Source organism: Protomyctophum parallelum, assembly GCF_964188405.1.
Source record: "Protomyctophum parallelum genome assembly, chromosome: 17".
Lineage (NCBI taxonomy): Eukaryota > Metazoa > Chordata > Actinopteri > Myctophiformes > Myctophidae > Protomyctophum > Protomyctophum parallelum.
The window spans coordinates 32346294-32397197 of NC_139719.1; the positions used below are offsets into that span (position 1 = coordinate 32346294).

The following is a 50904-nucleotide window of genomic DNA, read 5'->3' on the forward strand; positions in this document are numbered from 1 at the left end:
AGAGATGGCAGACTCACACTTTGGCTGATGCAGCAATGTGGTGATATGTGCCTCGCTGCCTGCCAACCACCTGGTCGGAAGAGGCATAATAAACCTCTCAGTCAAGCGCTCCTGCATAGCCAACGGTGGTGGAGGATGAGTGTCAACTGAACATGTGCTGGCGGTGTGTCCAACTTTGACACTTCACTCACTCGCTAGTGAGTTCTCTGTATAGACTAGACCATGGGATTTCAACAGCCTAGTACAGTGCATTATGTAGGTGAAACTATTTGTATTCTGTGGAGGGGAACATGACCACTGAGATAAGCTGTTAGGTCTAAAGTGAGTAGAATATAGGCTGCTGTTGCCTAGGCCTAGCCATGGTTCATGACTCAAGAAACTTCACCCTGTTTTTTGCGCTCGCTGCATTTACAAGATTTCCGTATATATAAACATTCAGATTTCAAATATAAAGTACTCACAATTTGTCCCACGGGTGTTAGTTAGTTGCAGCTCCAGCGATTAGAATTTCTGCATCCCGCGTTGTTTAATAAAAAGCATTTTTATCCGAGGTGTTATTTTGCCATTGGCTTTCAACTACGCACCCCTATCGGTCGGGAGGAGGGTGGCACTCGGTGTGTTCGATATAGGTACGCTGACCGCCCTGCCAATACAGACTAATAGGCGAGTGCGCTCCCGGTGTGCAACTGTGGATTTCCCAAACGAACCCCGTTTGAAAAAAGTAGCCGGGGCGCTCGGACAAAAATGCTTTTTATTAAACAACGCGGGACGCAGCAATTCAAATCGCTGGCGCTGCTACTAACTAACACCCGTGGGACACTTTGTGAGTACTTTATATTTTAAATCTGAATGTTTATATATACGGAAATCTTGTAAATGCAGCGAGCGCAAAAAACAGGGCAAAGTTTCTGCATGACTGTCATGATAATCATCATGGCAGTCATGTTCCAGGGCTAGCTGTTGCCCATCTCTCCCAGAGCAACTCCCAATCAAATGCCACAGTAAAACCCTCAGTGTTCATTTAACTCTGAGATTGTAATGGATAAACGAACACGGAGGATTTAACTGTGTACGACAATTATGCAACAATTAATAAAATTAGCACTGGTGTTCATAAAGAGATTATGTACAACACAAGACCTTCGACTAATGAAAACGAGCTGTATCCTTCTCAATAGGCAAGCACAGCTAATTATATAATAGCTAACATAATAGCATAATAGTTGAACACAGTGGAGGATCAGCCCACATCCGCCTCGGTGCCAGATTGTATTTGTGATAGCAATACTTGAAAGCGGTGTTCTGTGAGTAGTAAGCCTTGTAGTACAACAAATGGACCACCCAACATCAAAGCGAGCCCCATGAAAATAACAGCCCCGACCTATCTTAGGTGCTGAAGTTGTTTGCATTGCACCACTCACTTGCCGGGGGTTATGTAATTCAGCTGTGCCTCACGATGGCACCACATCATTTATACTGCATTACCTAAAAAGCCATTCTCACTGGCGACACTCAGGCCTGCTGGATTTTTCATCACCAATTAAAATGGAATTAAAGTAGTGCATCACTGGACTCAAGAGAAGTGGAATAATTGACATCCTCTCTTCACAGCCAAGTGAATTATTGAATCTGTTTTTCATTCAGCACAAAAAAAAGGAGAGTGAAAAAAAGAAAAAGAGTACAACATTAGGCATTCATCTTCCACCTCTTTCCCTCTCAGCTGAGTGAGTGCATTGGTAAAAATACTGGGTGCTAGCCATTAAGTGAATGAGGATGGTACTTGATGGGACGGGATGGGGGGAAAAAAGAGAACAGCGAAAACTTCTCAGTCATTAGTCATTTGGTAACCTGCATCCATCACAGCACTTTCCACAAGAACCCTGACAGAGACATAATGAGAATATGAACAGAAACAAGCGTAAACAAGACATGGGCTGCTGGGGACATTGGGTGTTTTACAGCTTGGTTCTGTAGAAGGTTTGCCATCTATAGGATTGTAAACCTTGCCCTCAGTGCCCGCATACCTGACTAACTACCTAAAAACAACAACACCCACAGCCACAATAAAGGGGCGAGAACAACAAATATGATACTACCCATTTTCAAAACAAATATGGGTAAATTAAATTCTCTTTCTACAGCACCGCCACCCAAGCGTGGAATGCCCTGACCCCCTCGCTCAAAAAATGCAAATCACTTGCATCTTTTAAAACAGGCCTGAAAATCCACCTTTCAGCAGGCCCAAGGGAGAGGAAATGTAGCCTGGTTAATAAACCAGACCGAATCAGCCGTTGGCAAAAAAAAATTGCCTGCCGGCGGATTACGGTCTGGAGAGGCTCAATTGTACTAGCCTGGTTAATAAACCAGACCGAATCAGCCGTTGGCAAAAAAAATTGCCTACCGGCGGATTTCGGTCTGAAGAGGCTCAATTGTACGCCCATTTTCTACACACGAAAACGTGTGCGCCCAATAGGGACACGGTATGCAATATGGGCGGGCTTTGGTACAGTGACGTTCAATGCTTGAGACCTTTGACTGACAGTAGCTCTGACCAATTGCGTCAAAGAGAAAATGTTTCCCTGGAAATGAAATCCAAGCTGAGCCTCCCCAGACTAATATCCCGCGGATCTGTGCGATATTAGTCTGGTTTATTAACCAGGCTACAATTGTACGCCCATTTCCTACACCAGAGAACTGGGGCGGCCAATCGGGACACGGTATGCAATATGGGCGGGCTTTGGTACAGTGACTTTCAATGCTTGAGACCTTTGACTGACAGTAGCTCTGACCAATTGCGTCAAAGAGAAAATGTTTCAACCCGCTCCCCTGGAAACAAGATCCATACACAGCCTCTCCAGACTCAAATACCACACGACTGTGTGATTTGAGTCTGGCTTATTAGCCAGGCTAGAGGAAATGACCCCCCTTTTCCTTTTTACCCTCATTATGTATACAGTGTTTTAAAATGTATGATTGCCCAAATTTGGAGTAATACATCATAGACAACAATCTGGTACTACCCAAACAAACATGGGAAACTTCTCATTCTACCACTTTGACACCAAAATGTGGAATTCCCTGACACGAACCATTCAAAAATGTGAATCACTGTTTTTAAAACTAGCCTGAAAAGCAATCCATCAGGAGGAGAACACAAGTGGAGGTAAATGCAATTTCCCATAGAAAGGATGCGTCATTCACTGCTGACATTTTCTCCTTTTACATAGTTTTCTATTTGTTGATAACATTTATTATTGTGATATTTTTTCATGCTATGCTGATGAATTGAATACACAGATATGCGGACCACAATGGAAACAGGACATTTTTGTGTTATCCCGTTAGTCTTAATGTCTGATTTTACCACATGCCGTTTACATTTCTAACTAATAAAGTATTCAATCGTTCAAACTTCAATCGACAACTGGCGTCACGGGCTATAGCCACATGAAGTCTGAGATCCACGTGAAGCCACGTCGTTCCCATGTGAATCTTGAGATCCACATGACCCGATCTTATATTGTTTATCAGATCCAATTCAGGCTCTTTGTAGCCGTTTAAGTGGGCAGGGACCCCCTCACAGTCTCAGTTAACTAGAAATAGTAGCCAATGTCCCTGTCCCCATCGGAGGGGAATCGATACTGAACCAGAACTGCTGAGAAAGAGAAACAAAATACTCTTGACTTAAGGACATTCAATTTCCCAATGCAGACAAGGTGCTGTAATATTGTGAAACATATCGCTAAAAAGAGACACAGATATCGGCTTTGTAGTCATTCTCCATCGTCAGAAGCCTACATACGGTCCTTTTGGTGTCACACCATTTTAATGGTAGGCTATATACTGTAGAGTGATGTCATAGTCTGTTTGAAAGCTAAGCAACTCCTTGATCTAAATATGGCATGGATGAGATATTTATATGCAATGGTGCACCGGGGCATTATGAAATCTAAATTACAGCATGAAAACATAAAACAACCCCACTCACAGTATGTATAGCCAGTATGTTTAGATTCTGCATTCTGCACTCTAAATTCAAGAGAAGAAAGTTGTGCATGCTGCAACCAAAGCCATATGTTATACGTAGGCCAGTCAATCTAAGATTTGTCAAGGCAAATTTGATAAGGCAAACATGTCTAATTTTAATTATGCTTTAAGTTGCATGTAATGTGTCAAACTAGGGGTTATGCATGATTCTGAATCCATTGCAATTATTAGTTTTGCACTCCATTGGGCTAAAAACGGCCATAGCCGTCATCACAAATGTGATGAGATCAGCACATTGGGCAAGTGGCTATGGCCGTTTTTAGCCCAATGAGTGTTTTTTTGTGCAAAACGAATGCCTGTAATGGATTCAGAATCATGAATAACCCCTAGTTTGAAACATTAAATGCTACTTAAAGCATAATTAAAATTAACTGCCTTAATAGGATCATGTTAATGGTACCCAATAATGGTAACCCCTGAATTTGCTCCAAAATGTATATAATTCACAATTTTTTTATGTTTTTTGGATGACCCTAAGGATCATAAAAAACCTTGAATGATTACTTTTGCAATTTCTTGCCCCTTTTTAGCTTAGATTAACTGGCCTATTATGATTTCATGTCGTTTTCCTACAAATATGTTCCAAGGACTTTACCTTTTAAATTACATGCCATTATCATCATGCAGGGATGCCGTTTTCGTGTGTGTGTGTGTGTGTGTGTGTGTGTGTGTGTGTGTGTGTGTGTGTGTGTGTGTACGTGCATGCACCTGCATGTGTGTGCATGCACATGAGACCTGAGCTGATCTAGCAACTATCCATACAAAACAGTAGACCAAGGTGCCAGTAGACAAAGGACAGAAATTACTAACTATGTTACTTAATATTATTTTCCTGAAGGACATGCAGATCTACAAGCTTTAGTGTCCTTTCCTCTAATGAATCTTGTGGTAACAGTTTTGGAAGTATACAGTACTGTATGAATCTGTCTGTCCGAGCACGGACAGCTGAAACACCTCGCAAATACCACTGGATGACACTGTTGAGCAGCGTCCCACTCACGCGCGTGCGCCAGGGAGGAGTACAGTACAGTACAATTAGTACAGTACAGAGTAGTACAGTACAGTATGGAGTAGTACTGTACAGTACGGAGTAGTACAGTACAGTACCAAGTAGTACAGTGCAGTACAGTAAAATACGGAGTAGTACAGTACAGTACAATACAGAGCAGTACGGTACAGTACAGTACAATACAGAGTAGTACAGTACAGTACAGTACCTGTGAAGTACAGTACGAGTACAGTATGAGCACAGTACAGTACAGTATTACACTACAGTATGAGTACAGTATAGCACAGTATGAGTAGTACAGTACGAGCACAGCAGAACAGCACAGAACTGTTCTGCAGTATGACTGCAGTACAGTACAGTACAGTACAGTACAGTACAGTACAGTACAGTACAGTACAGTACAGTACAGTACAGTACAGTACAGTACAGTACAGTACAGTACAGTACAGTACAGTACAGTACAGTACAGTATTTTTATTCTTATACTGAATACAGTTCCTGTTTTTGATCCAGCCTAGTAGGTCTGGCATGTGCTTTTCTCTCAAATGTTTGTGGAAGGCCATCTGCTGTTTCAGAATGACAATCACCCCCCCCCCCCCCCCCCCCACACACACACACACACACACACACTCTCCACCATACAGAAATAAAGTGTTGTTATTGAGATAAGTGGAGAAGCCTGGTCTGCACACAGCCCTGACCTTAACCCTAACCTTTGAAATGAAGTGGAACGCCAAATGTGAGCGAGGCTTAATCACCCCACATGAAAAAAAAAAAAAAAAGAGTTGGTCCCTCTTTCGTTACTATAACATTTACCACCATTTTCACTAATTGGAACATTACTGCTGCAATGCAATTTGCTTCCATTCAGCCACAAGAGCATTTGAGGTCGGACACTGGTAGGGTGATTAGGCCTGACTCACATTTAGTGTTCCAATTCATTCCCAAGACATTTGATAGGGATATGGCCAGGGGGCTCTGTGCACTGCCAGCCAATTAAGTTCTTCCTCACTAGCTTTCAGTTATTTAAATTCATATTAAACCTCTTAATATTTTGTGTAGATTAATCAGATTGTAGATAGACGCTTATAAACACTTATCTTTGGCATACAGGCCTAAGGTGGCAAGAAAATAGCAGATCTACAAGCTCACAATGCATCGCATCACAATGCTTTGTGAGCTTGTAGATCGGCTATTTGTTTGAGGGGAAAGGGCGTAAGTGGTCACTTTTTCATCACCGCCCAGTTTTTGAGGGGCACTAGCCCCTCCTATACACAGGTTTAATGTTTGTCTTTAGTTCAAAGTTTGTTTAGTAAACGCATTGACAATAAAAGGAAAATGTACGTCATAATGTGTCGTTTACATCATATTGTCTCTTTATTGTTAATGGCGTTGAATGTTTGTGTTGGCACCGTTTGTTTTATATCACCATTACATCACCTAATCAACATGAGTTAAACTTTAATATATTAGCGCCCCTCACTTCACACAGATTTTTTAAATATGAAATGGCTCCTTCTGCCATCAACAAATCTATGGTTCTACAGTATATGGGGGAGTGTGGAGGGCACAGGTGATTGTCATTCTGAAACAGGAAATGACCTTCTGCAAACTGTTGTCTTCATGAGAAAGGTCCTTTTGATCCAAACCTTTTTAATAAATCAATGCAGAGGAGAACAAGTGTGTGATTGCCTGCACTACAGGAGAAACAAGTTGTGTGTGTTGTCTTCTTACTTATGCCATCAGTTGCCTAGAATGTCACAGTAGTTGTATAGCATTGTAATATCTCCATGCACTGGAGAAATTAATTACAAAGATGAATTAGAAATGGTGTCCATGGGGCTCGGTAGCACAGGGGTCCAGGGTAAATTACCTGCCCAACGACCACGATAGGGATTTGAATCCACCGCGGTGCATCCGGCTTGGACAAGCTTCCATACAAACACAACAGGTGTTTGGGTTTCTGACAGTGGTTCATTTCTGCCCATAGGTTGCGCCACAAGTACGAATAGAATTGTACAGGATGTCATACAGTAGAAAGGCTATTTCACCTACTCAGGTTCCTCATGCAGGTTCCTGAAGGCTGCAACCACGACACAGCAGATTGGACTAAACTACTGACTTAATATGCCACTGATACAGTACGTTCAGTAGCAATGACATAACATGAAACAACAAAAGCAAAACTGAGCTGACATGCAGGCTACTTTAGAATCTACTAGGCCTACTACCAAATGATTTGTTTTAGTTCAAATCAGTGTTAAATAGCTCTACATTCTTCTGAGAGCAAACATTACAATAGAGTTTTTGTTTGTTAAAACAGGAAATAAATCTTCAGGTCGGAATATGAGTGTAATCCAAGGACAGAGAGGATCAGGATAAACAAGTTCTATTTGTAACGGATTAAATAAATAAATTTGCATTTCTATCTGAGTTCCCAGAATTGAGTGGCAATTATTGTTGATGATTGTATGACTTCAGTACTGTGACTTCAGGCATCTCTATATTTTGGCAAGAGTTCCAGCGCAAGCTGCCTCTCCATTGACTTTCAGAGTTCGAGACAGTATAAATTTGTAAAAGTTTAAAACATTTAAAGAAAATGTCCACGAATTTCTCTAGACATTGTGGAAAGTTTCAGCCCAATCGTGAGCACTTGCTTAAAAGATAAAATTTGTATCACGCAAGATTATACTTAATGTGCTGGCTAGCAAATAAGGTGACTACAGCAGCTGTCCATCCTGTCATGACTCAAACCCTTCAACAGTACCCAGTATCAGCCTTCAATTCAATAGACAAGAATGATTCATTGCCATCTCTCCTTTTGGGCCCCTATGCCTACAACAGCAAAAGAACAATAGCCCTAAGGCATCAGCACAGAAGGCTGTCCATCATTTTGTATTCTTCTTGACTTCTGCACCATCATTGGCCAGGTCACACGGTCTGTAAAATCCACTTTCTACCCTCCAAATAGCCGCAAGCAACTTAGATGCTATAATCTGGCATCTAGTGTTGCAATACTGACCCTTGTCGGTCCATTTCATTGAAAGGTCCTATCTGCTTGTATTAAACAATGTTAAACTCACAAATATTGCAGCAAAGTTTTTGTTTCATAGACATAGTTATATAAAGCTACTTTCTGTCAATAAATTCCGTGCAGGTGATTATTTGGAAGTGTTCGGTTTCTATTACGCAACGTCCTGCTGTCTCGTACATTATGACAATTTTGTGGATGGTTGAGTGATTTCCAACAAATGTTTCCAAACTCGAACAATTACAGTACAAAGACAGAAAGTAGTAATAAAATATCTAGTGGAGTTTTTGTGACCGTAGGTCGCAGTTTACGATGAAGTCAGTCACACTAAAATGTCAGTCTGTTAGTCACACCTCGTGACACGCTCCATATTTGGCCAATACAGAATTCATTCCATATGTTGATCTGACCTCATCAAACTTCTGTACACTCAAGACAATGACCCTGCTGCCACCCTTAGATTCTGCATAATATATGGAGCTGACCTATTCTGACCATTCCATATATTGATCTGACCTCATCAAACCCTGTACACTCAAGACATGCTCCATATATGGCCAGACCTCATCAAACCCTGTACACTCAAGTTCATGCTCCATATATGGCCAGACCCCATCAAACCCTGTACACTCAAGACACTGCCCCGTTGCCAGATAGTAGTATTTTTCATTCTGGAAGAATGAAAAATGCAGGTTCCCGAGGGCCTTGGGTGGCATGTGTGGCAGAGCGCTGGTCAGAGGCACATGCAGGGCCAACAGAGAGTGCAATGTGGTTCTAGCGATGTTGAAAGCAGCTGTGCCAGTGGGAGCCGCGAGTTGGATTGCTGCCACGGCATGTTCTGACTTGTGTTGTACCAACTTTGGCATGGATCTCCATATGTGGAGCTGACTATCATCACCTGGATATGAAGATCACGACACTGACCTCATCAAACCCTGGATATCCATACATGGAGAAGACTGGGTCATCACCTAGATCTGCATATATGGAGCCAGCCAGCAACTCTACCTATCTGACCTCACTGACACCAGATTAATAGTTTAACTCCTGCTTCTCAACTGTGCCGTATTAAGAAGCTTTGTTGTTTCAGCTCGCCCTCAGGCGTCTTACTGGTATAGCCTATAAAGTTGGTGAGTTAAATGCAATGGTGCAAATGCAAATGCAAATGCGAATGCAAATGCAAATGCAATCAGGTTTCAATGTGTATTGCAGATACCAAATTATTATTAAATTATCAGCATACATTTCTTTGGGCTACCCTCCAAACTCTCATTAGTAAGTTTCCAGTCTCTGAAATGAATCCAGTGTCTGATCTGCTTGCTACAGTACCTTGAGTGTGGTGAAGTTGGTAGAATCATGTTCTGTGGAGGGGTTCAGCTTCGGACGGTGGTGATGTGCACTGGAATAGCTATAGCTGCTGTTTCTCCTCCAAGGCCAAGTTTGCAACTGGATCATCGCAGTCTCATGGAAAAAGGAAACATATTCAAATTTTCCATTCCTGAGCTCTGCTTTAAATATGCCTCGTGATGCAACATGATGACAAGTGTAAAGTAACATCCAGTGACCACCCACCCAGAGTTGCATTCCATATACAGTAGGCCTAGACCCCACAGTAGAATTCAAGATTATTCAAACACTTTCAAGATTAAAAAGAAATAGCAGATGTAGAGTACAAGCTCGTAGCCCTCTGTGAGCTTGTATGTCTCACCAGCACTCTGACTCTTTTTGACCTGAATGGAACAGAGCAGGGCAAAATGTGGCACAAATTAAGGGACCTCTTGTCATGGACAATTTCTCCATTGATGATTTTCACTCTACTCTTCAGTCTCTAATATACTTTCTCCACAGAACCTGAGAAACTTCTAAATACTTCATCATTTTGCATAAGACACAGCTTAATACAATATCAAGTGTTCCATCATCTCCACTTTTTAAATGCCAGATCATTAGCCAAAATATAACAGCCAAAGGGAACGGGAATGGGGGAAAAAGAAAAGAAAAAAGGCACTAAACAAATTGCATAAAATAATATGACTAACGAGAGGGGAGAGTGGGAATGAAGAAAGACAAAAATAAAATAAAATGTTTTTCTAAATTCCACCTGCGATGTATTGGTATGATGGTCTTTTTTTCTGTTGTTTCTTACTCTTCTCCGGTTTATGCTGTACATCTATCTTTTTGCAATGCAAACATGGTGCTCAATAAATACAAGTTTGCTGACAATGCTCTGGGGAATTTACTAATCACATGCACAAGGCTACATGGTTTCAAAACTAGTGAGATTAAAACATATATTAAGTATGGCAAACAATATCTTTGGAAAACATTGGACATTTCTATGACATTTCCATTAACACATGTAAATGTGTTTTATTATATTCCTGAACAATTCCAGTAGGCCTATATCAATGCATTATTACTCACTGTTTTGATGTGAAATTATTTTATATTATATTATCATGATAGTCATGATTTTGTAAATTATGCTCCCGTTGGTTCTACTGAGTGAAGATCGACCCACCTTCGCTCCTCTTGAGATAGGCTGAGGTTGAGTCCTATTATATCCCTGAGCCTGGTCTGGACTCTGGAGGGATGTTGTTGACTGTTGAACTGTGTAGAGCATTCTCTTTTTTCCAGGTGGGTGGGGGTGATGTGAATCTGTTTTGCCAGTAGGCAAATTGGTCCAGGGTGTAGACATCACCCATTCTGTGTCATCACATTGATTTCAGGAGATATGATGCAAAATACAAAATGTAGTTAAGGTAAAAGAAAGTAAACTGGCCACATGAGGTATGTGTTTTTGTAATGGCTGCATTTCTATTACTGTTTACGGCTCCAAGAGTATGCTTTCATGAAAAAGTTATTGGAACAAATCGTGACATCATCGTAGGCCTACCTGGAAGTTATGCGGGAACGCCCACTGAGTGGCAAAAAACTACTTTCTGGCCTTGACAGCCCATTCATCCAAACAGAAAAGTCCTGTCTGTTTGCATTAAACAATGTTAAACTCACCAACATTGCAGCTGTACGAAAAGCTTTTTATTATTATCCTCTTTCTATCTGGAAAGTTTTTGTTTCATAAAAATCCACCATAGAAACGTTATGAGCTACTTTCTGTCAAGAAATGCCCTGCATTTGATTATTTTTCTAAATGTCAGTATGGAAGTGCTTGTTTTCAATAACACAACATTTTGCTGCCTCCTGCATTATGTGACATTTAGAAACAGGTGGTACGCAGGACAGTTGAGTGATTTCCAACGAGCGCTTCCAAACTCCAACACTCCATGCTGCTCAATGCTAGATGAGGGGGGCGTGTCCTGATGGGAAAATCATGCATGTGCATACTCTCTATTGTAATTTACACCAATGAGCCAGCTATGCTACTCTCTCACTGCTACTACTACTATGAAGAGGACTGGAGAGCACAATTAGACAGTGTGTTAACACCTGCCAATCTATTAACCCTGGCACTGGTCTAATGAGTCAGTGCCCTGTCTCCACCCACAGCTGTCTTAAGTAATTGTTCACAAACATGCTCATGAACAACTTGTGAAAAACACCTCATACAATAAAACATAGCACAATATTCAAAGAAAATACAATATCACATGACTGGAGCACCAGGTAATTATAAGTAGGTACTACTGTACTGTAGGTATGTATGTTTGAAGCCTTTTGTGTCGAAGAGATGACAATTCAAAGTTGTTATGGTAGCAATTCCGGGTGTGGATTTTTCTTTTCCTGTCCAGGATTTATCTTTTGGATGTGCGTGCTTTCACACTATCTTTGTAAGTGATACATTTTCTCTAGATATCTCCTAGGAGGCTACATCCCAGGAAGGTCTGTTAACAGCTGTGACAGCTTTGCAGTGGTTTCATAATCACAGAGCTCAGTCAAATCATTTCTGTTTAGATACTACTAAAGCTTATACGTGATGAGATTCCTGTACTTAAGAACTGAAAAAATACATATCATTGTCAGCGTTATCTGGCATTTTTTTAATATCATGCCAGTCGACCTGTTATTTCATGTTAAATATATAATAGACAATCATCTGACATCTGACAATCGTGTGTGTGTTCTGTACATGGGCAATGAATAGAGGAGATTGTTTGAGGATTGTCTCTGTTGCATACAGTACATCTGCTCTGTGGCATAACCAGCAGCCATTACCATACATCTGCTCTGTGGCATAACCAGCAGACATTACCATACATCTGATCTGTGGCATAACCAGCAGCCATTACCATACATCTGATCTGTGGCATAACCAGCATCCATTACCATACATCTGCTCTGTGGCATAACCACCACCATTACCATACATCTGATCTGTGGCATAAACAGCAGCCATTACCATACATCTGATCTGTGGCATAACCATCAGCCAGTACCATACATCTGATCTGTGGCATAACCAGCAGCCATTACCAGGAAATTAAGAGGCACCATTCCTCCAAACGTATCTTTCCACATCACCTTCAACTCTTCAAGTTGATCTCTCTATCTTCGGAATTATGCATGTGAATAGTCAAGAGGAGCTACAGTAGTCAACTGGAGGCTACCCTTCATATTTGTATTCCCTTACCCATTTCAGGAGATATATCCAGGGAGTTTCTTAAAATGGAGTCTTTCTGCAGCAGCATCAAGGATTAAAGTCAGCCCCTAGAGACACTAACAGAAGATTGATCAATAAAACGAGATTGCCTGTCTACAATGTGCGAAGCCCAATAACATGAGAATAGAAATGTGTTAATGTGTTACACTGAAAAGATAGGAAAGGGATTTGGCAAACACAAAACTCAGTTAAAAGTTTACAATTGCTCCACTTAGGAATTCAAATTGGGGTTCTCTTGGAACGGAATGATTATTGATTTCAGCATTAAAAAGCTTGGCTCCTGCATAACACATATCTCACACTAGGTTGCAGCATGTGAATGTTTAAATCATAGTACAGTATATGCATATTAATGGCACAAGCCGGTGGTGTTTCTTTACAAATTAATAAGGGCTGCTGGTTTACATATTTTTATGATGTAAGCTAGGCAATCATCCATCAAACAGACCATGTGAAGTCAAAGCAGGCTGCAGCCCCATCAAAAAGCATGTGCAATGTCATTATTTCTCCCCAGGATGCTCTAGAGATGCGGGGGTAAAAATGCAATTCCAAAAACAGATGACGGCGTTACACAAAATTACAGAACAAATAGATGAAGGTGGCATATTAACTCTTAATGTCCTCAGCCCAATTGATCCAAACTAATTCAACCACAATTGAATCAGCGATAAATAAATGATGGAGCTATAATTTAATACACCACCTGTGATCTACTCATTAGATTTGACGGTACGGTATGTCTTAATAAAGGCTAAGTTCAATTTGAAGGTCATGTTTTAAGGACAAATTCAAATTTAGTGATTAGCCTATTATTTTCCAAGCTGTATTTTTGAGTGGTGCAACCATAAGGTGCAGCACTCCTATTCCCAGCTTTGTCCCTCCCTCCCTCCCTATGTCTGTCTGTCTTGTACAGTATGTATGTTTATGGTACAAACAGGGGGCGCTGTTGTACCACTCACTTCAGACAGGTCTGATTTTTTTTTAACAAAATTGGGCTACACCAATTGGCACCTTAACATAAATTGGGCTCCACCAAGTGGCTAAGACTAGAATTGTAAAAACTGAACAGAAATAATTCAACCAAAGTTATAAAATCAACAAAACCTTTAGTTTATTTTAAGACATAATGTTCCCTTCTTTTGTTCTTGCATTGCTAAACCAATGTCAACAAAGATGTGCCTTTTCCCATTAAAAGTGAAGAATTCTGTAAAAGTTTAGGAGATAATCAATTAAAATGACATTAAATCACAGCATAGAATCAGAAACATATAAGGGAATAAACATTCTCATGCATTTGTGAAAAAATAGGTAACACATTTCCTTCTCAGTCTAGGAGATGTTTTGACATGATGGACACTGCGTATGATCTCAAGCTTCTCTAGTTGCTTCACATATTTCTGCATTGTGGACTGAGATTGCAGAGCAATGGGAACCCTTTGTCTGGTTTTCCACTTTGATGGAACATAAAAACTAAAAGTTAAATCTGTATAAATCTGTGTACAGTTATGACATATAGGTGCAGGCTACTGTACAGTGTGTGTATTCACAAGCCAAAACTGCATTGTCATCCACACTGGTAACCAGAGACCTCGTGTGTGTGTGTGCACAGGCGCGCCAGTAAACACTTGTATATTCACTAGTGTTACAGTATAATATATGGATCTGGATTACAGGTATGCCAATATGCTTGTATTGGATTTGCTAAAGTTAGGCATGTACTGAAACTAGATATATTTGCACTACCTTTGACCAATTTGATCAATATTAAGAGGTTCGTGAATAAAGTATCTTGTATTGAAAACAGTATAAATCCCGCTTAAAAAAATCAATTACTGTTACAAAATATGTATTTGGGTCTTCTTCACCCAATATGGTTGTCTCAATGTTGGTCATTCAGGAAGTAAAACCAACATATTAATTATTAGAGACTATAATGTCAATGAATACCACAGCAGTCTTTGAACCAATGTTACCAAAATCTTTCAGCTATTGGCATCAAAGACATTGATAACTCTTCTAATATAATATGGAGAGATTTGAGGCCATTCAAATTGTTACATCAATTTGTAAACTCTCCGATGGTTTCGCTTACTATTCATACTGTATAAAAACTTGCATTTTAGCCCTAGCATACCAATTTTGGGCATGTCATAGCCGATATATAGGCAAAAATAAAAAGGACTCGAAAAATATGATTTTTCGAAAATAGCAGATCTACAACCTCACAATGTGGCGTGGTGTGACATGTTGCGAGCTTGTAGATTGACTTTTTTGTGGTTGAGTGTTTAAAGAGATGTACTCATCTCTTTAAAAGTGGACTCGAATCAATCATGAGACAAATGAACACAGCTCGGAAAACAAGTTGCAAGTGAACTGGTTTACTTTGAGAGGGTGAATGAGCAATTCCTATCATTCATACAAAATGTATATTACTTTGAAGAAATGTGCAAACAAAGCATTTATAAAGGATGCCTAAACATGCTCTGTGATGCTGGCATCTGGAAAAATATACAGTTAGAAATATATACAAATCCAAAAGTAGCAAGTTTTACATACTGTGGGCATTAGCAAGAATTGCTTGCATAGTTAAGTGCATGCATAAGCAATTTATCATGCAAGAACAACTGCTGTGGTACATCTCATAAATGGCAATCTCTTTTCTCAGTCTAACGTCAGTGCATTCAACATGGATCTGCTCTGTAGCGTGGATAAGCTAAATATGTGCACAAGCCGTGATGTTACAGATATTATAAAGACGGAGAAGGATGGTTTTAGATTCAAACACACATACATAATGTGTATGTACATGTATGGTGTGTTCAATGAAGACATCCCAGGGAATTGTCTTTGAGTATCTTGGTTGTGTGTACAGTATGTGCAGTGGCTTCTGTTTTTTTTGTTTTGTTTGACATAAACCCTGTGTTCATCTGAGAGGAATGTTTTGAGATGTCTGGCAGTCTGAACAAGTGGTTCCCCGTAAGGCTGTGTGCACCCGCAGTACCTAGTATCAGCAGCTAGGGGGCAGCAAAGGGGTGGCATGGAGGTGGGTGGGGGAGTTTTGAGGGCAATCGACGGGCAATCGATAAACTGGAGAGTTCCATCCCACAGTGACACACATCCACCATTTGGAGAAAAGTGGGAACAACAAAAACAAAAAGGTTGATCGTACAAAGTGTATAAATTGTGACTGGATTGTACAAATTCTAAAAGTACAACAGGTAAAACAAAATAATAATTGTATAGATCAGAATAAGCTCTATTTAACAGATATGGAATGATTAACTTCTGGGAAAGCTTCTTTCTTTTTCTATAGGTGGATATATAATATGTTGGAGTGAAACTCTTCAATTATTACATTTAAAATACCATTACGAACCGTAGTCTTCAGACTTTTAACACCAGTGACGTGCTCCATTTTATACTTGGACTGGGCCTCACGACGACACGTCTCATCCCGGATGCACATAACAGTAAACGCTGCTTAAAGGTCATTGCACAAACACTACATCAAGGAGCATATTAAGATAGGATTTAACATGTCAACCAACATGTGCAGTTAAGCAGGGTTACTTGTGTATTACACAATACAGGTATGTTCAGTGCTCAATAAATATCAAAATTGCATTATAAATATAGCAACACCTGCCGTTATACAATTTAGAATAGACATAAATACATGACATAATGATTATCTGAGGCACTGATGTTTGCTTTTAATACAAGGCTCCTAATTCAATCTCCCTGGCTCAGGAGAACTGTACTGTACTGTATGTTGGGGACATTATTGGGAATCTTTTAAATGGCGTGCCGCCTCAGAACATCAGAAAACAACCAGCAAACCACCTTTTGGTCACTGAGCATTCGATGTTGACATAACTCCGCCGTCATACCACCTGTCAGTCTTGTGCATGGCCACAGTTCGATCTCTACTGCAGTGGTTCCCAAAGTGGGGGTCTGTGGAAACCCAGGGAGTCCCCCAGCTAAAATGATTGATAGTTAGGAACCAAAAAGAACCTTACAGGTGTGTAAGTCTGAGAGTGGACACTCTAGTTATGGGGTCTGTGGTCTAATGCATACCAAATTGTGGGACGGGGGCCGGGGGGGGGACGGGGTCCTTGAAATTGAAAAGGTTTGAGAACCACTGCTCTACTGCACCGCTTCCCGAGACGCACCTTGCCACAGTATGCTACAGACAGAACCAGGCAGAAATGCTTATACTCAATATACTGTACATGTGTGGTCCGTAGGTTTATACAATACTATATAATACTATATAATATACTTCAAATTCAATGCAAACCATACAAAGTGCTTTGTTTAAATCCATTCCTAAATAACTATTAAACAAATTGGACAGTAAACTGTCCAATATGGCAGCTGGTAATAATTAACCAATTGAAAGCTATAGGTGCTTTGAACATTTCCTCTGACAAGAAAACCACTTCAATGGTTTGGAAACATCTTGGAGCTGCACTATGGATAGAATAGTTATCAGCCCTTCCAAGTCACTTTACTTGGACTTCTGGGTGGTCCGTGTACTGTTAATAGGGATCTTTCTAGACGGCATTGTCTTTTTAGCAGGCTCTTTCTTTGATGGATCTTTCCCATTGGTAGAGGCCTGCGCGCTCTCTGTCTCTGCACAGGAAGACTTGGACTTGGCGGAGAGCAGCGACGAGCGCTTAGCTGAAGCAGAAGCCTTGGACAGTTCCTTGTCTTTGGCTGCGGACGGATTAGTCTGGGCATCTGAAGATGTGTTCTGGGCCTTCTTGAGCGCTCCCTCTGCGACCCTCTCTCCGGGTGCATCTCCAACGCCATCCTCTGGACCACCTTTAGTCTCCGCTGCCCCAGATTTCACCCCGTCAGTTGACTTGCGGGTCTCTTTCTGCCTCAGGGCAGTCTTGAAGAATGACAAGCCTTTGTCCTCTGTCTTACTATTTCTCCGAGGTCCTCTTGACGACGGGATCGCGTTCGCGGGCGAGACCCCGACACTCGAAGACCGAAGGCTGGTCAATGATGAGCTGCTACTGGAACTCCGGCCTCCCGCCCTGCTCTCTGCACCACGGGCCGGCTTGCCCTCCACCCGGCTACCTTCTCCACTCCGAGCTGAACTACCTCCAGTTGTTCGAGAGGAGGAGCCCCCGTGGTTGACCTTCTTTTCAGACGCTGCATTGGTCCGCGAGGACTCTCGGCTGGCACTCCTGTCTGCTGCTTTAGTCCTGCTGGAAGCTGAGCTCTTCTCTCCCCCTCTGGGCGACAATCTCCTTGGAGGGCGTGAGTTTTGTGATCCTGGAGAACCACTTTTCCTCTGCTGTGCAGAATCAGGATGTAACGTCTCCTGGGATGGGGATGGCCCTTTTTTCGAGGGAGTGGCCGTTTTCGAGGCCGCAGCCTTGCTAGTTTTAGGTGGTCCATCGCTTCTGTCTTTAGGGTTAGACGTTGTGGAAGCACTCCTAGCCTGTGCTCGGGACGGCGACTTGTCATTAGCAGGAGGCGCACGCGATGGGGAGCTGGACGAGGTTGATGAGGTGGCAGGGCGCTTCTTGGGGCTCCTTTCAGACTCCAAAGAGGCCTTGGCGGAAGTCCTCCTTGCACCGGTGCTCTCGCTACCACCCCCACTCCGTTGTTTAGACTCCTTGGATGTTGCCCCATGTCCAGGGCTGCCCTTATCAGCAGCAGTAGCTACGTTGTTGTTATCCCCAGACTGAACAGAGCTTCTCTGCTCTGCTTGAGACGCGGCCTTGGAACTACCCTGCTCCACCAGCCTCTTGCCACTTGGGTTACTCTCTATTGCTGCCTTGCCCCCAGACAGTTTATCACTGAAGTAAGAGGGTGAGGCCTTGTCGTCGGCCTCTCCGATCCTCTCCAGTGTGGGGGAGGACGAGTGGGAGTCCAGGGAAAAGCGAGATGGAGAATTGGAGCGGCGTTGGAGCTTGGCAGAGATGGGCCAGGGGGGCTTGGTGCCATTCTCACTGATTGCCAGGGGACTGGCCATGGAAGACCTGGATGAAAATGTCTGCCTCTGCATGCCCCGCACCGCTGGCCGGGTGGAAAGGCCTGCTCGATAGAATAGCACATGTAACAAAATATGTATTCAGTCAGAACAATGTCAATGTGTCTGTCACAGTAATGGGACAAAACTAAGTAAGATGTGTCTGTCACAGTGCAGAGAAAAAACCTATGTATTTGTTTTGTTAGAAAAAGAAACATGTATTATGTTATACGTATACATACACCATTGTTGTTTCCCTCTCCTGTAATGTCTGTGCTAACCCGGGGTTCTTTTAAAAAAACAAATAAAAAGTTGGTCACAAAAAAAAGAAAAAACTACAGTATGTAAGACGTGTCTGTCACAGTACTGGGGGGGGGGACTAAGAAAGGTGGACTGTCCAGTGTCCACTCTCCTGAATGTAACGTACCGTCATCTTCGCTCCGTTCTGCAGTGAACTCTGCAGACTCTGAGAGGGAGGCCAGCGAGGTGCGTCTGGAGGAGCCAGATGAGGCCTGGCTGGGCGGACGGCTGCCCATCAGCCTGCTGATCCAGTGCTCACAGAGCGAGGAGCTGGTGGATCCTGAGGGCCACAACACAAGGTTCAACATGCAGATACTTAAGTAAAAGTATTAATACTGCAATGTAGAAATACCGTACTCTGTTACAAGTACTTTACTTGAGTAGACGTACAAAAGTAATGCGTACAAAAGTAATGGTATCAAAGTGTACTTAAAGTACCAAAAGTAGAAAGTACTCATTATGCAGAATGTCCTGTTTCACAAGTTTGCAAATAAATATAAAATGTATACAAATCTTTAGAAAATAGCAGATCTGAGCTTGTAAAACAAACCAAAAACAAGTACACAATAGGTCACACTACCTCCCACAGAGCTGTTAGCAGACCACGATGGTATTGTGGCGCGTCTTTGATAAAACAAGATGTAGGCAGTCTGCTTGCAAACGTCATCATCAGATATGGATTGGACATCGCTGTCATCAAAACAGTACCACTGCCCATCGATGGAGTTCTTACAGTGGGCTACAAGACACAATGAAAATTACAATTAAACAAAACAATATTTTATTTGTAATTATCCTTTGTTACCAGGGTAAAAAAACCACATTGAGATTTTCATCTCTTTTTCAAGTGGGCCCTGGCAAAGAAGGCAGCATACATAGGTAATTTCACATATGAAAACAACATTAAAACAAAAACAAAAGATAGTAAAAACAACAGTTTAAAACCAAAATCTGTCCATTGCAAACATGTGTACAATTTATTCATGAAAATGATCAATTCCAATGAGAGTATATCTTTTTTTGTAATAGATTGAGAGAGAATGGTGCAGCACAGTGAATTTAGTTTTTCCAAATTCAGAAACAATAGTATGATGTCGCTGTCAGGCATATTCAAGCTTTCTTTTTGTGGCTTTCACCTTTTTAAGTTTTTATAAATACTGAAACGGGAATGGAATCAATTGGCTTAACTAATTGGCTTAAATTGGGGAGAGAATAAAATTATCATTATCAAAGTATCAACAGGAGTTTTTGACTAATATAATAACTTAGTTAGTTACTGCGAGGGTGCGGTGCGGCGCAGTGCGTCTACGTAGGTGGTGCGCTTCTTTCCCCTCCTGGCTTTGCCCTGGGTTGGCTCCCATAGAATTATTTTTAAGCAACAATTTTGGACATACAAGGTTTCCACCTGACAGTGACGACCAATGGATAGTGTCACCTGTATAATGGCCGCCCTGCATGGTCCCATGGTGGTTGCAGACAGCGTACAGGTCATACAGGTAGTCCTCTGGGTCACGGCCCATGCCGTAAGGTCGTCTCCACGGCGACCAGTGGGAGGGCAGACTCCAGCTGCTCTGGCTCCTCTTCACCATGTGGGGCGCCATGTCCATGCCGGTCAGCGGGAAGCGCACCATGTTCTGCATCTTCATCCGCCGGTCCCCATCCTGCATGAACGACCACATGGCATTATTATACAGCAGTGGTTCTCAAACCTTTTCATGTCAAGGACCACCAACTTGATAAGTGTTTTTAGTCATGGACCCCCGCTATCTGAAACGGTTTGGAGTGCTAGGGACTCCCAGAAGAGAAGATAACTGTGTTAAAAAAATAAAAGTGTGCAACATTTTCCAATACTTTCAAGGTCCCCCCCTAACTGTTGCAGCCCTAGTTACTGTACAATACATGCTATGCACAGTGTTAACTCTGTTTTTAACACTGAGGATTCATGTACTGTGTATTGTACTAGTATACTATCACGTTGTTTAGTCAGTATGTATAAGCTTAAAGATAAAAGGTAAAGATATACTATTAAACACAATCCCCCAATCCCCTTCTAGCCTCAGTCCCCTTCTTGCTTAATTGATTGATTGATGGATTGATTGCAGTTCTGCACGATATGTGCATTACTTGACTGGAATGACAAAGTACAGTTTATGTCCATTGTGCTTATTTATGCCTTAATCAGTACCTGTCGGAATCGCTTGAGGTGAAGTATGAGAATGTCCGGCAGGGTCCACAGGCTGAGCTTGATGCTGCCCTGTTGAAGCTGCTTACAATGCGGACAGCGCCATGCATCATCTGGAGCCAGCTGGAAGTATTGTGAACACAGCCGGGTTTAAACACATAGTAGTACAGCATGTGGAAGTGAACGTTACAACGCTGCAAAGAATACTACCCGGCATGCAATGGAAAACTGCAGTTAGTATTCATATCAACACAAATGACAACCGTTGCTGTACAACCATACGATACAGTCGTTCAATAATCCGCAAATATAATTTATATACTAGTCCATATCTGGAGACGTGTGCACCCAAACGACTTGACTAGACTGGTATGAATAGACTTAGGACAGCAACCGTGACTACATACAGATCCCATTTTGAAATTGAAGCTTAGGCATTATGGTAAGATACTGTCCCCTGTGGGATATATCCAATGTCGTGTCCTTAGTTACTCATGGTCCAACAGCCTGGGTGTGGTTCTGGACAGTCATAGTCAGCTGTCCTTCCAGGCACACATCGCAGCAATCACTTGGTCCTGTAGGTTTACCCTTTACAACATACAAAGGATCAGAACTTGCCTCACCAAGGAATCTGCCCTACTCCTTAGTCCAGACCATCTGCCCTACTCCTTAGTCCAGACTAAGGAATCTGCCCTACTCCTTAGTCCAGACTAAGGAATCTGCCCTACTCCTTAGTCCAGACTAAGGAATCTGCCCTACTCCTTAGTCCAGACCAAGGAATCTGCCCTACTCCTTAGTCCAGACCAAGGAATCTGCCCTACTCCTTAGTCCAGACTAAGGAATCTGCCCTACTCCTTAGTCCAGACCAAGGAATCTGCCCTACTCCTTAGTCCAGACCAAGGAATCTGCCCTACTCCTTAGTCCAGACCAAGGAATCTGCCCTACTCCTTAGTCCAGACCAAGGAATCTGCCCTACTCCTTAGTCCAGACCATCTGCCCTACTCCTTAGTCCAGACCATCTGCCCTACTCCTTAGTCCAGACCAAGGAATCTGCCCTACTCCTTAGTCCAGACCAAGGAATCTGCCCTACTCCTTAGTCCAGACTAAGGAATCTGCCCTACTCCTTAGTCCAGACTAAGGAATCTGCCCTACTCCTTAGTCCAGACTAAGGAATCTGCCCTACTCCTTAGTCCAGACTAAGGAATCTGCCCTACTCCTTAGTCCAGACTAAGGAATCTGCCCTACTCCTTAGTCCAGACTAAGGAATCTGCCCTACTCCTTAGTCCAGACCAAGGAATCTGCCCTACTCCTTAGTCCAGACTAAGGAATCTGCCCTACTCCTTAGTCCAGACTAAGGAATCTGCCCTACTCCTTAGTCCAGACCAAGGAATCTGCCCTAGTCCTTAGTCCAGACTCCACTATTCATGTCCCTCCTCACTGGCCTTCCAGCATGCTCAAGTCACAGGTAGTATCCCCCCCCTCTCTAACCCCCAGTATCAGGATGTATTAGGATGTTGATATTCATTCATCAGCCAACACTCCCCACTCATAGGTAGTAAACCCTAAAGCTCTCTGGCCAAAGCTCCATACACCCTAGACAATTTTCCCTTCTGGCTAACAGGCTACTGTATGCACTGTACTATGCACTGTCTCTCTGGCTCTCCTATGTTGTGTATACCGTATGTATAGCTCCCTGATCCCATGGAGCACAATTTAGACAACTTGAAACAATAAAGCCTGGTACTACTGTTAGCGCTACTGTTCAGTCACGCCCGCCATTTCACCGCAGAGCCACCCTGACAACCAACAACCAATAAAACCATGGCAGTCCTTCTGGTCTATGGGTTCAGCGACCACGCCAACAGATCCCATAGCCTGTCACAAAAATGCTAATAAATAGCTTAAATATGAGAAAGTTGGGGGGAAGAACAGCTTCCTCAATCCTTGCATAGTAGAATACTGTATGGCAATGGCTAAAATAATTCCCATGTGCGATGTCAGATCGACTGGTCCACCCACTGAGGAAAAAGATAAATGAGGACAGACACACACACACACACACACACACACACACACACACAGACACACACACACACAGACAGACACACAGAGTGAGTTTTCTTCATTTTGATATTGGATTGTAGGATATAATGAGCCAACCTGTTCCTCTTTGGTGTAGAGCTGAAAGCATTGGGCAACGGAGCAGGTCTGAGGCTGGAGGTGCAGGTCCTTCACCTGACGCACGCTCTCAGCATCTGGGATGTATTCATCCTCGGTCCGCTTGAAAAGACTGTTTATTTGTTTATTTAAACGGATGTCCATTTACTGATGCTTACTTATGTACAAATGTCAAATACTGCAATGTAGAAATACTAGTACAAGTACGGATGTCACCACTGCACATGACAAACAAAACATGGAACATCAATCAACCACTGAGACGGGTTACACTTAAAGAAGTCATGATGCTTACTAGTCTTTTGTCTCCTTGTCCCATTCCACCACTATTTTGACATGAGGTGGCCCTCCAGGACCACAAGACTTGTATGCCCTGTTAAAACACAGAATAGTTTTTTTTTTATTACTTACATTCTAGTCATAATATGCTCTCTCTCTCTAAGAGAATAAGAATGACTTACAATGATGGCAAAAGCGGCGTCATTAATAAATCCTAGATCTTAGACGATCCACAAGCAATAAGAACAAAAACAAATATTTAACCTAGCTAAAGAAATGTGATCACTGATGGAAAATGTACTTGCATGTTTCACTGAAGTAAAAGTATCAATAATACTGCAATATAGACTGGAATTCAAAATGTACTTGAGTAAAAGTACAAGTATTGCCATCAAAATGTACATAAAAGTACCAAAAGAAAAAGTACTCATTATGTATAAATGTCCCATTTCAAGTTTTCAAATGCATAAAAACAATGTCACAATGTGACGCATTGGTCCAATGTTTTGTAATAATCAAAATCTATAAAGTAAGTTTTCAAATAATTGTGGAAATACAAGTAATGTACAAATACTGTGCAGTACTTAAGTAAATGTATTTAGTTTCTTTCCACCACTGAGTATACCTCAGAGTTTGAGTCCATTGTTAGATGATTTAATTTGACTTCATAAACCACCACCACCACCGGTGAGACAATATCCCCCCCTGCTGGTGGACAGTGACATTACCTTTCCACAGAAGGGTGGCAGAGAGGCTGCTCCTCTTGAGGCAGTAGATATGTGATCCCGACCACGCCCACCACACGCAAACTCAAGGGCCCCGCCTACAGACAGCCACGGAGAATTACACTTCAATAAACACATCGATAATATATTAGTTATTAGCTAGCCTGTCACCTTCAAACATGAAGTACGTGGGTGCGTGAGTGCGTGCGTGCATTCGTGTGCACCTGCACAAAGACACCAGGGCGCAGGAGATGTTTCATCTTCTCCAGGATCTCTTTCTGAAGTATGTCCCAGGTCACCATACGCTCCAAATACAGTACAAACGGATTTCCAAACCTTCAACGATACATTTTAGATTGATAGATTAGATACATTATTTTCTTTCCTTTTTTCCTGTTTAACCCATTTAAATCTGTGTAATTTAATTGTAGCTATATAGGCTACATATAGCAACATACTTGGCACGACAAAGTTTGAGAACTACTGATTTAGAAGGCATTTTGTAGACCTCAGGCCTTGATGGGTTAAAGGTCCAATCCGGGATGTGTTGTGTGGTTGGGGTCTTACCTGCGTCCTTGCTGTCCAGCGCAGGCTCTGTTGCACACCAACAGGACCACCTTATCGGCCTGGACCTGGCCACTGTTCCTGTTAGGACTCGGAGGTGGAGTTCCAGGCTCTTGTATTTGTGTTGATAGCCTGTTATTATCTGTCCCATACTTCAGGTTGTTCTGGTTCAGGTTGGCATGCGGACTCCCTGTAGGTAGTGCATACGCTGTACATTTATCAACAAAAGAAAACCGCGAACAATGTTGAAAACCGTGTGTGCTTTTCTTCCTACCAGAAATTCACCATAGCAAGTTTGTGTAATGGCTTCCGGTTTAAAGCATTTCTCTCTTGTTGATTCCTGTGTAATCTAATCTGGAGTCTCAGTCTGGCCTGATGTAAGCTAAACTGATTTGAGAGGAATCAGAATGTCAGATATACCTCCTCCTCCTCCTCGTTGGGAGCGGATCTGCTCTGGTCTGAATAACTCAGGTGTTTCAAAGGCAAAGATGGAGTCGCTCTCCTGAATGATCTCAAGGTCATCCTCGTCGTCGCAGAAGGAACGGTGGAAGCCGTCATAGTACATCTCAGTCAGGACAATCTGAATAGAACCATGGAACAGAAGCATGGCAGAGAAATACATGTAATCAAAAAACGGATGTTATATAACAGCACAGAGAAGGTATGATTGGAAACTCTTGAAACATTTGAAATCCGTATGTAAATCCATAAAGTATGCGATTCGTTGAAAATAATTAACTGCTAAAAATGTAATAAAGGTCTTGTGTAGGCTTATGTATAAAAGTGTAGACAATATGAAACTGTATTAATTTTGAATCAAGCAAATACCACATACCCAATGGCTTTCACTGTGATTGAAAAGCCACGAAACACCAAAGAGGCAATATTTTATGGAGGGATAAAATATACCGCTTCACTGTATGTATGTAACAGAATTGTAAATTCTTACACAGTTCACTGACATCCTTTTTCCGCCATTTGTATTATTTCATGGCTTTGGAGGCATTCACTTTAAATGACACTGAAGTACAGGTTGGAGTACAGGTTTTACAACCTATTTGGGTTTGGAAACTTTAAATTCTCAAAAGGATGGTTGTCTAATTAAAATACATTTTAAATAAAACATTTAAGTACTGGTCATTTAGATAAAAACAAATCTATGTTAAATTTCAAAACCTTTTGTTGTTTTTTGTTTGGTATTTGTATTGTTGCTCCCTTTCTAAACCTAAACAACCTGAACACTGAAACCATTCCATGGTCTCTCGCAGTGTGGGGAAGAGGTGTGTTTTATGTCTCACAGGAAAATAGATGTCCTACTTAGTATGCCTGTCACAATTATGACATAATCACCTATCGCAATTATTTGAGAGAATCGCAATTATTTATTATAAACGTTATTGTCATAATCAAGTGTTCTTTCTCTTCCATGTTGAAAAATGTTCTTACCAGTATATTTTATTATGTGACACACGTTATGGGCTTGTAGATAGTCTATTTCCACCATAATTTATTTCCGGAAAGTACTGTATTAAATATGTATATTATTTGTATATTTAGGTTATTTGTCAAATCTGCACCTGTGCAACTTAGAGCCAAACCTAAATGTTTTATTCTTATGTTCCAGTGTTAAGCGACAAAAACGCAATTAAATCATTAACCGCAAATTATTTGTGTGACATAAATCGTCATAAAATGGCATAATCTTGACAGCCCTACTACTTGGGGACAACAACAGTGTGTTGAACTTGGACATTCGTGCTGCTAGAGACGTTTAGCACCAAAATAAATGGTTGTCACCGATCGCACCTGTTGATTGGGGATTTTGGTCTCCTGTGCTACAGCCTGTCTCAGCCTGGACACGGTGCTGGACAGAGGCACTGCCACGCCCACTCTCATGCAGTGAGAGCACTTTCCTTGGTACACCACCGTCACGTACAAAGGCCTGTAGAGAGAAATATGAAATAAAACAGCTGTTTTAATGTGACAACATTTTGAACAGCACTTCAAAGGTTTACAGACCTTCTTCCAATTTTAGCCTCTCCTTGACGGATCTAAGTGGAGCTCTTTTTTCTTGGTTTGACAACACTCTTTTGCAATCCATTTTCAACACACTCACTCTCACAATGAATTAATGAGTTTTATTTTGAACATTATTTGAAAACAAATACATAAAAAAAACACTGAAACAAAAAACAACAACAAAATAAACAACAATGTCCGAAAAGGAGTAAGATGACGTATAAAACATATTAAACTCCTATACCAATGCAACATTCACTGGTAATTATTACTTTTCAACAGAATGTATTTACAGCGCGCACGCACGCACGCACGCACGCACGCACGCACGCACGCACGCACGCACGCACACACACACACACACACACACACACACACACACACACACACACACACACACACACACTCCTCACCGTGTGTGAGGTACTGGAATGGGCAGTGAAATGCAGAGGAAAGGATCAAACGTGTTGCTCTGTTTCTGGCAGTGAGGACAAGTCAAAGAGGACCTACATTGGAACAGAAATAAAACATCAAGTGAAAACATATCGAGAGAATCTCTGGAAATCTGGCTGTATAGCTATTTGGCGGTCCAGACCTTGGCCTAAGGTTTGGAGCCCCTAGTCTAGTTCGCTGTTCAAGAGGAATTGGCATAATGACTAAATTGGGGGAGAAGAAGTGAATTACAGACACTGACCCCTCACAAAATACACACCACTGAAGTCTCTAACCTGTACTGTAGGTACATGAAGGTACAGTATGTGTATGGGAAATCTAGCTTGGAAATCTAGCTTGCAGTCGAATGAGGCACAGTGACCATTAAGCTATTTAATAACGGTCAGCACCTTTTCCAACCACACCAGAAATAAAAACCCTGTCAGGGCTGAGATAAAATTATGATAGCTACAAGATGGGGTATACTATACACAGAGACAGGTGCTTTGAAAAACCTTTGTAATATGATTCGCAGTGGTGGAAAGTACTGTACGTTTATTCGAAGTACACTTTTTAGGTAGTTTTACTTCACTGGAGTATTTCAAATTTTATAGTGTTACTAGTTACTTTGTAGATCTTTATTATTATTAGTCTACAAAAGCACTCCAGACATATATAATATTCTTTGGCAATTTGAAAATAGCCAATCTACAAGCTCACAATGCGTCGCAAAAGCGATACGTTGTGTTGTGAGCTTTCAAAGGATTTAAAAATAAATTACATTTGAAAACGTGTGAAATGGGACCTTCTGCATAATGAGTACTTTTACTTTTGGTAGGCTATAAGCCTATTTAGATGCCAATATAAATAGTACAAGGAGCTTGTACTTTTAACATACTATATCTACAATAGGCTATTGACACTTTTACTTAAGTAAAACATTTGAGTACTTCTAAGTTCTACTTCTTACCATCACTGCTGATTCAATATTCTTCAGGGGATCATGAAGGTTAAAACAATTACATGACAACCTTAGGAAACAGGAGTGCAGGAAGAGAGCTTCTCAAATTAGACCGGTAACATAATGATGAGGTTTCTGACCTGTGTTGAGCCTGAAACAGCTCCTGTACAAAGGAGCCAGGCGCTGGGATAGATCCCTCAGGGACACTTTCTTCTTCTAGTGGAGGCTGGAGATATTCACACACATTTAAAACGTCCATTAGAAGGCATGTAACATTGTTGTGTTTAAAAAACGATGAAAAATCGTAGAGGTGCTCCGATCGATCGGCCACAGATCGTGATCTGCCGATATTCACTCCAAATGACTCGATCGGTGATCGGCAATTTACCTGATCTGGATAAACTAATCTTTTATACCATTTAAGTATATAAAAGTCAATCAGATATATAGTATAATATAGTTTTTCATCTTTCTGAGTGTGACAGGCCTAAACATTCTCCCCTTCTTCCCCACAGGAACAGTTTTGACGTAATAATTTTGGAAATATTAAAGTTTTGTGAGAAAGACAATCAGTGATCGGTCCCAAAAAACCTGACCGGAGAACCTTAAAAAAAGCGTATAGTGAACCTATTGTAGTATCGTGATTCGAATCGTATCGAGAGTTGAAAAAATACACAGAATCATAATGTATAAGTATATACTGCACATATTGCAATTATATTATGAATATCAAATTATTCATACAATAATATCAGCACTGTATATACTGTACTTATTCAATGTTAAAACATAGTCTTAAAAGATGCAAGGACATGGTTTACTTGCGTATATTGCTGACTATAGACTTGTCCAGTATGATGTACATAATTTTTACCTTCCTGGGGGGTCTGCTGTCGGGGTGGACGATGTTATTGAGATCTTCGTGAACTCTGTCCAGCAACCACAGGAGGAACTCCTGGGCGTCGTGTTGGGCATTGCCACGAAACTGGAGGGCACTCTTGGACACCACATTCTGGAGCACATAAGAGAACACAGCGGTACAGATCCATCAGATTCTAGTGAGCGGCTTCTGGAAACAGAAAGCATTTTCAAACTGGCATCATTTCTCTTCCTATCACAGTGAGCCTCGTCATGAAATATTCAGCAGGCTCTTTTTTTCCCCCAGGATGCCACGGTCAGCGTTATTCCTGAAGGTTGGTGGTGGAGGTGATGGAGACGTGGGGTGGTGGTTGCGATGAAGAGCAGGCCTGGAGAGGCCTCGTCGACACACGCCGACAGCGGCTGGAAATCGACGGCTTTACCATTAGCCACTGGCGGTTCAGCCTTGCAGGTCCATGCGCGCGGTGGGGCGGCAGTGAAGTCACCTCTACTCAGAGCAGGCCTATCAAATGTCACGGAAGGTCAGAGACGCGAGGAGACTGAGCATTATGCGCCTCTGAGCTTTCCTCATGGGACACTGCTACTCTTCTTCAACCCATTACCGAGGCAAGACACACTTTGCGCAAAGTGTGGCGTACTTAAAGTGCAAGCATTCATTCCCAAGGCTTGAACACAGAGAATACCTCTTTACCCACTTTAGACCTTTTATACTAAATACGAAAAAGAATTACAAGCTCACAACGAATTGCAATGCAACGTGGTGTTGTGAGATTGTAGTCGAATTCAGCTTTTTTTTCCCTTAAAGAAAACTTGATTGATTTTCTTTTTGCCTATAATAATGCCCCAAGTGACGCCAGGTTGAAAATGGTTGAAAATGGTTAAGTGTTAAGTCAAGGTGGTGTTGTTTTTTATTAGTGTAAACTGTAAAGTGTGAGGCAAATGAGGGGAAAACTAAAGGGAAGCAGTTCTAGCACTATGTTCTGTGTGTCTATTTACAGTAGTTTACAGTCCAACCAAAAATAGTGTGACCTGCACATACAGTAGCTGCACGTGCATATGTATCCTCCACAGTGATGTCCAGTTGGGGAAATGTCCAGGTCAAATGAGTTTATCCAAAAAATAAAAAACAATTGTCTGTTAATTATGATTGACCCAATCAATCCATTACAAATGGATTAATTTCATTGACACAGTTTTCTGTTAAATAACATACAATACGTGCACTGCAGATGCAAAAGATTTGCAAGCAACCTAGGAAAACAACAACCTTAAGTTCAGCCTTGCTAATTGCTTATTGTGACAATGATTATATCGATAGCATCCATCATTCAATAAGTCAATATAGGCTAATGTTGAATATACCAGTAGGTAAATGTTACATTATTGTTTCAGACAGGCACTAAAGTATTCTACTATTATTAAAAAAAATGATAACTGTACGTTTTCATTTTATGTTAACACAGTAGTTGCCTTTTTCAAATTGGAAATGTATTTTGGGATAAAACTCATCTTGCCAAATTTGCATACGTAGATTATAAATGTAGTCAGTTTGGGTGGTACTTGAAAACTATGTTTCTCAAACCAAATGCTTCTGAGACCAAATGGATGTCTCATTCCCTTGTGCAATCACCACTGATGTATTCCTAATGAGCAGTGCTAAGTGCTTTCAATAAAGCCTGATATTGTGGACCTCGACAATAAGCTATGGAGCTGCAAAGCAACCTCACATGCGGTCACTGGGCCTCCTGTAATCTACACGAGCATCGGAAATGGCATGCTTCAGTGAACTTCAATTAACTGCATTTAAGTTTCTGATACATGGTTTGGGTAATGCAGCAAAGAAACATCTATTGAATGAAGCACAAGCATTTTGTTTTTCTCCAAATACCTTAAAGGGAGAGTTCACATTTTAACAAGTGCATCTGGGGGTCAGCGTGAATGGAACACATGTTCAGTCAGTCCAAAAACTTGCCTCAGTCCTATGGAGATTATTTAGGAAGACATTTTGCACACCTGAAATGCTTTTAACAAGTGCATACGAGGGAAAAGACACGAGTAAAGATGTCAATGCAAAGAAGGAAAAAAAGGAACAGAATTCTGTACACTGTCTTCACTTAAGTTTAAGCTTCAGTGTTGTGACTGAAAAGTTGTGCCTGCTAAGGCAATCACAGATAAACTGTTTACAATACCATTGACATACAACAGCAATCAAAATGATCAAATCCTAGCTGCCTCCATTGTCTTAAAATTCAAACCCTGAAATTAATACATTTCACGACCAGTATATTAATCGCAGATAAAAAATATGAAATGTCCCTTTAGCACTGTACTTCATATTCAGAGGGTGCATGTGCTTCATGTCTGATGCCAGCTCACACCCTGGAATTGAGGCCTCGCACTCTGAAGTGAATAATCTATATCAAATCGACAGATTGTACTCTGGCTGACAACCAAGGGGGGAAGAAAGGGACAGAAATAGTAGCAGTGTCAGGAATAAGCATTGTTCAGTTCCTCTCTCCAATGTTTATTTTGAACCCATAAAATGGGACAAGAATCTGTCTTAAAGAAACAGGGAAACTACAGAGCCTAATCCCTGATGAAAAGTAACATTTGTGAATGTGACAGACACTATTTGCAGTGCTGGAGGCTATATACAGTAGAGTAGCTGAAGTGGATTATTTCCCCCAGCTGAATTTAATACTTCTGAGTTCTGTATATTACCAGTATTACCCCCCACTGTTAACACACCTGTTATACATACAAATACACCTGTATGTAAATTAACCCGTTATGGGCCTGTACTCAGTCAGAGTTACAAAGGTACAGTAACAGTACATGTGTACTGTATGCACAGTAACAGTATTAGCGGATAGGTCACCAGTGCAACTAGCTATGGTAATTGCATGCATTGATTGCAACCATTATTGGTTATGGTTAGCTGGTTAAGTCTGGTGTGGGACAATGCATGGCCTAAATAATAATAATACAATATATATAATGATTGAAACAATTAATATTCAATTTATTTTCACAGAAAAATAAAATAAGCTAATGTTTTTGCATGAGATGAATAGGCCTAATTGATATGAAAATGTAATTAGAAAACTTACAGAAATAATAATTAACCAAAGTAGCCTACTTTCATTAGGTAGCACAGTTTTAGTGAAATCGCTTACAAAACCAGACCAGGCATTTATCTATAGGCCACCAATATCCCTGTGATGTGTGATCAACTGCTAACATTAGCCTAGAGGCGTAGCCTATGTTCTGAATCTACACTGTAGAAATGTAATTATACCTGTAGAATCTACAGGTATAATTATTCCCAATCCTGCATGCAGGCTAGGCCTAGGCTACTGCTGGCTACTTGGAGGAATGTGTGTTTTATTGCAGTAAACTACTGTACAGCTGAGCTGGGTGCTGGGAGCAACATAGTGGCATCCTCTTCAGAATTGCGAATACAAATAAAATACAAAAGTCCGAATAAAATCAAGATAAAAATGCAATTGCAATAGGCCTATAAATAGACATAGGACATAGCAATAAAAAAGGAAATGAATATATGAATACCCATGTCATGGGGAAACATATTGGGAGTTTTAATGTAATCCTATAATTCAAAGCAGGGGTGACACAGGACCCAGACCCAGTCCAATTAAATTACAGCTGAAAACTGTGCGCACTCATAAACTTACCTTGAATTCTCGACTGTGTTGAGGGGTGTACTCGAAGGTCCACAGCGCTCGAACCAGACCCGACAGCTGTTCGGTGACTTCACCCGAGTCCTGCTGGCTGATGGAGCCTTTCTTCTGCACCAGAACCCCGTTGGTCTTGGACTTGTCGGAGCCGTTGGACTTGTCGCTGTTGGTGGTCGCACCACCACCACCCTCTCCCCCGCGGAACTGCTCCAGGGCCAGGTATTCGGCGAAAAGCTCCGTGTTGCTCAGGCACTGCAGGATGGCGTTCATGAAGCAGGTGTTGCCGTGGTTCTTCAGCCCGGCGACACCCGGCACCTTGTCCCCAAAGAGGAACCCCCCGCAGTCGCTGTCGTCGGAGGGGACGGACCCCCCGGTCGTCGTCGGGATGAAAGTTGCGTCGTCCTTCTTGTCGGCGGCGGCGTGCTCCTCCGTGCCGAAATGAGACAGAGTGGACAGAGTCCTCAGAACTCTGTTCATGAAGCTCCCCACGGAGCGGACGGAGCTCCTGCGGAACAGCTTCTTGCTGAAGGATTTCTTCTCCTTGTTGCTGGCAGCTTTCGACATGATGGTGGCTGATCCGACGGGTCTCCCCCAATTAGGCCTAATATTCCTGGACGGGTCCTCCTTTTTCAGAGCATCGCTCCTGCCATTCCCACTGGCGAGTCAAGTCAACCACGACACAGGGTTAACCGATGTTCAAACGTAGACCTAATAGAAGCATTGTTTAGCTGAAAAAAGCACCACCACCACCAACAACAACAGCCCTATGGCTCCAACAGCTCCGGAAGGAGGGGGGACCATAATATTATCATGACAGCACCACACGGGAACATAAAAGAGACGGAAATCAGCCCACTTGCAACACTGCGTCGGATTGCATAAACACGCTCCATGGAGAAAGCGTCCGGGGTAGTCCCGCTCTCACTCCCGCTCCAAGTGAATCATGTGGAATCATCTGGACCCGTCGGTCCAGCGAGAACATCAGGTGTCACATTAGGGTTACGCGAAAAATAATTAGCTCCCCTAGTTGACCATGAAAATAACGATTGTCGCATATCAACAGCAAATCACCATTTCAATCGAGATCCCAATGTGTCTCATGTTTTATTTATTAAACAAACCGCAGCTCCACCCTTTAGGATTTCGACGCTTTCAAAGTGCGTTTAACCGCGGTGGGAGCATTGCCGTTGCAAAAACACCATATTCTGATTGATCCATAAATCGCGTTTCCAGTGAACGGAGGAGCCCGCAGATTAGTAGATGCAGCCGAGCACGCCCGCTCCTCGGATCCGGGTTAAAAGTAACTCATCGTTCGGAAAACATGTACGTTTCGGTATCCCCATAAAGCAAGTTGTGGCAGCTGTCCCGTCCCGTCACGGTTGATTTCTCCCTCCAGCCTCCAGCGTTGATTCATCATCGCAAGGCCGCTTCTCCTCCGCTCCGGTCTCCATCATCTGTAGTCACACAGATACTGCAGGCAGCAGGCAGGGCAGGCAGGGCGGTGACGGCTGACGTCACAGCCAAACACTGGCCCCATAGACTGGCCCATGTTTTGAGCAGAGCAGGTAGCAGCATGTGATGCTGTACCATTCTCCCTCCCAGGCAGGTTCTCTCTTCACAATAGGATGTGGATCTTGGATCTCCTTGTGCTACACATTTCCAAGTGCTTGATATAGCTTAAAAATAATGCATTTTCCAAACGTCCGCCAAATTATTATTATTATTCATTAAGCATATCACTTTCATTCATTCGGAGTGGAAATCTAGAAATCCAAGTCATGAAAAACATCACCCAGGTGTTTTGGAGACAAACAGATTTATTAAGTTAGAATGATTATAGCAAATTAATGCAAACATTGATTTATTCTAGTAAATAAACAGAATAGAAAATAAGACAATGGCACAGAATTATGTATAGTATCTTTCAGTTACACGTTTTATAGGTTAACACATGGAACCTTAAACAACAACACAGAGAAAGACATCTGACAATTTATTATCAACTTTGTCTAATTTTTGAATATATAACACAACAACCCAAACACCATTTGGAAATCATATGCAGTGTTAATTTAAGCCTTTGTCCATTGTTATACTCTTGAGTTAAATGAAACGGCGAGGATTTTACTGTGCATTTGAAGATAACGGTATGCCATCCAAAGAAAATGACAGACAAACCCAACTCATGGTGCCTGAATGACTTGAAATGGAGAAGTGGAATGAAATCCAACTACATTCCCAGACATTTTCTTAAATTGCCTTAAGCACGGGCGACTTCTAAGGTTTTAAATGACTCAAAAACAAGATTCGATCAAGACACACTCTCCTTTGTGAATGGACATCCAGGCGTTGTCAACAGTGGAGGTCTAGCCTTCATTCGTTCTATTATTACCACAAGGCTTCATCAGACCTCATCCCAGAAACATTAACCCGAACTAACTGGAAAGGCTCTCCCAGTAAAATCGGGGACCGTCAAACCGCTGCACCTGACCTAATGACCCTGTTGTCCCCAGCGCCTCCCTAGTCTCCGTCAGTGGTCGAGGCCGCGGAGGGCGGCGATGCTGGAGGCCAGCCGGCGGGGCAGCAGTTTGGCGGTCTGCCTGTAGTCCTCCGGCTTGGCTCTCAGCAAGGCGAGGATGTGCTGCAGGGAGCGGGACGGCTGCAGGCCCAGCGCGTCCATCACGTTGCTCAGGTAGTCTGTGGAGCAGTGAGAGCGGTTATTACGCTACGTACAGATCGGAGACCGTTCAGAGGGTCGGGATGCTGCTGGAGCAACATTGGTCCCCCATTAGTCACATGGAATGGAATCTCTCCTCCCAGGTCTTCTCTGTTCTGTATCCCTCTCTACTCTCACCTTCGTGTCCATATTCAGGCAACAGCAACATACAGTACATCACAATTTAGGCATTTAGCAGACACTCTTAATCCAGAGCGATTTACAGCAAGAAAGAACAACACATGGTAATACATCAAATACATAAAAATAGTCATGAAGAATCATAAGGCCCGGACAGTTAGCTCAACTGTCTGGGCACCTAGGCTGCCAAGCCAGCCGGACGGCGTGCCGCGGGTTCGACTCCCGAGCCCGACAGCCTTTGCCGTGTGTCACTCCCCATCTCTCTCCCCCTTTCCTGTCTGTCTACTGTTCCCTATCAATAAAAAGGCATAAAAAGCTATGAGTAAACAAACTATGCGTAAACACTATAGAGTGCTACATGTTGCGTGCTAAAATTCTATCTAAATTCTATGTTGAGCCTTTGCATACGCCTGTATCGAGGCAAGTGCTACGGGCTAAGATGGCGTCTGAAGAGATGGGTTTTCAGACTACGGTCCACTCCACTTAAGTGGAGTGGACAACTCTGCGTCCATAACCACTTAAATCCTATATAATGTGTTGACCAGGGTCCCTCAGGGGACCGTACTACTGAAAATAGCTGATCTACAAGCTCACAACACGTTGCAACATGATGCATTAAGCTTGTTGCTATTTTCTCTGAATATTTCCCCCAGAACAGGGACATTAGGTTAAATTATGACTCATATATGACTTCCCATGTATCTACATTAGGAACTGTCATTACTAAACATTGTTTCCTAGGATTGTTAATATCAACACTACAACTGACAAACACCTCCAAATACAACTCGGAACCACACTATATTTTAGATGGAACACTCGGCAGTGTCCTGTTTAGGTGTATTTTTCCACATGTATTACTTTGGTTCATCATTAATCTGTAAATGGTCATCCAGTCATTCAGCAGTGTCACTCACAACAGAAGCAAAGCCTTATATTATGTCCAACTACACAACACCCGTTGTTCAGAACCTGTCTTTTTCAAGGGTGTGCATGCTTCCCTTTTGGATTCTATCTCAACTACACAACTTAACAAGGGAAATTCTTCAAAGATGAAGACACGTCATTACCTCGCAACTACTCATAGATGCCTCAATGTTGATCTGTAAGTACAGGTGCTGCTGTTCTGCATGGCAGTGAAATGTGTCAATAAATGTCATGTCTGCAGTGAGAGGAGGCTTCTAGTTACCTATATCGGTGGCCAGCTGTTTGGTGGAGTGTGAACCGAGCTGGGGGATGAGCAAGATGGCATCGCAGTACGTCTGCATGGTTGCCCGCGCGATGGAGCCCAGCCAATAATCAGCTGTGTTGTCCAGCTCCGGAAGGTCGTCACCTGAGAGCGAAGGAGGAGAGCGGTGATGTCAAACTGTGGCGTCAAAGCGTGACACAGGTCGGGAGGATGTACTGTCCCAGGCACCAAGTGTCAACAACGTGAGGACGTAAACAAGGACTGATTGATGTTGCGGAAGGCAAAACAAGAGGGAGGGAGAGAGGGAGAAATGTGGATGACGAAGCAATGGTAGAGTAAATAAAATAATCACTGGGGGGAAAAAAGAAAGCACGCAGACAAAAAAAGAAGAAAAAAAAAAGACTGTAATTAACACTAGGAATCCATCTGTCTGGAAGCCCCAGATGGCAGCATGTGGGGAGACAGACTGAGAGAAGAGTCAGGGCTGACAGCTCGTCACCTTGTTCGGGAGGGAAGGGCAGCTTCCCAGCATGCAGGGCCAACTCCAGTGCTGGGTCCTCTTGAGTAACAAAGGGCTCCAAGTGGAGCGGCAGAGACATTATGTACTGTCCTATCTGAGGAGGAGAAGACAGAGAAGATATTATGTACCGTCCTATCTGAGGATGAGAAGACAGACACATGCTGGAGGTAGCTCGATACATCCGCTGTCTGGGAGGGAGCTGTTACAGTATCACGTTCATTCGACTCATATGACAGAAATCAACAAACCTTTTGACTTCGTTAATTGTTTTTTGCTCGCAATCCCCTCTGGTAGGTTATAAATTAGGGTTTAAATTAGTTATCTTGTGTGAGTACTCACATCCATACATTATACGTAAACAAATCAGTTTAGTTGTTTATCAGGAAAATACTTCTTGTATACATGTGAATGTATGGAATGATCCATCTTATATTGAGTGTGATTGTGTCTTTCTCCTTTGCAAAACATCTTCAACTTGGCGTGTGTATTGCTGATGCCCTAAGGAAGTTCAATGTCATGTTTCAAGTTCAGGGGTTCCCCTGAACCAAAGACCACCACAATTAAATGCAACATCAAGTTGAAAATCCATGCAAATTTGTCACCTGAGAATGGCGGATGTTGCCAGGTGTCGCCCATAAATGATGTGAAATGGCGGAAACACAGATGATGCAATGCAATTACTGCACAATCATGATGTAAAAAGTGTGCTGCTCCAAAACCAGCACACGGGTATGGGCCTGCACTAGTCTATACATTCACAGAATCTGTGACTGTGTGTGTGTGTGACTGTCCTTCACATATCTCGAAAGGCGTTCAACCGACCGACTTCATCCTTGACGGATGTATGGCTGTGGACCCAAGTGTTCTTGAGAACATGGCAAGGAGCCAGGGCACGGTACTCGACAACACTGCAAGCAGCTCTTATGGGGGCCAAGCAAACAGATGACTCCGAATGCACAAAATGAAAACTTACAAAATGAATGCACAAAATGAAAACGTATGTTTGTGACTGCTGGGTAAACATATTAGATAATCTTATTTATTCTTTGGGTTCAGATCATTTTTGATGAGCATCATTAGTCATTGTATGGCCTAATTTAAAATGCATGAAGTACTTACATTTGTGATGTACTCCTGTGGTGACAGGCTGAAGGTAGGCAGGTCTTCTGTGTAGCCCTCTCCAAAACCACCTGCCTCTTGACTCTGGCACATGGTCAAGCCAACAGAAGATAAAATTAGACACCACACTCAAATAAACACCCGCAGACAAACAAACACAGACACACACACATCAAATGCTGTTGTCTATGTACTCAGATCACAGTTTGATAACTTGATACAAGCTGCCTCTCACCTCCATCTTGGAAACAAGGCAGAGCTGGTGCTTGATCTGCAGGAAGACGGAGTCAAAGGCCAGCTGGTTGGCCTGTTGGTTGAGTCTCGTCAGGGCTGCCCTGGGCTCAGCCAGCAGGCTGGAGTTACCTGTACCCTTCTCCTAAGGAAACAAAATAAGTCATCAGTTCATATGGATCTTCTCGAGAGATGAAATGAGATTTGATATACTTTATTAATCCCTGAGGGGAAATTGAAGCGTTACAACAGCATAAAGTGCATAAAAGCTAGTGTATACTGTTACATACTAACATTTGTCGATGCATAGGTCCTCCCTCCAGTGGTGGAAGAAGTACTGCACGTTTTTACATACCGGTAAATAAAAGTAGCGATACCACATAGAAATCCAGTTAAGTAAAAGGCCTTCCAATGTTAACTTGATTAAAAGTACAAAGGTATTGGCACCAAAATACAATAATCCGCCCTATGCATCGACAAATGTTAGTATGCTAACAGTATACACTTCCATACACTAGCCTGCACTATACAGAAACAAAATACAGTGTCATTACAGTATCATGCCATGTGTTTGAGAAGGTATGTACACTACAGTATGCAAATACACGCAATCACCATGTCGTTATGACATCCCAGAATACACTGATAACAAAAGTGTCAGTAGCTATGTTGTTACTGAACCCCTATAATGATATTTCTTTCAAATTGGACCCAAATTATGATGGCAGAGAGGTGACAATGAACTGCTAATCGGCAGATGGATGAAGGGCATACATAATACAACCTGTCCTTGATGGGTGTACAACAGGTGGATCCATCCCGTCTTTCTAAAAATGTCTTCTACATCCTGACAGTTTTCTGAAAAAGCTATGTTTCTGACAGTTGTTCTTCGATTTTTTTTAAATAGCAGACCTACAAGCTCGTAGTGCGCCACTCGGTGGCGCGCTATGAGCTTGTAGATCTGCTATTTTTCAATAGCTAAAGCATAACATAATGCCAACACCAAAAGGGGTTCCCGCCCAAAATGGGTTAAACATTTTGCAAGCAAAGTCACTCAGATGACTCACTACTGTAACCATTAACGTCTAAAGTGCTTAAGTATGATGCAAGGCAGCAATCATCTCCTGTGTATCTGTCAAGTTTTGGATGAATACTTATAACATATGGTGGGTGGCTCCATTAATTACCTTATGTTGTTTTGGATAAACGCTTAACATATTGTGACTCCATACCTTTAAGGAGTAGAGCACCTCCATCAAGCTGTTGTATTCGGCCATGTTTCCTCTCTGAAGGTAGTTGTACTCCTGCCAAGGGTTCTTAATGGCATTCTTCCGCTCTGTGGAGCTGGCTTCCTGGATGCCAGCCAGGCTCCGAGGGCTGTATGAATCCGATAGGTATTTGCCTGCTGTTCCCAGTATCCTATGGGAAGGTTGAATTATATTTGGAGGGTAAATATAGTAACTTAAATCTGAGAATGTACTTTGGTGTCATTAGTTAGGTTTTATCACTTTGAGAGATGTCAATGGGTTTGTAAAGGGCAAATGATATTCCATCTGACGGCGGACATAGACAATAAGGGCGGAATCATTTCTCGTACTTGTTTGACAGCTGCTGCTCAAAGGCTCCACACTGTCTCAGTAACTCTCCACAAGTGGCGATGATCCTGTCAAGGACAATGTGAAAAATGTTACTTAGACATTTTCATGTTGTAATCAATTACTGCATCATACTAAACATTCTAAAGGCTGATTTATACAGAGTTGTGCACACAAAATAGTAGATCTACAAGATTGCAAGGCCAACCCCTTGCAATGCGACAGAAAATAGCTGATCTAGGCTCACAAGTTGCGTGCAACTAAGTATAAGTCATGAATGACCTTTGTGAACTTACTGTTCATAACCGATACCCAGAAATACTATCAGAGAAACAGCCGTTAGTAATCTAATGCTTGAAACTCACAGGGCGTGGACACCATTTATTTTGGTTGCTCACATGTTAATGAATAACCGGCCACGCACGGATGCGGACGCAGATCTTTTTTCCCCCACCCCGCGTGCATTCCCATTGAAGTACATTGACGATACGTCCCGCTGTGGCCTGATTTGGCGAGGAACACTCGCACAAGGTTTTTCTTTTGGTGGGTTTCAATTGTAAGTTGATAAGTCTACAAAAATATCCACAAGCTGTTTTATTCATTATTATTAGCGGACAAAATGGTGACATGGATTTTCTACAACAGAATCCTGGAACCATCTCGGAACCACCTCTTATGCCCACCTGACAGAGTTCTGGAAAGCCGTCCAGTCCTCCTGGAAAACAGAGGAATTTGGGGTTTCTTCCAGTTTACACTTCTTCCTGATAGACTGCAGCGTTGTAGAGAAGTCTGACACATACCTGAAAACACAGCAAACACTCAGACTGGATGCAACTCATGCAAGTCAACCAAAGCTGTGACATGATGCAGTACATACTGTGCAATTGCTCATGCAAACTGAAAATGAGGAGTTTTGCTCAAAACATTTAATTAAAACATCATTGGCACCTGTACTGAAAAAATCTGGCGAGCCGGACCGCGTCCGAAACAGTCAAGAAATGACAACGTTACCGTGTAGGGGTCCCCGTGGGATGTACTGTCCCTGTACTATCACACCCGAAATCATCGCATATACAGTTAATATGTGTGTGTGTGTGCCTTAGGCTGCACAACTTAGTGGTGAAAACCAACCGCTATTTTCGTGCTCGGACACAGCTAGCCAGCCAGCCAGGGACCCAGAGACACACAAAGCTGCGTATAGGAGTAGGTCTCAAAAATGACTGCTGGCATGAAATTATAATTCACTATAAAATATTAATATAAAAAGAATCACTGACTTAATTGCAACCTTCTTAAAAAGAAAAGTGAAGTAATTATCTTAATACAGCCTTTATTCTGATTTAATTCCATTGTAAAATACTCAATAAACACACAACTTGACCGCATGTATCAGTATAACTGCGCCACTATCACAATGTCTTGTTCACAATCTTCACTGTAACGTTCCATGGATGCATTAGCGGTCGCAATTTCGTCTTTCCTATGGCAAGGTAAGAGGAGAGCTCCTTTTTGTCCAGAGTATGTGTATTGTGTAAGGTTTTATAACAATTGCATGACTTTGTTATATCACTTTAAAACAATTCAGATACTGTGACGTGAACCGTTCGATACCTTCCATGTATCTGCACAGTAACTTCCTTGGCTTCCTTCAAGGCTGTCTATTTATTTGTTATAACTATGTCTATGATTTTAATGTTGCCATATTTGGTAACCATTTTAGAAAAGATGGTGTGATTTCAGAAATGTTAAGACTGTCAGAACCACTCCTCTCCATGTTGTGCTTCACTATGACTCTTTGTTCTAAAGTCTACAGTGAACTCCTCTTGTGGCTTATTGCTTTAGAATATAATAATAACTCCAGTCAGTAATATAATATTTGGAATGAAACCCCTCATTCTGATATCCTTCCTCTGTGCTGATCATGAATAATGTTCCCCAACAGCTTGTCAGGACATTATTATCCAACTACACTTGACCATGACCAATGACTGTGAATGAAGCGTTTTGTTTACTTTGTGAAGAGGGCTTTGAGAGCCTTAAGGAGGCCACACACAGCCAGTCCATCAGTCAGCTTGACACAGCGTTCCACAGCAGCGCTCGCCAGGCCAAACAACTTGCCTACAGAGTGGCTCAACTCCTCTACGCAATCTATCACCTCTCCATGCTCCTGGATGAGACGAGAGAGAGAGAGAAGGTTTTAACAAGACCCATTAGATTTGTGTAAACATGCACATTTGTTCTTGTGTGGGTGTGTGTATACACTATGCAAACATGTAACACGTGTGTGACTGAGTGTACACACACACAGCACGTGTGTGTCAATGTAATGAATAATTTGTAGGACATAAAAATGCACATGCATACTGTATGTGCATTTTTGTTATTGTACAGTGTGTGTGTGTGTGTGTGTGTGGTGTCTAACCAGAGGTACAGCACTGATCTGAATGAGGAGGTGTGTTTCCTCCAGGTCTCCATACTGAAGCTGATAGGGTTTGTAGGGGTCGTACAGAGCATTGACAAGCTCGTTCACCTTCAGCAAGTTGTTTTCACCTGGACAGTGCAGAAGGATGAGGAATAATTATCATTTGCAAAAATAGGCATTTAGCAGATGCTCATTTGAAGAGTTAAGTGGCATGAAGATGATGGTCAAGTAGAGTTGAGATGATGACACAACATAAACATTCCTATTCTGGGGCGAACATTTGTCAGAAATTGATCTTCAAGCCCACAAAATGAGTTCTGGGGGAACCCAGTCAACAAATACTGTAGTGGTGGGCACTTGAGGTTGGGCACATGGTTAAGTACGTGCTACAAAGTAACTAGGATACCAGGTAAACATAAAAAAATAGAAAGACAAGGATTTAGTGGACATCATCAAATAGAGGGGTGATCCAAAAGGGGTGTAGACATAATTCCAAAAATCAGACAGTCTGACTACACCATCGCTCCTGACATGCGTTGCCGGTTACAAATCACCTGTGGCATCTGTGTGAGGTTAGGTTAGTCTTTGGTTAGGGTGTCGGACTATCGACTGTCGGACTCTTGGTATGTCGGAACATATGACTGCACCCATCCAAAATGACCCGTTTCATTTAAAATAAATCTCTGCAATGGATCTATGCCCTGAAATAACTGACAGCTAAATCTATCGGTCATTCTTCGGCCTTCAGTAACTAGCGTTCTATTCTTCTATTTTACATAAAAAAATCACACCTGTGTGAACCGAGTGGTGCACCCCCCCCCCCCTCATAGGTGAACGTATAGGTGAACACTGACAAAGCTGTTCCTTGGAGTGTGGAGTGTTTGCTTATGCAAAGCCCCAACAAAGACAATACTTTAGTTAATATTATCCCTGCACCCTTTCATCTGTAATCCACATGACACTTATGTCCTGCATATGTCATGTATGTTAGGTTTGTATTGAATTGTGCTTATTATATGTAGGTCTTTCTACAGTATATGGGCATACACAGGCTTAGCTGCTTATCTCCATTTGGCTATTATCACACAAGTGCTTGTGCGTATGACAGTGGACAGACCCAGGTGTGGCAGCATGGCAGCCTCCAGGCCGTGTCCGAAGGTAGCAGTAGTGTGGTAGAGCTCCAGCAGCGTGTCGAGGCGCTCTTCCTGGGCAGCGTGCTCCATGGCCGTACCCAGACACACAGGGATGGAGGGCACTGTGGCGCCCAAAGTCTGGATCAACAGAACTGTCACCACCTCATACGGATTCTTGAACACCTGACGAGGGTTATCGGAGAGCAAGAGCATGTAGGCATGATAAATACTTTTGGTGTGCAGAGAAATAAGCATGCAATAGAGAAGATGAACAGAGCACGGTATGACATGGTTTGTCTTGTTCTTTTAAATTAAATCCAGTATGAAAATTGCAGTATTGCAGTACATGACATGATGTATGAGTGAGTGACAAAACACTCCTCTTGATTCTTAATTAACTAACCATAGATTTGCCATTTTCTGCATTGGCACTTGAATAATAGTAGGCATAATTGGCTACAAAACACCACATCACTAACATATTCTGATCTTGCTCATCATGGAAGTATTGGTCATATTGTTGTATTTGTAATTGATTCATGTCACCATCACAAGACACACAGGCCCAGTACCTGACTGCTCCACTGCAGCTGAGAGTGCCAAGTGGAGAGCAGGGTGTCGTAGAACTCAGAGAGCTGCTGGTTCACACTCAGCTCACTCTGGGTGAGGTCCTGCCACAAACTCACCAACTGACCCTGGACACGGACACGGACACGGACACGGACACACACACACACACACACACACACACACACACACACACACACACACACACACACACACACACACACACACACACACACACACACACACACACACACACACACACACACACACACACACACACACACACACACACACACACACACACACACACACACACACACACACACACACACACACACACACACACAAAAGATAAATAGAAGGCACACATTATAATGCTCCAAACATTTAACTACACGCACGTTCCAAACCTACTAGGCTCTTCCTCAGACCTTCACACAATGAAAGACATTTTTATATGCAATGTGGCTGATTGGTCACAGGTGTGGTGATCAGGATGTCACAGTGCTGCATGATTCTTGCTCAAATGTGAATATCGATTTTCCTCCACAAGAATTGAGTTCACGATCCTCACATGATTCTACATTTTTTCCATGAAAATATTTATTGTGTTTAGTTGCTGAACATTACTACATAAAAAATGTTGCACCTGGAACCAACTACTGCGGCTTAAACAGACAACATCAAAGTGCTTGACTCTCTTGTAGCAAAAATATAAGAGTAACTAAAATGAATTGGACAGCCAACTAGTGCTGCACAAGTTCACGATTCTGCACAAAATGAAATTGCATAAGTGTTTGAATCTAGATCGTGAGCTTTTTTCGATTAAATGTGCAGCACTATGTCACACTGCACATAGAAATGTCTTTCTAGTACACATTGTGTGAAGATCTGAGGAAGATCATGGTCGGCTAAGTGAAGGCAGGCACACTATATAATGCTAATGTATAGAGTGCACACCTTCTAGTCATCTTCCATACTGAACGTCTCAGGTTACAGACACAAACATGTAGAGTTACACTTGTACATTTGTACAGTCTCCCTTACACAGAAAGGGCAGACATTTAGTATCAAACAAATCTTAAGGTGACCGTTTCTGATGTTAATGACATCAGAAACATATGTTGAACTGACGAATAAATATTATATATGTAATATGTTTAATTGATGTATTGAAGTCTCTTCCATACCTTGTGACACTTGTAATAGTAGGCAAGGAGCTGAGGCATTCTGTCGATCTCTGTGAAGACTTTAACAAATAGCTTTGCTTGGTCTGCAAGAGAACAGGAAACATAGTTTAGTCTAAATATTCCCTGTATAAAAATGTGAATGTTAAATTTACCATATTCACAGTGATCATTTTGCTCTCAAGTCATACTTGGGATGGGAAACACTGAGCATCCTGTAAGAGCAAAATAGCCACTCTGCGAATATTACAGCCACTTATGCACAGAACCCAGCAAAAAACGTGTCTTAACAATGATCAGTCAAACCAGGATGTCCGGTCTGTTTATTCCCCCCTCAAAGATACCATATACATTGTAATATTGTAGATCCAAGATGGTGAGATGATCACAGACACTGCAGAAGCTATTATTTATGTATGTATGTACCGGTATGTATGTATTTTTTAAGCACTGAGCCCGATTGCTACTCAATTTCGTTCTTTCACACAATGACAATAAAGATATTCTGATTCTGAAATGGCATTTTTTCCACCCAGAGCGGAATATCTGTGAATGGTCAGTGAGAACGGCTACCTTCATGCAGCAGCGTTCACGCTCTTACGCTTGTACGTCCCGTGGGTTCTGTGCGTTAGGGGCACAAAAGCGTGTTCCACTTGTGGTTCTTACCCATAGACATGGAGTTGAAGGTTGACACTATCTGGGGACTGGCCATGGCTTCTAACCTGTTCTTCAGAGCCTCCAAGTGGACACACTTCTCCGAGTAGTCTGGTGTGTCCACCAGCATGGCCAGGCTGTTCTGCATACTGGTCAGCTTCGACGAGATCACCGCAAAGTCCTAGTGCAAAGTGTGAGCAGATTCACGGTTAACGTTCATAAAACATTTTTATAGTATAGTGAGGTTCTATTCTAGGCAAATGTATAAAGTCACACGTTTCCTCTACAGTCATATGATCTAGAAATCAAAGCTAAATAATTTCAATTATAAACGTTTCGCAAGAATTATCTTAATTTCCTTCGTCACCTGAGTTTTGAAGGTCTCCTCGATGTCTGCACTGAGCGTGGTCCATTTGTCAGCCTCCTGCAGTGCCTCGGAGGCATCCTGCATTCGGGATTTCACCTGATCGATCTCCACCAAGACCTGTTGGATACAAACCACACAGACATAATATATAAAGAAGTATGATTATGATCATCAACTACACCGATCAGGTTTATATTGTTTGATGTGATGTGAACTTGGACAAAACTTGCAAAACAGTTGCACCATTCATAATTATAAAGTATCATTTTGGATACTGTTCTGCCTTGCACTAATGCTGTGTTTAACCCATTAAGACCTAAGGCAGACAAATTGAATGAGTAGTTCTGACACTTCAAGACTTTTCTAAAATGTTCAAAAATAGCAAATGCAAATGTACAAGCTCGCAGCACGGCACAAAGTGACACACTGTGAGCTTGTATATCTATTTTTGAATAGCCAATGCTAAAATAAATTACACAGATGCTTTCACGGTTTTAATGTGCATACTGATGTCCTAGGCCTACACTCACGTAGACATGTAAAGGAAGTCACAGAAGTGAGACTAGGATGTCTGTCCGCTAAGAAGAGAAGAGGATTCCATACGCTAGGGACAAACTATTCTAAATACTTAAAAAGTTCAAAACCTGACCACTGTTTTCTACATCAAACTTGTGCACTCAATGCAGTGATACCAGTTCAGTGAAGTTTACTGATGGAAATCTGGATGCCCCTTTCACATGCAAGGTTGCAAGGTTTGGCTTGCATGCGGTGCACACGCGGTGCAGAAAGTGTGTGCGGTTATAAGTGAAGATACAGCCATACATTATAATAGTATAACTCTGGCACCACTGCCTTGCAAAATGGCTTTTTGCAGTTCTGTGGAGGTCCACGCCACGGTGTTGTTACTATGAGGTTGGGCCATTGTCATGTGAATTGAAAACAATGGGACCTTACAGAGCTGGAAGTGCAGAGTGTGAATGTGATTAGCGTTGGGAGATTGCTTATTTGCTTTATCACATGATGTTAATTTAACACTTTTACAATGACAGGATGATGCAAACACAATGGATATGTGGATGGATGGATGGATGGATGCCTTTCCTATGGATGTATAACTATTTTTGACAGAAAATGCTAAATTTTTATAGTTCCGTAAGATAGTCTAAGTTGCAATGTAACGCAACATTTATTTATTATTTTATTTTATTTATTCCATTCCATTTATATAAAGTACATTTTTTTGTTCCACTTTTGCTTTGGCAATGTAAACGTATGTTTTCTCATGCCAATAAAGCTCATTTGAATTAGATAGATAGATAGATAGATAGATAGATAGATAGATAGATAGATAGATAGATAGATAGATAGATAGATAGATAGATAGATAGATACAACTTAGTAATAACAATTCCGAACCTGCATGGACTGCACCGTGTCTTGCTCGAACTTTCTGATGTCCTCCTTGACTAGGACCATCTGCTCCTTGAGGAAGGAGGCCTCCTGTTTCAAAGCCTCCACATCGCGCAGCACTCTGGGCATATTCTGAAGGGCCTGGTTACTACTCTCTTCAGAGAAAAAGGCATTTGTTCATTAGTGTTACAGGCAAGAAAAGTATGTGCCATTCTGTCTTGAGGTCATCAATATGTCCGTACACGGACAAATGTGTCTGTGCATGGCAAGACTTGTCCTTGTCCGTGTCCAAATTTTCGATTTTGTTTTTACATAACATCATAATGTTGTTATTTTGAGCATAAGACCCAATTACTGAATGTCAGTCTCCAGGTTTTTTTTAGTATGACACTGATTTACTTACACTATGGCACATTAAGACTAGGACGATTCGACTAGGTGGTTCTCAAACCAAAACCCCATAACTACAAATGGAACCAAATGCTGAGCTGTACCTGTAATGGTAATTATGGACTAGCTCTTTCTGTTAACATTATGTCTTTGCCGCAAAGGGCATTATAGCATATTATGCTATGGACCAGAGCTACATTTATCTTGGCTTGGAAAGGCAAAGAAATATCACAATTAATGAGGAATTGATAATGTTAATGTGTACTCTGTTCTTGCCAGAATTACATTGACAGCATTATATAATAGGCTGAACAGAGGGAGGTTGACACTATAGGTTGGACTTGGAGACAGCATGAACCATGAACACCAACTTACCCTCAATGGCATTATTGACTTCCTGAATGAAAAGCTGCAGTTTCATGACCAGCGTGGCTGCGTGTGTATCCGCCTTCCCTGTGCCCGGTGCATCCTTCTGCACCACTTTGAAGGCTCCATTCACCCAGTCCTTCACGTCAAAATCATCGTCCAGGAACTTTGAAAAATCCATCCCTGGGCTGCCTCACGTCCTCCTCCGTGAAGACAGAAGCTGACTGAATGGTCTTATAGTCCCAGTCATTGGTTAGCTTAAAGGCTAGTTCTTCCCCAAAACAGGCTTCGAGACGAATATAAAATAAATAGCCCAGGAGAATGAAATGATCATCACCACCAGATATATTTCTAACAAAGCAACAGCTTCCGCCAGAGTTGCCAGAGTTGCATCCAAGAATACAAGAGAATCGAGATTCTTCAGTTTGTGTTGTTGTTGATCAGTGGCAGCAGTTTGACAGCAAGTTCCTGTTTGTGCATTCTTATTTACCGCCCCTGGAAACAAATGCTGCGAAGAATACGATGAGAGCCATGACAGCACGTTTGCGCTGACGAAAATACACACATGTATGTTTCCTTTGTCAGTTTGAGAAGCTTGCTAACATTTGAAAACAACAAAGACTGGCCAGCAACAACCGAGAGAAATCATAGAATACAATATAAGAGATCTATTTTTGGTAACGTTGTAGTGTGTGTGTGTGTGCCACACATACACATTTCCGTGCAGAAACCAGCTGCAAATGGAAACAAATTGAAGTCGGCTTCCCTCTAGCGGCTAGTGGCCTACACAACAGGCCACTGATAATGACAGTTCTGCATTCAAGTTCAAGTCCCTCACTTCAACATCACCACAGTGTGAACTGTGAATGTTAATACAAAATAAAATAAAATAATAAACAAGGATGTGTCAAACCAAGGAATACAGGGGAGTGGGCACCTAAATGTGAAATGTAAAGTAGGCATATATACATAAATTTGAACATGCATGGTAATACCTCACTCGTTATCAGATCTAACTTTACCCTTCAACTTATTGTTTATGTGTGCCATAGCCTCTATGGCTATTTTCCATCACAACAGTTCAAGCATGTTCAAATCATGTATACTATACATTATTTTCAAAATGATACATTTAGGTCTGGCTGTGGCTCAGTGTTCCAGGCACCTTGCCAAGCCAGCTTTACAGAGTGTTGCGGGTTTGAATCCAGATCCCAACGACCTTTGCTGTGTGTCCTCCTCCTCCCCCCCCCCCCATCTCTCTATCCCCCTTCCTGTCTACCTACTGTAATCTGTCATATAAAGGCAAAATAAATCATACATTTATTCTTTAATGTTTTACATTTTGGAAAAAGCTAATTAAACATTGAGGTGCCCAGACTTCTCAGGTGCCCACTCTTCCGGCCACTAAACCAAGGCGTAAGTCAACATTTTGTCAAGTAGGCCATGATTTATTTGGCCTTATAACCTGTGTGTGACACGTACAGTACTTTTCCCCCTAGTCATCAAGTTGAGGAGTCTGTAGAAGTTGCTATACGTGGCTCAGCAGTGGCAATGGGTCACGTACTCTCTGTTACAAGTAAAAGTTTACTCGAAAGTATTGGCATCAAAATATACTTGGATCAAAAGTAAAAGACAAAGTACTCATTATGCAGAATGTCCCTTTTCACAAGTTTTCACAAATCTTTTGAAAATAGCAGATCTATAAACTCACAACACAGTCACATTGCATTGCAACGTGTTGTTGCATACTTGCATAAAGTTACTTTCCATCACTGCTCACCCATGCCATATGGGTTCAGAATGGCAGCGGGTAGGGAACCTGAAGGTTCCATCCATAATAGCTCCTCCCGCCTTTGTGTCGAAGTGTCCTTGAGCATGACACCCCCAACTGATCCAGATTATCAGGTTGATGCCTTAGTAGCTTAAATGGTTGCCTTCACCATCAGTGTGTGAATGTGATTGTGAATGCGTGAATGTAAAAGCTCA

The 50904-nt window shown here is 42.0% G+C and overlaps 2 protein-coding genes across 2 annotated transcripts; both read right to left on the reverse strand.

The window, feature by feature from the left end:
- Positions 1-17215: 17215 nt before the first annotated feature.
- On the reverse strand, positions 17216-33475 carry LOC310874310 (ubiquitin carboxyl-terminal hydrolase 31-like; the record flags this gene model as incomplete). The annotated part of the gene is made up of 16 exons (XM_083787066.1): positions 17216-18759; positions 19122-19274; positions 19575-19733; positions 20430-20655; positions 21180-21299; positions 23337-23466; positions 23650-23727; positions 24362-24456; positions 24583-24694; positions 24926-25112; positions 25343-25502; positions 26729-26864; positions 27355-27447; positions 28475-28560; positions 29209-29346; positions 32909-33475. The coding sequence occupies 16 exons, from the start codon at positions 33473-33475 to the stop codon at positions 17216-17218; spliced, it is 3984 nt and encodes a 1327-aa protein (XP_083643192.1).
- Positions 33476-34703: 1228 nt separating this feature from the next.
- On the reverse strand, positions 34704-49551 carry cog7 (component of oligomeric golgi complex 7). Its single transcript, XM_083788066.1, has 17 exons — positions 48928-49551; positions 48169-48317; positions 46753-46869; positions 46398-46566; positions 45735-45817; positions 44550-44672; positions 43962-44160; positions 42845-42972; positions 42435-42589; positions 41106-41222; positions 40425-40490; positions 40060-40246; positions 38832-38972; positions 38597-38680; positions 37457-37571; positions 36958-37101; positions 34704-35608 (listed from the first exon to the last, which is right to left on the reverse strand). Exons 1-17 carry the CDS (start codon positions 49097-49099, stop codon positions 35442-35444), a joined length of 2316 nt encoding a protein of 771 aa, XP_083644192.1. The 5' UTR covers positions 49100-49551; the 3' UTR covers positions 34704-35441.
- Between the last annotated feature and the right edge of the window lie 1353 nt (positions 49552-50904).

Excerpts from the sequence above, each read along its gene's own strand:
- cog7 (XM_083788066.1), bottom strand. The coding sequence starts at position 49,099 with ATGGATTTTTCAAAGTTCCTGGACGATGATTTTGACGTGAAGGACTGG. Across the intron at positions 38,973-40,059 it reads AGGTGCTCTACTCCTTAAAG|GAGAAGGGTACAGGTAACTC; the intron begins GTATGGAGTCAC and ends TTGTTTCCTTAG. Across the intron at positions 38,681-38,831 it reads GCCTTGTTTCCAAGATGGAG|AGTCAAGAGGCAGGTGGTTT; the intron begins GTGAGAGGCAGC and ends ACCATGTGCCAG.